Source organism: Rhamphochromis sp. 'chilingali' (assembly GCF_963969265.1).
Source record: "Rhamphochromis sp. 'chilingali' genome assembly, chromosome: 5".
NCBI classification, from domain to species: domain Eukaryota; kingdom Metazoa; phylum Chordata; class Actinopteri; order Cichliformes; family Cichlidae; genus Rhamphochromis; species Rhamphochromis sp. 'chilingali'.
In genome coordinates, this window is record NC_137932.1 from 28,121,179 (window position 1) to 28,172,664 (window position 51,486).

General features: G+C 42.9%; 2 protein-coding genes across 9 annotated transcripts; both read left to right on the forward strand.

The window, feature by feature from the left end:
* Positions 1-13,763: 13,763 nt before the first annotated feature.
* On the forward strand, positions 13,764-37,480 carry pak6b (p21 protein (Cdc42/Rac)-activated kinase 6b). Of its 8 annotated transcripts, none has more exons than XM_080883505.1 (14): positions 13,771-13,937; positions 16,386-16,499; positions 18,470-18,556; positions 21,097-21,394; positions 21,908-22,063; positions 22,174-22,238; positions 27,525-27,776; positions 30,507-31,064; positions 31,366-31,809; positions 31,882-32,015; positions 32,402-32,528; positions 34,302-34,427; positions 34,836-34,970; positions 35,268-37,469. In XM_080883505.1, exons 7-14 carry the CDS (start codon positions 27,570-27,572, stop codon positions 35,433-35,435), a joined length of 1,899 nt encoding a protein of 632 aa, XP_080739631.1. In that variant the 5' UTR covers positions 13,771-13,937; positions 16,386-16,499; positions 18,470-18,556; positions 21,097-21,394; positions 21,908-22,063; positions 22,174-22,238; positions 27,525-27,569; the 3' UTR covers positions 35,436-37,469. The 8 variants fall into 8 exon arrangements, with proteins under 8 accessions (XP_080739636.1, XP_080739635.1, XP_080739631.1 ...); XM_080883504.1 differs by having other exon boundaries at positions 18,470-18,547; XM_080883506.1 differs by lacking the exon at positions 22,174-22,238 and having other exon boundaries at positions 18,470-18,547.
* A 3,056-nt stretch (positions 37,481-40,536) lies between these two features.
* Positions 40,537-47,496, forward strand: LOC308396901 (myosin-6-like). The gene is made up of 2 exons (XM_080882531.1): positions 40,537-46,457; positions 46,994-47,496. The coding sequence occupies exon 1, from the start codon at positions 40,624-40,626 to the stop codon at positions 46,426-46,428; it is 5,805 nt and encodes a 1,934-aa protein (XP_080738657.1). The 5' UTR covers positions 40,537-40,623; the 3' UTR covers positions 46,429-46,457; positions 46,994-47,496.
* The last annotated feature ends 3,990 nt before the right edge of the window (positions 47,497-51,486 follow it).

A 51,486-nucleotide genomic window follows, 5' to 3' on the forward strand; every position in this document is an offset into this window, starting at 1 on the left:
ACCAGACTTTTGTGTTACAGCAAAAACTCCACCTCATCGTTAGTCCATTTTAAAAACTCAGTGATGATGGAGGAAAACCTAATGAGGGAGGAGGAAAGACTGTCCACTGGAGGACGGAGTGTGAAGGAGAGCACTGCAGGCCTGCTAACCAAAATGAGCCAGTGTGAGCTCGGGTTCAGTGTTTCTCTCTGAAAACAGCGAGACACATCATATAAATGAGAGGAAGCTGAAGGAGGATCGATTCCAGGGGCGGTTTTAGCCCATTTTTGGGGGTGCTTCAGTTACTCTTTATATAGTTAGGTAGGAGTTCCAACCTAATATTATAATGGATTGGGGAGATTAAAATTAATGATATATTTTTATGTGGTTCAGCCACAACTCTACTGAAACCTCAGCCAGTAATAGGTAGGCCAACTTTTGGACCGTCCAGTTGTCTGTATGACTGCCGCAGTACGTGCACCACATTTGCACACTATCAGAAAGTGCCAAACAGCCCTGATGGAGTGAGGAACTGTAAAGAGAAGCAGAGCGCTCTGTTTATAGTCTAAAAATGTTTTAAGCTAACTTGTTTCAAAGATTCTGTACAGCAGCTTTAAATGTTTTCCAAAAGCACACATACACTTACCTTATCAGTGTTTCTCAAACTTTTTACAGCGTGTACCACCTGAGAAAAACGTCAAGCTGTCCTAAGTACCACGATGAAAGCATGACACTCAAATCTTACAACACAAAATTAGTATCTCCAGTAAAGATTTTTTCATACATTGTATACATTCTACCACAGGCAAAGCTGCCTCCATTTTTATTTTAATATTTTGTAATAATTTATTTGTAATAATTTATTCTGTTTTGGGAGTGTTTTTATGTATCTGTATTATATTATACATACACATTAAAAGTGAAAAAATACACTCAGTTTACTTTTTACTCACTATGAGCATCATTCATCATTTTCCCCCAGTAATTAAGGTTGTGATATGTATTTTTTTTTTAAATTCCAATCCATTCTTCTTTTGCAGCATTTAAATAACCTTGATCAGATTTGATGGTTTTGTTACAGACTTTTCAAAAAAGTGTTTTGCTTTTCTTTCACAAATGTGGGGATTAAATTGTGTTAAAATGTACAAAACAGTGATGTCATGTTTTGTGACGAGGACCCAGGCACAGAGAGACTTGATGAATTTAAGAATCTTATGATTTAATAAAGAAATTTGCAGACTTGCACAGAGATGGTAAAATTATGATGACTGATAACAGAGACGAAGACAACAGATGATGAGGACAGGGAGGAACAGGGGTTTAAATGCACCAAGGAGACAGTCATAGAGAACTTGGGACAACTGGAGACATTTAAGGATGCAGGGACTGACAGACACGGGGAAGACGTCTCATCGTGACGAGTAAAGTCTATCTTGCCTGGCTGGGCAGCTCTCTGGGTGCTCAGCACCCCCAAAGCTCTGATCCTAGAATCGCCCCTGATCGATACGCTTTTGATTTAAGAAATAACACATTGAGCACTGTTCAAAAGTCTGAGGATCAGGACTCAGGTGAAGCTCAGATTTACCCAGAGGAGAGCTGCATCATTACAAACTGCACTCTGTGTGAACAGCTGACACTACGACGTGCAGAAAAACACAAATATTATTTACCGTTAGATCACGAGCCATTGCAGTTACTATGCTTACTGTGACACGTGCGTGAATATGTTCAGTCACAAGCTGACTCTGAGCCTCTTCAGTAACATAAAGAATTCTTTGTGCTCTGCCGACGTCAGTAAATGTGACCCTAAATGTTTCTCTATAATGAAAGATATCTTCACAGGCTGCCGCCATCAAACAACAGGGTTGGAACAAAATGCACATTTTACATTACCGCAGTAATGTAAGATGTGCATTTTGTAGTCCATCTTCTGCACATTGTAGTTTCAACATGGCAGACATCCTAAGGTGTTGTTTGACACTGTGATGGCATGCCACACATGGTAAGCTCCACACCTCACTACCCGTTGATTCGCTTTAGTTTAATTTACAGTCACTACTTTAAAATATTCTACTTATTGTTCAATATTGTTTCTTTATTAAATGTATTTATTTTTCCATCACACCTTCCAATGTTTATATGGCGTGCACACATATTAACCTTGCAAGGTCAAAGTTCTGTTTTATGTTATATTAATACATCTTTCTTTGTCTGAGTTGCCTGGGGGTTGGCTTCTCCTGTCTGGCAAAAGGTGCAGCAAAGGGCTGGGAGACCTGAAGTACCACTGACAGCCTAATTGGATTGCACCACATGCTTCATTGCCTGGGGGGTGTTTCACGTTTGTTTAATTGTTTTGTATTAGTTGGTTATATGGCAGCCATTTGGTTTAGCTAAACCAGTATTTAAGTTCCCCTGTGTGTCATTTCAGGAGGTCAGTTTGTCATATGTTTGTTTGAGGTTTTGTTAATTATTATCTTGAGTTTAGTTTATTGAGTTGACCTCTTTTTATTGGTCTGCCTGTTTAAGTTTTGGCTTTGTTAAATATATTTTCATATTTTTGGGTCAATAAAACCCCTTTTTTTTAAAATTAAAACCACCTGTGTCCTTTATGCTTTACTGCTTGGTCCCTGACAGACACCATTAGCAATTTTGTTCCTCCTTGTTCAGTGTATTTGTCCCTCTGTGCTTAGCATACTCAACACCTCACTGCTCTCTGCTCAAATCCCTGCTTACTTTAACAAAGCTGTCATCCACCCATTTTAAAACAAACCCAAACTTGACCTTTCTTAGCAATTAGAGACCAAAATGATCAGTAGTTATTGAGATATTAGAAAAGGTTGTGGCTATGCAGCTTAGATCTGTCTTGGATAATGACAGTGTACTCGACTCATTTTACTGAAATTGCTCTTTGTTCTCCAGCGGCAGTGATGCAGGAGAGTGTTTGGTTCTGCTGATGTTGGAGCTGACCTTTTGATACTGTCAACCACCATAGTTTGCTCCATAGGCTGAAATGCTGGTTCTGTGTATCTGGGTCTGCTTTGCATTCTACATCAACGATACTTTTCTGTGGCCGTTTCTAGTCATAGGTCCTTGTCCTCTTCTCTCAGCTATGGTGTGCCACCAGGTTTTGTACTGGGCCCCATATTGTTTCTGTTATACCTGTTATATCACACATTCTGAGTACCTGCAAATTGCAGATGAATATCCAACTGTGACTAACATTGTTCTGCATACAGGGTCAAATGATGTGTCCAAACAACAGTCAGAGGTTCTGAAACGGGACTTTACTGGATTATTAAATGCAGTAAATTCTCTGAATGAAGCTGTATTCATCAGTGGACCTGTACCGCCCGTCAGGAGAGGAGAGATTCAGCAAGTTGTTTGCACTAAATAAATTGCTTATATCAGCATGTGCTGACCACTCAGTGCATTTTATCAACAATTTTAATATTTTTTTTTGGGAACGAAGGCATTTGTTTAAACAAAATGGATTTAATTTTAACAAGTCAGGCATGCAGCTGTTTCAACTTGTTTTACTCCATATGTCATCCATCTGTGCTTGGTGCCAAGGCTAAGATAAATGAGGAGCTATCTCATAGGGAGGAACAAACAAAGCTTGAGGAGGAGCTTCATCTGCCCCCACCTGGAAAGAGCCTCAAAAAGGAGAGCCTTCAGAGGCAAGAAGAGGGGTCCTTATTTGTCTCCAACGCTCTCAACAATACCAACGACCAGGACCAGAGACCACGACCTTCCCCAGCCCCCCAAACCCCTGACAGGTCATCACCCTCCTCCCACTCCTTTACTCCCTCCTCCCTGCACCTGAATTTCACTGAGGAGATGATGGAGTGGGTCAATGCTGGACTTGGATCTACTCCCCGGCCCAATCCCTTTTTGTCCCCTATAAACCCCCCACCAGAGCGGCCTAAGGTTCACCATCGAGCCCCGCTCCCAACAGAGCAGTTGAAGTTACATTGTGTGTGTTTTCTCTAAGGACAGTACGAAAACATTAAAGAAAGGGGGGGAAGAAAAGCCACCTCTTTCCTATCGGTGGAAAACTGCACCATGTCGATCAATTAATAACACTCACCTTCCTTCCATTTCCAGAGTGTAACATCCAACCATCTGTGTAAAATCCGAAATTCCCATGGTGTTGTTCAAAATGTGCTCTGGCACAGTGCTTTAAGTGGGCCGGTACGCGCCGGTACTCAGTACCGCCACTTCTAAATATAGCTCTTGAGAGTACCGCCACCTCTCCATGCGCCCAGAACGTGCTTTTAGCATACCGGTACTCTCATTTGCACATCTGTTATAATCGTTTGGCTGCGCTGCCGCTTTTCAGAGCGCCCTTCACAAGCACGCTTCCTAATTCGTCCCATCGAGAGCATAGACTACATTAGCCATACACCAATGTCTTTTACAAGTGAAAAGCGCATGCGTCGCTTTTGCCGTTGTCATGTCAACAACTCAACGTGGTCCGGAGAGTGTGTGTAAAACGCGCAAACAGCTGCTCGGTTAAAATACAAAAACAATGAACACTTAATATGCTCTCCTGGCTTCAGACTCTGAGTAGTAAAAGAACAAGGTCAGAATCAGAAGACTCGCTGGCTGACACCCCACCAAGCCAGAATGATATCGCTGCAGGTCAGACGCAAGCTAATGAAAGCTGCACTAGTGCCGCAGCCGCGGACGACGGCACTTTTTGCGACGACGAGGACGAGAATGACACCATTTCTACCGATGACAACAGCCGCGTTAGCGAGCATGAGTGGCCAGAATGTTGGTCCCAAGCACAAGTCCGGTATTTCTCCACAAATTACAAGTGGCTGATCAGCAGAAATCAAAAGTTGGGTTGTAGTGTGTGTAGTCAAGTTTGTGCTCGCGTGGACATGCAGCAAGGGCAGAGAGTGTCGCAGGAGTGGAGTGGGTGCTTAATCTCGTCTTTTGGAAGGGACAAGGCTGCACAACAAAACTCACTACGAAAGAAAATAAAAGAGCACAGAGACTCAATTTATCACAAGAAAGCAGTTGAAATAAAAGAGAAGGCAACACAAAATACAATGCAAAAACACATTGAAGATATGAGAAAGGCTGACTACGCTTCAACTTGCAATGTGTTTAGAACAGCTTATAAGATTGGCAAGCATGGGCGTCCCTTTACAGACATGCCAATAGATGTCCAGTTGCAAGTCTTAAATGGTGTCAAGATGGGCAGAGTTTTGCACTCTAATAACTCATGTGCAAATATACTGGATCACATTGCAGCTGAAATGAAAAAGAAGGTAGTCAATGACATAGTGATGAATGAAAGAAAATTGTGTGTGCTCATTGATGAATCCACTACAATAAGTGGAAAGTCTGTGCTTGTCGTGTGCCTGCGGTCAGCTATTTCCAGTGAAAATCCAGACACAATATTTTTTGAACTGATTGAGCTGCAGGGGACCACAGCAAAGGACATCACTGAAGCACTGTTAGGATGTCTTCATAATAATGGCTTTGACCCTCACTACCTACAGGAACATTTGTTGGCATTTGCTTGTGATGGAGCCTCAGTGATGCTTGGGAGGAAAGCAGGAGTTGCTGCGCAGCTTTGTTCCAAATTCCCTTACCTGTTTGTCTGGCATTGTTCCAATCACAGACTGGAACTGGCAGTTTGTGATGTTTTGAAGGAGGTAGGAGGAATCAACCACTTTAAAATATTCTTAGATCAGCTTTACTCCCTCTACCATGCATCACCAAAAAACCAAACGGAGTTAACCGAGAGTGCTCACAATGTTGGACAACGTCTCCTTGTGATAGGCCGTGTTTTATCAGTGCGTTGGGTTGCTTCAAGTGAGAGAACAGTGAAAGCAGTATGGGAGAACTACCAAGCTCTGCAGGTACACTTTACAAGTGCTGCTGCTGATACCAGCAGGGACTCAAGAGAGAGCAAAATACAAATTAGTTTATAATTTATTTTATGTACATTTTGTTAAAAAAAAATTTCAATACCTTTTTGCACATTTTATTTATGTTCAGTAGCTCTTTCTAGCTCAAGCAAATCCACAAACTAATAAAATGATTTATTATTTTGTATAAGGTTGTCTGTTGACTGTTGTATATAAAACCCATTCAATATAGTTGTTGTTACCTCAGGGGAGGCGAAAAAAAAATAGAGTACCGGCACCTCTTTTGGGCCACTTAAAGCACTGATCATAATCAATGTTCCCTCTAAGCTGAGCACGTGCGCAATTGCGCACTGCTGGCACGGTCTCTGCGCACAAAAAATCTAACCTGAATTGAAATTAAAATTAATACTTTGACAATTATGTTTTGCAGTGTTAGTCAGTAAGTGACTGGCTGCTCCCATATGGGAGTGGCTTATCCCATAGTCCAGCCAATAATGCGATTCACATTCGCAAATACGCAGCTAATCAACGTCGTTGACAGGCTATGACAGCGTTCTTATATGCTGACACCGGTGTTTTAGCTAGCAAAGCGGCGTGGCTGATGTGGAGTGAAGCCACGTTAATGACAACGTGCGCAACCATTGGAGATGTGAGCAGGACAGACGGAACAATTGCCGGAAAAAGTGTGAACTTTATACTAGTTTTTAAATTGAGTTGATAGGCCACGTAAAACCATAGTTATGATAAAAAAATATCTGCAATGTTTGGTTTTCTTCCTGAATACTATCGTTGTTTATATTTACTGCGGGAAGAAACGGTAAAAACGGCGTTTTATACGAAAAAAGGCTCGAAAACACTCTCTGCCTGTGAGCAAAAACAAACCCTACCCCCCTCTCCCTTTCCTATTCGTCCAAAAAAGTACCATGTCAACCAATCAAAAAATGATATGGCAAAGTGGCATCTAGTTGTTAAGAAACGGGGGGAAGTTTTAGGAGTGATGGCGGTGTTTTGAGATGTGAGAGATTTGAGACATTTAGTGCAAATCCTGTGTAGTTAGTGTGTATTTTTATTTTTATTCCTATTTATTATATTTATCCCCTTCGTATATTTTATTTATATTGTCTCTGTATTTATATATATGTGTGTGTGTATAACTCTGTAACTTCTGTCGGTGCTGTGCTTTTTTGGAAATCGAATTTCCCAGAGGAACCCACCCGAGGGATTAATAAAGTTCTATCTAATCTAATCTAATCTAATCTAGTGTAGTCAATAGTTTTGTTGTGTGTGTCAGAACAATGAGGCGACTGCTGAATGTTACAGGTGTTACAGGAGTGATACATCTCTTGTTGTCAGGCCTGCAGGTATCAGGCTGTTGTTCTCCTTTATCTTATAGTGGACAGAAATTATTTTTTGGAGTGGCACAAATGATTTGTGTGGCATCAGATTTGATGCAGAACAGCTGATTGTTCTGTAAATAGTTTGAAATGTTTGTTTAAAAAACGTCTTGGCTGCATTTAAAAAAATGTTGTTGTTTGCATAACTCAGTTACTTTTTTGAAGAAGTAACTATATAATTAATTGCCCAGCATTGGTCATTATGTACTATATTTTGCAGACAGAGAGTTACAGGACTCTCTCCCAGACCACAGACTCATAATAAGTCAAAGCTTTATAAAAAAAAAAAAAAAGAAAGAAAGAAAGAAAGAAAGACAGAAAAGAAAGTTGTGTTTTCGAAATTGGAGTTCAAGTTATTTTTTACTTCCAATAGTACTACACAGGTCAATGCCTAGATTTTTTTTTACATTTTCATTGTAAATGGGCTAAAGCAGTTAATTAAAAGTAATCTGACATAAATGTAAACGCTGGTGTGACCACAGTGCACACGTGTGATGTCGCTCACAGTGTATGGAACGCCAGGACTGCCATAATGAATTAATTAAATACACCATTAAATAATTAATTAAATGTGTCAATAATTAATTAAAATTGGAATTAATTAATTAAATAAATAGTTATGACACATGTAATTAATTAATTATTGACACATTTAATTAATTATTTATGTATTTCACATTTAATTAATTATTGACACTTTTAATTAATTATTTAATGATATATTTATTTATTTCATTTTGGCAGTCCTGGCGCCTGGCTCTCATCATGAAATAATTTTATCTGTCAGCCTCACCCATCAAACTCAGGGGGCGGGGTTAACGCTGATCGAGTCAAAACCATTGCTTTGGCCTGGTGGCCATTGTTTCTAGCACACAACAACCGGCATGTGGAAGCTAACAGAACTGAGCTTTGAAAGACCCTGTTTGTGTGTCACCAAATACCGTTTTAATATTTTTTTAGCCGAGAATGTAGTGGTTTAATCTTCATGTGTCTGGTCGGTTTGTCAAGATACAGCCTCTTTGCAAAAGTGCTTCGATGATTTCGGAGATGTCTGCCCAGTCTCACGGCAGGGTCTTTCAAAGCTCAGTTCTATTAGCTTCCACATGCCGGTTGTTGTGTGCTAGAAACAATGGCCACCAGGCCAAAGCAATGGTTTTGACTCGATCAGCGTTAACCCCGCCCCCTGAGTTTGATGGGTGAGGCTGACAGATAAAATTATTTCATGATGAGAGCCAGGCGCCAGGACTGCCAAAATGAAATAAATAAATATATCATTAAATAATTAATTAAATGTGTCAATAATTAATTAAATGTGTCAATAATTAATTAAATGTGTCAATAATTAATTAATTACATGTGTCATAACTATTTATTTAATTAATTAATTCCAATTTTAATTAATTATTGACACATTTAATTAATTATTTAATGGTGTATTTAATTAATTCATTATGGCAGTCCTGGCGTTCCATAACAGTGGTCCAAGCAAGGGCGTAGATTTGGCATGGACAGAAGGGACGTGTCCCCACCAATATCCAGCGATTATTAAATTGCCCCCACCAATAATTTGATCTCTTCGAGTAAAGAAAAACAACCCGATAGAAAGAAAAAAAAAACAATCTCTCAGCGTCTCATTCACCCAGCGGTGCAGAAAGAGTTAAATTACATTCTCTACTGGAGTCCTACCTCATGTGACAAATATGGCCAATGTGATTTGGCTGAGCCTTTCAGGGAGCTCTGTTTAGTTTTGCAGCGGTAAGCCTGCGCTGCGAGGAGGAGAGGAGGATGGCAGCAAAGAGGAAGAACCTGGATATAAAAAAGTGTTTTTAAAAGAAACCTGCAAGTCACTTAAAGCCAAATTAACTCATAAAATGTGTCCGTCACAATAACGTTACAGGCTATGCTAGGCTTTGGCCCACATCAGTCTAAAATTGTATGTAACCATGAATAACGTGTTTTGGAAACTAACTGCACAACAGGCAGCACTATTAGTTATCTCAGTCTCCCACAGTAGCATTTCTAATTTTGATTGAAACTGTCAGAGAAAACGGCAGCCTCGAGCAAGCCAGGATATTAGTTTACGGAGCTTGTTAAAATTATATGTCTAACGTTAAAATGTTGGTGACACAATAATTACATCCTAATTGGCTGGCCTTTTTTACACTAATGGTACTGACGTATTCATATGTCATAGTCATGAATAGTCCTGATTTTGCAAATATTCCACCTTGTAGTGCATTTTGCACAAATTGTTTTAAAAATGCACTCACCCTACAAACATTACTGATGAGTCAAGATCTGCACAAAGTGACAGAAACACTGAAGCAGCTCCACATTTTATTCTTATTGCCATGTATGTCCTATTTATCAGGTGACAGAAGAACCAACACAAAGCTCAGAGAGTAATGGTGACACAAGATCACAGGTGAAATTGGATGATGACTTGTTGGTTCATTGCTGTATTTGAAGCACATGTGTGACTGCATGTATGTGGAATGTCTCACTGTTATTTATCAGGTGACAGAGGCAGCTCTGCCATGTTGTAGCTCAGACAGAGGTGAAGAGGCGAGGTCACAGGTGACTGACTGATGATTTGGTGCTATTGATTAACTCATTCACTGCCATTGACGTCTATAGCCGTCAATTGCAGTGAATGAGTCAATGGGTTTAACTCATTCACTGCCAGCCATTGGCAGTGAATGAGTTAACTAGTATTTATTATCATGACAGTTGTTAGGCTGCTGATGTAAATTGTTTCGTTAGTGTATATTTGACAAAGAATCTGAATTGACATGTCTCACTTTTTATATGGCATGAATCAATGTGTTATTTTATCAGGTAGCAATATGTCCTTGTGCAGTCAGAGGGGAAGAGCCAGGACCAAAGGTGAGGCACATCAAGCACACAATAATAATTTTAATCTGAGGATAAAATACATGTACTGAGGCTGAAAGAAGCTTCAGTGCTCTCAGAAGACTAAAAACATGGCTATGGTCCACCAGGAGAGACTGGACAGTATAGATGTAAAACAAATATGCCAGCAGTTTATCTCAGTTAACGAGATGAGAAGGCATGTGTGTGGCTCCCTCACATAGTGGACATTGAGTTGTTGTGTCCATGTCTGTTGCTGTAACAGTAGTTCATGTTTAGAATAAAAAGATCCCAGCTCACTGATTTGATAGGGGCAATAGTGTAGTGTGCCTAAAATGTTGCGTAATTTTGCTGAGAGATTTTTTACTTTGTGGTAATCTTAGATGAGTAGTTTTATGGACAAAAAACACCAGGTCATTCAGTGTTCCCTTAGTGCTAATGCATATAAGAGATGTTGGTGTAGTACAACTGAAGTAATGTTGTTAAGTACTTAAAGTCATATTCTTTTATTGTCATGACTGTATTTGAAGCTATTTTTTATTTTTGTATGATACCTGATTTATTTGGATTATGGCTGAAGTAAACTAAAGCCTAAAATACTTAGTCAGTCATTTGTTTAATAGTAATTTAACATTATATAATTCACATGTAAAACTATGAATTGTAATTTTAAATGGTTTAAAAGCATGTAGAATAGCATATGTAGGCAAGTATATTTCTCCTTTTGTTATCAAGAAGCAAAGACAAAAAGGAATAGAAAAAGAAACAGGGCAGGGTTCGGTCCCCACCAATGCCAAAACCAAATCTACGCCCTTGGACCGTCCAAGGGATCACTCAGGGAGTTTGTATGTTCGCTCAGACACGTGAAAAATTAGAGGGAACATTGATCATAATGTCTGGTGTTTTCGTGTTTGTTGGTTTGTTTTCATTTTTTTATTCTTTATTTTGCGAGTTGGTTATTAGATGCTGCTCCAGCCAGCCAGAGAATCCCCGCCGCCTTGCCCTCTCCTCCCTGTGCTGCAAGCAGCAGGCGCACCTTAGAAATGGAGGGCGCCTTAAACCCAGTAAATGGGCGATAGAAAACCGATCGGTGCCTATGCCATTCCCAAAATGCGCTGGCATAACATCGGGTCAGCATGAGTACGAGCATTTTTTTTCCGATGCCCGTGATGCCACCCCCCACCAAGAAGCTGCCCCGGGCAACCGTGTTGCCCGTATCATAAATCGCTACTGAGCATATCTTCCCTTTGGTTTAACCTGCACAAGTGCCAAGGTAGGTCTCTCCTGCAGAATTGGTTTTCCCTGCATCGGTATCACGCACTGGGCTCTTCAAATCACGGACGAACAGTATCCTACAGTTGTTTATATTTTTAAGCCCATTTTGCACAGAAAGGCATTTTTTGAAAAATGTATTGATAGCAATGTTGAATATTATTACACATGAAAAAAACAACTACACGTAAAATAATCACACCGTGAGGCCGCTGCCTTTGTAAATGGAAGGACAGTAACTGCGTGTGTATGTGTAAGCATGTAAAACCTGAAGATAGCCAGATTAAAAGTATTTTGTCTATATCTGCCATTCTGCAATTCACCTCAAGGTGAGCTTGCACATACAAACACACCTGAATCTGGGGCCGGGGACCTCTGTGGGGACACAAACGAGCCTTCAGATTATGGGACCCAGTCTAAACCCAGCTTAACCTTGACTTTGTTTATTTTTTGCTTTGCCTGCTTCAGGTGGACAGTTGCTCCACCCCCTGGGACTCGAGTGCCTCCAGTCTCTGATCAGCTGCTTCCTGTTTCTGGACGGCTGCACCACTGTCTAAACCACTCTGCCTGATCACCCGTTCACTGTGAGTCACTTCCTGTTCAGTCCTCTGATGTAATTAAATTCTCAGCATCCTGGCAGTGACTGTGTGCGTGGACGTGTATGTGTGACAGGAGCTGGCAGAGTGTGCTTCCTGTGAGCTGTCGATCAAGCACAAAGCCGTCAGCCTGCTGCAGCTTGTGTTGCAGCTGCACTCCTGCAGGGTGGTGCATGCAGCGCCGCAGCCAAACATTCTTACCTGCTGTCACAGGTATTTAACCAGACAAGTAGGGCAGGGGGGCGGGGTTGCACACCTGAGGCCTAACTGCTCCTGCAGAGGCCTGCATGTGTCCAACTCGGTGTTCCCAGTGAACTGGTCATCTTTGGTGGACCTGGAGCTCCAGCAGGAGATCAGGGTAGTGCAGCTCAAGACTCCGTCAGTCTGGGTCTCCTGGAGCCGACTGCACCCCCACAGCTGGTACACACAACTGTCTTCTCAGCAAAGAACCCACCTCCGTTGCTGGGCTTGTGAGTGTGCTACCATCTCACCTGTCTGTACCTTCGAGGTGGATATGGTGGGCATGGCTGAAAGTGTCCATCCCTTACTGACTAAGAGCAGGATGAAGCTTTCGAAGGACGCTGAAGGCTGGATGGTGGAGCGTTTCAGAGGAGATGAGGCCAGGTGCTCACACAGGTTGATTAAAGCTTGATTCATCTTAATCCTGAGCTGAAGTTTAAGTACAGCTGTCTGCTTACTACAGTGATATATACACCCGAATGTGGAGGAGGCTTTTCCATTTGTTGCTGAATGCTGGCAGCCGCTCCTGTCGGAGCTGAAGGGGGAGCTGTCCGCTCTTTACTGCTGAAACTTTAACTCCTCCTCCCGCCCACCCATCTACCTGCTATTTTATTTCTAACTTAATAAAGAGGCTTTTTATGTCATTTTCCACTGTCTGCCTCATGTTTGTGCTCCATTATCAAAAACGATGGAAATCAAAATCAACCTTGACCATCAGAGGGCGCTGTGTCCTTCTGGAGCACATTCTCTGGTTAATCCGGGTTAACTGCGATCGCATACCGGACCAGTGGAGACGAGACGCCCACATCTGAGTCTTCTTCCACAAACTTTCATGTCAGAGAAAGATTTTCGAAGAGCATGCGGTGAAAAGAGCTTCTACCGTTTCGTGACGTGATGATTGCAGAAGTTTGAATTTCTTTGAACCTTGGAAAATAAAAGTTATGCTACTGTGAATATATTGATCTCAGGTGTTTTTAACCTTTGACCCTCACCCTTCACCTTAGTTTAACAAAGAATAAAATATTAGACTATTGTAAAACAAATCAGCAGGTACACTAGGTGATTTTGGTGTCATGTGACTGAGTTGAACTAAGAAGGCGAACCCTGGTGTAGTTGGCACACAGTGTGAATTAAATCTTGTTAAAAGCACAGTGAACTGGCTTTACTGGACCCCAAACTGGTTCCTTTAGCGGTGTAAGTGTGAGAAGCAGAGTTCAGAGTGAACAGAGTGTGGCGGTTTGAGTCACGTCCTCCCCCGCCTCAGGGCACGGCGATGCGTGCTGCAGCCTGCATGCTGACACAGACCTTGCCTCCCCTTTGTCTCCTCTGCTGCTTTCATGGACTCGTTGCTGTCTCAAAGCCACTTTTGATGGTTCTCTTCCAAAAGAAGTCACATGATCACCTGTGCAGTCAGAGACGGTCGGATGACCTCAGTGTTCATCTGTGCGCTCTGCTTTTATTCACACATCAACTGATATGTTTTCACTTTGCTGCTGTGTTTCGTGTCAATAAAGCTTCTTCGAATATGAAAGACTCAAACTCCTCCCCCTCCACCTGAAACCAGCTGAGACAAGGACGAGCGAGGTGGGGGAGGGAGGAAGACAGGGTAGGAGGAGAAAGAAGAGGAGCAGCAGAGAGAGAGAGTCAGTCCAAGGAGGAGAACAACAGCAGGAACCGACTCACCTGGACTTCGCAGCCAGGTGAGCATGTGTGTGTTTTGAGTTAAATTAACTGATTATCTACAGGCCGCATTGTCTCTTTCTAGATAACGGCGTCTGTCAAATACCAGCACTGTGGCTTTAAAGTTCTACAGTTCTTTACAGAACCCGGTTCTTAAGCTTGCATGAGGACTTTTACCTTAACTGTGAATAACATGTTGGTATCACCAGTCTGATTATGTATAAATATTCCATTTCTGTAAATGATCCAGGTTTAGGTTCTTAGTAGAACTCTTATGAGACAGAAACAGGAGGAGAACCCTCGCAAAGGTTCCTCATGGTACTATAACCCCTGTGGTTCTGAGTGATCCTGCGTTCATATAAAAGTGTTCTGTATAGAACCTTGCAAAGAAACCTGCAGAAAGAATAACTCTGCAGAGACAGTTCAGGTTGAAAGGGTTCCACTCTAAAACTTTTACCTAAGAACAACCTTCACGTTACTCGGGGTTCTGCAGAGGCTCAGTCTGCTGGTTTGTCTTTATTCAGTCCTTATGCAGCTTTAAAGACTCAGAACACACATGTTAAATCAGACAATATTTGAATGGAGTTTGGTTGTAGCAAAGAAAAAAATTCTGTTTAAAGTTTGGCCTCACACCTGACTGTGTGTGTGTGTGTGTCTGGTGGGGTAAACTGATCTTCATGAATGGTGGTTCGGTGTGGAAGTGTAACTGACCTGGGAACACCTGCGTGTGTCCCTGATGGTACACTTCCGACTCTGACTTAAAAAAACACATTAACACACACGGCCAATGAAGAACCATCAGTTAACCAAGAAGCCAGAGGGGTTTGAACCTGGACCTTCATATCGTGAGGCAACCATGCTAACAGCTATAGTGTTTGGTTGCTCTCTGTTGTTGCTGAGGAGCTTCAGAGGTGAGTGGGTGTGAATCAGTGGAGATGTGTCGTAGACTGATGTCTCAGTGTTTTCCTCCTGCTTTCACTGCAGACTTTGCCATATCCAGGCTTTTACACTTGGAGACACACAACCACTCAAGCCTGTGGGCAATCTAGAGTCACCAGTTAACCTAACCCCACTAACAGCATGTGTTTGGACTGTGGGATGAAGCTGCTGTGAGGCCACAATGCTGACCACATAAAAGTAAAGAATCTAAAATAAAATACAAGAAAATAATGACAGTTATTAAAAAAAGCTGAGTAGGATATTTTTTAAAGATGTCCAAAAAGTGTTCAAAACCAGCAACAGACTCTTTACAGAAACTGGAAACACTGCAGCTTACCGTGTTTGTTGGGAGCAGTGATGGTTATAAAGTATTGAAACAAGTGCAAAAATACAGCTCATAAGGTGGAAACTGAGTTTCACGTTTTTAATGACCCTGAAAGTGAATCTATGCTGTGAGCCGTTTCATCCTGCAGCTCCGTGTCAGCTTGGTGAGGATCTTCAGGAAGAGTTCCTCAGGCTTCTTCTTTGAAAGTTTCTGCCTTTTGTTCTCGGTCAGAATGATCTCACACTGCTTCAGTTATGGTGAGGTCCGGCTCTGATCACTCCCATGCTGAAACAGGAAACTGCTGTCAGTCAGATGTTTCCAGATTTTCCTGCATGATGGATCATCAGTTTATCAAAGATCTCCAACACCACTGACTGAACTGCAGCTGAAACTATGACAGAGCCTCCACCGTGTCACAGATGGCTGCAGACTCTGTGAAAATGGTCAGGTACAAGGACTGAAGATGAGTGAAAAAGTCCAAAGAAAAACTTTGAAAGACTCAGAAGGCTGCAGGATTCTTGCTCATGAGCACTAAAACGTCAAGGAAGCCAAAAAAGCAAAATATGAAGAAATGAGGGGCATGTCGACTTCTGCACAGTACAATAGTCAGTGCAGTTTAACTTTCCTTCATTCCAAATGGTAAAGGTTTATATCGTTTTGTTTGAGCTTATCATTTTTATGGTGCTCTTTAGATTTAATCTTCTTTATTTTGCCTTTGTTTTATATTTAATTTTGTATTACTGTTTTTATAAATTTGTATGCTACATTTTATTTTCATTAAGGTTTTTCTGTTAATTTTATATTTTTGTTTTTATTAATTTTTTATTTTCTTTATATTCAATTTTATATACATAACATTATTTTATTGTATTTTCGGTGTAGTTTAATTTCGCTTTTTATGATTTGTTTGTTTTTTTTAATTATAGTTTTTAAGTTTTAAAGAAATTTTATTTCATTGTTTTAGTTTATTTGAAATGTTTTCTTAAATGTGTAAAACTTTTAATTTAACATTTTAATAATTTTTCTTTAGTTTGTTTTTATTTTTATTTATTTTAATTTCATAAATGAGTTGTGAACATTAACATATACAAATTATACTTTTTAAAGAAGTCGGTAGCATTAAAGTTGTGCTCGAACATGCCTACATGGCTATGTGTAACTGGGTCACCTGACTTCTTGCTGTGATCTGTCATTGTTCCTGCAGCCACTGGGGGGCACTGTCTCTGGTAAGCCTGCCTGTGCATGGGGATGAGTGCAGTTCCAGTCAGACGAGGAGCCGTGGCGGAACTGTCTGGTCATGTAGAGACAGTTTCCTCAGGTATGTCAGCGAGCCAGCCACACCCTGAAAACACAGCTGCTAAAAACACCTGGAATCAGACCAGCACCAACAAAAGCTTCGTTCACACATCTGCAAAAAAGAGTTTTCCTCCAAATCACGTTGAGGTGTGCACACAGAGAATATCACAGGGTTCAAAGGTCACGGGGATTCCCAGAAACAGTAAAACGGTAACTGCTCAAACATCCTGGACAGTTTAAGAGGCCAAAGTTTAGCAGGAAACAGTCAGCTGACTCTCACTGGAGGTAAACTCGTGAAGGAAGAAGAGATGCCGCTGAAAGCTGAAGCTGATTTTACCCATAAGACACCAGGATTTTTTAAACGCGCGCATGGAAAAGCAGCAGCTGTTCGGGGTGGTGCAGAAATCAAAATGTTAATATTCACGGAGAGGTATTTACATTTTATGAATGGGATTACATCGATTGTTTTGAACCCTTTCATCAAGCGCAGGATGAAAGCTTCCAGAAAGAGCACCCCCTATGGGAGAACGGCAGGTGGGTCATGACAGAGCTCCACAGTGGAATAATAGGGAGTTTATATTCTCCATTTGTATTTTGCTTACGATGTGGCGCAGACCACACAGCTCTGGATTCACCCCTCCCTTCGTTATACCTGCAGACAGTGTGTCTGTATCTCTGAGCCATCTTCAGGAAGTGTTCTCCAGACATGTTGGAGGACAAACTTCTTCTGTGGATGCTTCAGTAATGCTGAGCTCCAGGCTGGGTGGAGGCTGGTTCACTAACCTGATACAGTGACAACATCTGATTGGAGGAGTGCTCTGTTGCTATGGAAATGTTTAAATTAAATTGCAAGCTACACAGACACACACACACACAGGTGAAATGCTGCCCCTGGGTTAGTTTTATTGATATATCACAAATTCATAACAACAGAATCTCAGGGTACTTTATATTGTAAGGTAAAGACCAATAATACAGAGAGCTCACCCCCTATGAGCAAGCACTTTGCCGACAGTGGGAAAGAAAAAATCCCTTTTAACAGGAAGAAACCTCCGGCAGAACCAGGCTCAGAGACGGACGGGGAACAGGACAAAGACATGCTGTGGAAGAGAGCCAGAGATTAATAACAAGTATGATTCAGTGCAGAGAGGTCTATAAACACATAGTGAGTTAAGAAGAAACATCCAGTGCATCATGGAAATCCCCCCGCAGCCTACACCTATTGCAGGATAACTAAGGGAGGATTCAGGGTCACCTGGTCCAGCCCTAACTATATGCTTTAGCAAAAAGGAAAGTTTGAAGCCTAATCTTAAAAGTAGAGATAGTGTCTGTCTCCTGTATCCAAACTGGAAGCTGGTTCCACAGAACAGGGGCCTGAAAACTGAAGGATCTCCCTCCCATTATACTTTTAAATACTCTACTAAGCCACCTGTACAGGTTGGTAAGGCCTGTCTGTGTATGTACTGGGTCAACCATTGGCTCCACCCCTTGCCTGAAACATAAACAGCTGGAAGGTGAAAGCTGATTAACAGCTCCTCCTCCTCCTGTTTGCTGAGAGGGTGCGGAGGAGGATGTGGAGCAATCTCATCCGGTCAGTCAGAGGAGGAGAATAAATGATAATGGATTGGATTTATATAGCGCTTTTCAAGGCACCCAAAGCGCTTTACAATGCCACTATTCATTCACTCTCACATTCATACACTGGTGGAGGCAAACTACGGTTGTAGCCACAGCTGCCCTGGGGCAGACTGACAGAAGCGAGGCTGCCATATCACGCCATCGGCCCCTCTGGCCAACACCAGTAGGCAGCAGGGTAAAGTGTCTTGCCCAAGGACACAACAACCAGGACAGAGAGCCCGGGGATCGAACCGGCGACCTTCCGGTTACAGATACGCTTCCCAACCCCCTGAGCCACGGTCACCCCATGATGATGATATTTGATAAAGAAGAGGAGCAGGCTCTGTGCCTCATCATCTCTCTTGTTCCCTTTAGGCTTAGGTGGAGTCATCTGATCAGCAGCAGACCAGACCCGGTTTTACCTGAGGTGGAGAGACACCAACTCACACACAGGTGAGACAGGTGTGTATGTGTGTGTGTGTGTGTGTAGCGCTTTGCTTTCAGACCATTTGGGGACACTGTGCTCGGTCCTCACTGGTGTGATGTGTGATGAAGATGAAACTGGTGACACGTTTCAGTTGTTCATCCAGGTATGATGAAGGCTGCACACACACCCTGCTTATTCTTCAATTCAAACTTTATTAACACAAATGCAAAAGAATGCATCAATGAAAACAAACGTGACATAAAATAATTTTTATAGCAGCAGAGTGTATTATTATTGCTGTTGTTTAATAATGATGATGCAATTTAACACGGTTAAACACTGAGTATGAATCCTTGTCCCCAGTTGGGCGTTTACATCCATGACACATAAATAGAATTACAAGTAAAATTTAAAAAACTTAAAACCACAACAGTCTAAGAACCAAATCTACAATAAACACACACTAACCAGGAAAACAGAACTACCAAAAATAAACAAAGTTAATAAAACTGCTGCTGCTCTGACTTTCAGCTGGCCGTCATCACTGTGAGAGGTTTAATACGTGCCCATGCTCCGCTGTAACCAAGGTCACTGTTGAATTTCACTTCCCACAGCTCATTTCATTTAAATTCTTATCCGGTTGTTCAGTCTGACGTCACTAGCCGTGTCTGGGTCTAAACTCCGCTGCAGGTCCATATATCAAACGATCACTATGGCATTACTGAGAGTTGAAAAACTGTCTAAAGTCTTTCATCTTTAATAAAATGATCAGCGTTCTGCTCTACCAGGTGTAACAATTGAGTTTAACATCCAGGCATCCATGAAAACGGAATTTATGACATTTAACGGAGTTAGAAGTTAGCAGGGAGTTAGCTCGCTAGCTTCTATCTAAATACAATATAGCATGTCCTGACTGCGGGGTTTTGGAAACAAATTCAAACGTACAGCTCTGCTATCACTTCCAACATAAATGAAGACAGAAAACTAAACAGCAGTGACGTTTGTAGGGTTACTGAAGTTGGGCTAGCTGGTGTATAATGGTGTGCTACGTGACCGCTAGCGACACAGCTATGTTAGCATAATATAAACAAGCTAACTTTTTTTCCACTCGATAAAAGTTAACGTGAGTGTTCTCGGTGGTCAGGAACAAATGTAATCGCATGGCAGGATGCTGTAAAAGGACCAAACTTCAGCCAGGAGAAAAACTGAGATAATCCATCCACAATACGAGGTTAGTCATTCATATACTGCTGCATGGGCTGGGCTGTAGTTACATCCTAAGGTTTTAAAAACTGAGCTTAAATAAACGATTAGTGGTAATAAAAGCCGAGGGAGGTCAACAGTGATCACTGACTGTTGTAGGAGCTTTTTGAGATCAAATAGAAGAAAATACATAACATTAATCATGTTAACAACACAAAAGCCATATTAAACGCAGACTACTTTAGACCCGGAAGTAGGATTCGTCGCGTCATCACTGAACAACCGGATTGTTTAATTTTATTTTCGTTTTTAACAGTTTTCATGCTCCATTCATCCATCATCATCCACCCATCAACCAATCCATCCATCCATCCACCCACCCACCAATCCATCCATTCACCACCCACCAATCCATCCACCCATCCATCATCATCCATCCATTCATCCACCCATCCATCCACCCACCAACCAATCCACCCATTCCACCCATCCACCTATCCACCCACCGACCAATCCATCTATCCATCCACCCAGCCACCTACCCATCCATCCATTCACCACCCACCCATCTATCCACCTGTAATGTTCTTATTCCTCTATGAATAAAACATCAAGAATTGCTCCTGGTGCTAGCTTCAGCTAGCTGTTTATTATTCTTTCTACAACGATCACTTCTTCTTCTATTCTGTATATCTTATTGATTCCAGAGCGCCCCCTGTGGGTAGCTTCAACCATAGCAACTATCATTACATCCCCTTTCCAAACAGTGTTATAATAAGCACAATTACAAAGAGAACTGTTACTCTGTAACATCTGAACATTCTTGTCTAACATTCAACATGTTATAAATTGTGCAACAAACTACATTCAGTAGTGTTCTTTTTTTTTTTATAACCAAAAGTTGTAGCACAAGTCAAACAAAATAAATCCAAATGTATACCTTACATCTTCCAGAATGAACCAAATGAATCCCATACAGCCCTCAAGCACATTAGAACTCTTCACCTTTGACAACTTGAACAGTCAATAACACATAACTCAGCAGGTCTCAATTAAGTGTGAACAATTACTATTCTAAATGAATTATTATCCGTTATTTACCTGTGATTTATTATTATTAGTATTTTTTAACAATTCTTTACCACAACAGTTCACACTTGTTCTATGAGCCTCTCTGTAGGTTTCTTAGGTCTGGTAGACCTTCTCAGTATCTCAGACATTGGGGAAGGTGAAGGAGGCTCACTGTGGTGCTCAACAGGGTTAGCACCTCGTTGTTCAGTTCCAGTCTCTGTGTCCTGATGTTTAACATCCTGTGTCTTTAACAGACTTCTCCGGTTTCTTCTTAACACTTGTCCATTCTCTGTCTGAACAGCAAACGATCTGGGCCCTACTTCGCTGAGAACTGTTGCTTTTTTGTCCCAGAAATCTGGACCTGCAATCCTCACAACATCTCTTTCCTGAAGCGGTTCCAGACGCCTTGCAGTTTTGTCATAGTTCCTTTTCTGTCTGTGCTTGAGTTTCATCCTTTTGTCAGTCAGCTTGTTGTCATGTGCATTGTCATTTTCCTTGGAAATGTGTGGAAGTGTGGTGCGGAGCTTGCGATGCATGAGTAGCTCAGCAGGTGATGCCCCACACTCCAGGGATGAAGCTCTGTAGCTTAGCAGAGCCAGGTAAGGGTCGGTCTTACTGTCTCTTGCTTTTTTGAACAATCTCTTTACTATTTGGACTCCTTTTTCTGCCTGTCCATTCACTTGGGGATACAAGGGACTAGAGGTGATATGTTGAAATCCATATTGTTTTGCAAAGTCACTAAATTCTCTACAGTCATATTGTGGACCATTGTCACTGATGACACACTGTGGAATTCCATGTCTGGCAAAAAAGCCCTTCATGTGTGTGATGACTGACTGTGCTGATGTACTGGAAAGCTGTGCCACTTCTGGATAATTAGAATAGTAGTCAATCACCAAAACATAGTCCTTGCCATCCAGATGAAATAAGTCCGTGCCTACCTTTTGCCATGGTGCAGTGGGTAGATCTGCTGCCAGTATTGGCTCTTTTGTTTGTTTATAGTGATGTTTGAGACATGTTTCACATTTCTGTATCATCTCCTCAATATCCCTGTTGATGCCTGGCCAGTAAACTGCTTCTCTCGCTCTCCTTTTACATTTCTCCACTCCAAGATGTCCTTCATGGATACGCTGAAGCATGTCCTTCCGCATGGATTGAGGAATGACAATCTGGTTTTGTCTCAGCACCAGCCCATTAGCCATGCATAAATCAGCTCGCACAGAGTAGAACCCTGGACAGACTCCTTTTGACCACCCATTCTGTATAAGGTGGGATACTTTCTGCAGCACTGAATCTTTTGTTGTCTCCTGTACAATTTGCTGCAACATGACATCTGATGCTGGGAGTGAGGCAGTTACCATGTTTACATGTGTTTCAGCCTCCTCGGCTGTAGTGCTGACTAACCTGTCACCACTTGGTGCTGGCGCTCGGGATAAAGCATCCGTGAGTACGATATATTTCCCAGGCGTGTAGATCAGCTCAAAATCATAGCGCTGCAACACCATCATCATGCGCTGAATTCTGGGTGACATGTCGTTGAGGTTCTTTTTTCTGATCGAGATGAGAGGTTTGTGATCAGTCTCTGCTGTAAAGGTTGGTAATCCATATACATAGCTGTGAAATTTTCCACACCCAAACACTAAGCCCAAAGTCTCTTTTTCAATTTGAGCATAGCGTTGTTCAGTTTCTGTCACTGATCTGGACGCATATGCTACAGGTTGCCACTTGTCTTTGTTCCTTTGGAGCAGAACTGCTCCTAAGCCATCTTTTGAGGCTTTGATGAATGTCAGGACCGGCTCTGTAGTTACAGTTTCCTTCAATTTTTTCCACTCTTTCTCATGCCGGGCCGTCCACTCAAACACTTTGGTGTCCTGTAGCAGCTCCCTTAGGCATGCTGTCTTGGAGGTAAGATTAGGAATGAACTTACCCAGAAAGTTGATCATTCCCATTGCTCGCAAGACACCTTTTTTGTCAGTGGGTGCTGGCATATCCAATATGGCTTGTACCTTTGACTGATCAGGTTCCACCCCTTCACTTGTAACCTTATCTCCCAAGAAGGTCATCTCTGAAACACCAAAGAGGCACTTGTCTCTATTCAGTTTAAGTCCATTCTTGTTAACTCTCCACAAAAGTTTCTCCAGCCTTTCATCATGTTGTTGCCTTGTATTTCCCCAGACTACGAGGTCATCTATGTAGACTCTGGTGCCTTCCAGCCCTTCGATCAGGGACTCCATTGCCCTGTGGAAGATCTCTGGTGCTGATTTAATTCCAAATGGGAGCCTCAAGAAACAGTAACACCCAAATGGCGTGTTAAAGGTAGTGTACCTGCTGCTTTCTGGGTCTAGCCTCAGCTGCCAAAATCCATGTGATGCATCCAGTTTGCTAAAAAACTTAGCTCCTGCCATTTCACTCATTATTTCCTCTCTCTTAGGGATCTGATAATGCTCTCTTTTAATATTTTCATTTAGATCTTTAGGATCAAGGCAGACTCTTAAGGCACCTGTATTCTTTTTCTTGACACAAGTGATAGAGTTCACGCAGTCTGTGGGCTCTTCCACTCGTTCAATGACACCCATTTGAGTCATTCTTTCAAGCTCTTTTTTCAAACTTGTCCGTAATGGAGCAGGCGCTCTCCTTGGGGCATGCACCACAGGCACGGCATCATCCTTGAGCTGGATTTTGTAGGTGTAAGGCAATGTTCCATGTCCTTTGAAGACTGAAGGAAATTTACTGATAATGTCTGAACTTCCTTCATGCCCTTGGTGTTCCACTCTTTTCCCTTGTTTGGCTTCTTTCATGGTGTCAGTATTAATCTGATAGATCCTCTTTACTAGTCCCAAGTCCTCAGATGTTTTATCTCCTAAAAGTGACTCGTGTCCATCAGGCACGATGGTGAACAAAATGTTATGCTGTTTGCCTTTAGCTGTCACTTTAAGTCTGCATCCTCCTTTTGTTTGTATTGGCTGGTTATTGTAGGCCCTCAGCGGTGTGACTTTCTCTGTAAATCTTCTAGGCTTCTCAGTCAGTGCCTTGAAATCCTTCTCGTTGATCAAGTTAGCTTTGGCCCCTGTGTCAATTTTAAATGTTACCAATGTCCCATTGACTTAACAGTGGAGCAGTCCATTTATCATCTGTGACTGAACTAACACTTTGGCCAGTGTTATGTCTTGAAGACTGTGCATTGACATCTTCTTCATGTGACACCATCTTAATGAAAAATGTTTCACTTAGATCATCACTGTGTCTTCCTGCACAGTGTGTATTTTTTGTCCCTTGTTTTTGGAGAGACACATTTTTGCATAATGGTTTTGTCCTTTACATTTTGCACATTTTTTTCCATATGCGGGACATTGTTTTGGTCTGTGTTTCTCTCCACATCTCTTGCAAGTGAACATTTCATTGTCACACGTTTTGTTTCTGTTGTCGTTGTTTTTGAATTTACTCCATGGCTTTCTTTTAATTGACACTGCATTCACTGCCTCATTTTCTTGTTGCGCTGCTCCTTGAACAGGCTCTCTAAACGTCAGTACATGTTGTCGTGCTAGCTCACTGGCTTGACTTATCTTTATAGCACTTTCCAGCATTAGTTCTGTTTCTCTCAACAGTTTCTCTCGGAGCTTCTTCTCATTAGTTCCAAACACTATTTGATCTCGTATCATAGAGTCTCTGAGATCACCAAAATTGCAGGACTGAGCTTTGATCTTGAGGTCTTTGAGAAAAGTATCAAATGACTCACCCTGATGCTGTAAGCGTGAGCGAAAGACGTATCTCTCGTATGTTTCATTTTTCTTTGACAGACAGTGCTCGTCAAATTTCTTCATGACTTCATCAAAGTTATCTTTGTCCTCGGGCTGAGCAAACACAAAAGTGTTGAAGACCTCTATTGCTTCTGTGCCGGCGATGGTGAGCAGTATGGCTATTTTCCTTTCATCTGCCCGTTGATCCACTCCGACAGCTGCAATATACAGTTTGAACTGCTGTTTGAAAGTCCTCCAACTTGCATCCACGTTTCCAGTCAGTTTCAACGGACTTGGCGGTTTTATTGCATCCATCTTGTTGCGTTGCTTCTTATTCTTAACCCGTCTCCTGGTACCATGTAATGTTCTTATTCCTCTATGAATAAAACATCAAGAATTGCTCCTGGTGCTAGCTTCAGCTAGCTGTTTATTATTCTTTCTACAACGATCACTTCGTCTTCAATAGCAACTATCATTACACCACCCACCAGCCAATCCGTCCACCCATCTATCCATCAATCCATACATCCATCACCCATCCCGCAGAGGGCACTCCACCTTTTCCGTGGCCACTGAGTTGGAGATGCAGATTTTCATTCCAGCATCTTCACACTGAAATGTAAACTGTCCCATAATGAGCTCGAGGTGTTAGCCTGTAGCAGAACAGACATCCTGAAGTCACCAAAGTCTCCACCTTCACCTCCATTAATTTACTGCACCGGAATTTCTATCCATTAAGTTAATTCGTTCATTAGTCTTTTTAGTTATCAAGTTGTAGAGGTCATTCATCTGGATGAACATCTCAGAAGATCAGATCAGGTTTTGGAATAAAAACACCTGAACCAGAGCCAAGTGGGAATCTGAGTTTCACCAGTACTTCATCAGTACTTCCCCAGTACTTCATCAGTACTTCCTGATATTGACAAATTGTCCTTTTGGCTAGGCGTTCAGTGCCGAATACCATTTGATATTTTGTTTTGTTTTGTTGAAACGGGTCGTCCTTCATTTATATTTCAACCTAAACTCTGAAACTCTCACATTAGATCACATCGTCTTAAGATATGATAATGATGTCGCCAAACAGGATTTCTATTTTCCTTCTTTTCCGAGCTGGGCTACAGGAGGATGCTTGTGTGACTGCTTTTAATTCTCGTAAAATCTTTATGTTCAGTAAATTTGAGCTTGGGATTGAAAACCAGTACTAAATACTAAAAACCATAAAATCTTTTTTTTATTCAGTAACTTGATTGTAAAATGTTCCAGTGGACAAACATACAGAGACTTTTCTATAAGATGATTATGTCTCAGGCACAGAAGGACATTAGGACTGTCTGAATGTGCAGGTATGGTTTCTGCTGCCTCACCAGGTGATGTGGCAAAACACACATGACTGCCTAATGAGCATAGAGCTGGCAGCTGGCCAGCGACTGATGTCAAAACATCTATTTTGGTTCACAGGAAACATGTTTTGGTTGTAGTTAATGATCATAACCTTGGCATGCAGGAACTAATCCACGGATCAGATTGCAGTGACACAAGAATCCAGATTAATGTTGGATTAACCTGAAAGCAACGTTCTGATGACACAGACAGCATAGTTTCGTGTAAAACAAAAGCACAACCCTAACCTCCCAGGCTATAACTCTGGCTTTTTTTTTTCACTTTTAGATTATAAATTACAGTCAACCAACCACTTTAATAATAATAATAATGGATTGGACTTATATAGCGCTTTACAATGCCACTATTCATTTACTCTCGCATTCACACACTGGTGGAGGCAAGCTACGGTTGTAGCCACAGCTGCCCTGGGGCAGACTGACAGAAGTGAGGCTGCCATATCGTGCCATCGGCCCCTCTGGCCAACACCAGTAGGGTAAAGTGTCTTGCCCAAGGACACAATGACCAGGACAGAGAGCCCGGGGATCGAACCGGTGACCTTCTGGTTACAGATACGCTTCCCAACCCCCTGAGCCACGGGCGCCCCCCACTTTATTAGGTACAGCTTTCTACTTAACTGGTTGGAGCTCCTTTTTCCTTCAGAGCTGCTTTGACTCTTCATGGTTCAGATTTACAAGCTCAACAGGCACCTGGTGTGGTCTTCTGCTGCTGTAGCCCATCTGCTTCAAGGTTCAGAGATGCTATTCTGCAGTCCTTGATTGTAACGAGTGGTTATGTGACCTGTTTTCTCTGTTCCAGACCTTCTCTGTAAACTCAGAGATGGTTGGTGGGAAAATCCCAGCAGGTTGGTGGATTCTGAAAGAACTACGCTATATTCAAAGTGACTTAGGTCACCTTTCTTCATCATTCTGATGCTCAGTGTGAATGCCAGCAGGTTGTGTTGATCATGCCTAAATACCATGATGGTTGACGATGCATATGCACTAATAACGATCGTATGAACCCAGTGCCGTGGCTGGTGAATGTATACAGAGTCATGGGAGCAGACTTAAAAGCAATTGTTTTGAATGTGAAGTTCAGATGGATGGTAAATGTAAAGCTTTAGTTCAGGTTTTTCTTATTAGCATGTGCTGAACATTTAAGCCTGGAACAGTTGCCCACCAAAATAAAAGCATGCTGTGTTTAGTAACGGTTACAGGAGCACTGGATTCATTCTGAACAACAAAGCCTGATTTAAAAACACAGGTTGAGCCGATAATCACAGCTCCGAGCTGGTGGCCAGTGCCATGAGCACATCAGAAAATGTCAGTTTTTGTTGTTCTGAATAAAGTTTCAGCAAATCGAAGCTGCAGAGTGACTCAGAGTCAGTTTCAGGTCAGCGCCCTTTTACTCATGCAGCCAGGTGAGATTGTCACCTGGGCTGTTTGGTCGGTTTCTGAGAGGGAGGGTGAGGTCATGTGACTCTGCTCAGGTAACTCACCTGAGCAGGAAGAGGTGCTGTCAGTGCTCTGACTCCCTGAGTGTGAATGTTTGCAAGACGTCCATCATGTCGCCGTCTGATTGCCAGTATTGTTGTTGTTGTTTCCCTCAGCTCTCACTACCCGGCTTGTGCCTCTGCCTCTACGCCTCCGTGCTGATGTTCCAACGCAGGAAGAAGAAGCACAGGCTGGAGATCTCGGCGCCACAGGACTTCCAGCACCGCGTCCACACGTCGTTTGATGTCACCTCGGGATGCTACGTGGGGCTGCCGCCGCAGTGGCAGAGCGTCATCGACACGCTGAAGAGGCCACGCCCCCTGGTGGACCCCTCCAGGATCACCAATGTTGAACTAGGACCCAAAAAGGTGGGATGGATCATTTCAATAATCTCTCAAGGCTGCTGTAAATGTAATGGACCTGTGTCTGATGATCAGGTACCAACGCCAGCATGATGACGGATCAGTCGAATGTATTGATTGTGTATTTGCGTGCGCTGGTCCAAGCGGTGCGTCTCATTGAACATCAGAAAGCTGATGAAGAAGCTGATTTATTGATGAACAGCGACATTAACGACAATCACAGCTTTCTGCATAGATCAGAACCAATCTGAAGTACCTTCAGGAACTTTCCTAGAGTCGGGTCCTTCACAGTGACTCTGCTTCCTCGTCATGGATCACCATGTAAAAACGTCTTTACTGTATCAATACTTCCTCGGGCACCGGTTTAGCTCAGTGGGATGAGCAGGAGACTATATGCCATATGGCTGACAGCCGACGGCATTTAAAACAAAGGAATCTGAATCTTTCAGCTGCACCACAAACACAAACTCTAAATCCCAGAATAAACTTCCTCATTCCTTCTGTCTGCAGCAGCAGTCTGAAACAAGGTGTTTAATCTTTAGTTCAATTTGATTAGTACCAACTCAAAACTCTGGAGTACTTGGAGTTTTTTCTTCTTTAATATTGTAGCTGTAGTTCATCAGCGAGTACTCATGTATTATATACCTGAATCACCCGCAGTTCACGCTAAGCTCACCTGGTAAACCAGTAAAGCTAATGTAAACATGACATCGTCAGTCATTGTTTTTGTTCTCTGGTAGGTAAAACTTCTTGTTAAAATGATGCTGATGCATACATGAAAACATCAATACATAAACAGGTGAGCAACTGTGTACTCACCCATTTTAAAAGGTTTAAATGGTAAATGGCCTGTATTTGTATAGCGCTTTTCTAGTCCCTAAGGACCCCAAAGTGCTTTACACAACCTGTCATCCACCCATTCACGCACACATTCACACACTGGTGATGGCAAGCTACATTGCAGTCACAGCCACCCTGGGGCGCACTGACAGAGGCTGCCGAACACTGGCGCCACCAGGCACTCTGACCACCAACAGTAGGAAACGGGTGAAGTGTCTTGCCCAAGGACACAACGACTGAGACTGTCCAAGCTGGGGCTCGAACCGGCAACCTTCCGATTACAAGGCGAACTCCCAACTCTTGAACCACGATCGCTTAAAGCAGTGGTCCCCAACCCCCGGGCCTCGGACTGGTACCGGTCCGTGAGTCGTGTGGTACCGGGCCGCGAGAGTTGAGGCTCAGGTCTGAAATGTATGGTTTTCAGGGTTTTTATCGGTTTTCAGCGTTATTTTGTTATCGTTTTTATCGTTAACTCGGTTTTCCTGGGTCTTTTCACGTGTGTTATGAATAAATCTTCTTTTTTTCGGTACCGGTACTAGTTTTATTTTGTTGTATTTATCCGCGACACCTTAAAGGCCGGTCCGTGAAAATATTGTCAGGCATAAACTGGTCCGTGGCTCAAAACAGGTTGGAGACCGCTGGCTTAAAGGGCAGGCTCACAACATCACTTTCTCATCTATTTATTTAGTTGATTATTAAACATTGATTTTAAATGGCATTTCATATTTTCAAACCAAAAATACTACTACTGCTACTAGTAATAATAATAATAATAATGATATGAAAAGTTGAAAAATGCTTCAGCAGATGATTTTGGTTGAAATCATTCTTTTTTATGTATCCAAACAATAATTTTTATTTGTTTTTCTTCTGGAGATCACCTCAGATATCTTACAGATTTAAGGGTCATGGTATTATTATTATTATTATTATCATTATTATTATTATTATCATTTTTATTATTATCATTAATATTTGTACTAGTAGTCGCAGTAGTAGTAGTGGCAGCAGCAGCAGCAGTACTAGTAGCTGTAGTATAGTGCTCAGAGTTCAGGGATGAGTTCCCTGTCCTACTACCAAGAGAGTTTCGGATGATGTGAGAGTACCAAGAAGGTGTTTGTGTATCTGGACTGAGGAAAGAGGATGAGGAGACTAGGTGATGGAATAAGGAAGTACAGAAGGTATTCAAAAGAAGATATTAGCAAAGTAAAAGGGGGACAGTCAGAGAGATGAAGGAAGTAGGCAGATGTACAGCAAAGAGAAAAAAGAATGGGCTTATAGTGAGCTGTATGTAAGGAAGACAGAGTGAGTAAGAGCAGAAATGTGCTAACGATTGAAGACACTGCGACGAGAAAATGGAAGAAGGACTCTGAGCTGATCAATGTAGAAAATGAGAGAGAGAAGGACAGATGGACAGTTAGTGAGGACCTCAGGAAGTGCAGAGGATTAGAAAGGAGGAATCAAAGGCAGGCAAATGACGCACCTGTGCAGGTATGGGGAGGTCTAGGAGAGGGCGGTGGGTGGTGAGAGGATGATGAAAATGAAGAACAAATCTACCGGGTCTGAGAACATGGTGATGTGCAGTACAGAGGGATGAAGCCGATGATACCATGAAGACACAGGAACGAGGTGTCCAAGGTTAAATCGATAGGTGAACAAGCAGCAGTGTGCATTCATGCTGAGGAAGAGCTCTGCACATGTGATGTTTGCTCTGAGAGGGTCGATGGAGAAGGTCAGGAGGAGCTTCACTGAGTCTTTGTGGATCAGGGAAAGCAGATGATTTGCTGCTAAGAGAGGACGTGTGGTCCTGTGAGGAAGTCTATAAGGGTAGTGCAGCAGTGTGGTGGTGCTCTGAGCCGTTGGAGTTACTTTGATTTGTTTTGGTTTCTTCTGCAGACCATCGTTCGTGGCAGCTTCATCGGCCATGGAGACTACATCAGTCATGTGATCTCTGAGTTGACTCGTATGTCGGTCAGCAGTTCCAACTCTCTGCGCCGGAGCAGTCCGTCGGCACGGAAACGTGCCCGATCGATGGGCCGGCTGGGAGAACTGGCCGAGGACGAGTCGTACCAGTACGAGGAGCTAGGTCACCGCGGCGGCAGTGTGAAAAGTGGTGGGAGCTCTACCTACTGGCAGGACCGGATACGACAGGTGCGCAGCGACAGCAGCAGCCCCAAACTGAATGGGGCCCTGCAGAGAGCCAAGTCTACCTGCCAGGTGGATTCCTCGTCTGAAACCACACCCCTTAAACTAGACAAACCTCAGAGGACAGGTGAACCAAGTGGACTGTACGCCCGCAGTGAGGGGGCGGAACTAAGAAATAGGACAGCTTCCTACACTGTGGAGACCAATAGGCACCAGGTGAGGCTAAGACCAGCTGTGGGTCACCTGCCTGACCTGCTGTTCTCATCCAGAGAAAATTCAAGAAGACCGCATTCGTCCTACGACCTCCAGGTGAAACTCAGTGTTTGGATCACTTCCACCATTTTAACAAATTCATTAGAATGAGTCTGCTGAGGACAGACCAAACCATGTGAAGCTACACAAACTAACATCAACACATCTGATTAGAACAAGTATAGGAAATGGCTCGATACAAAATGCAGATATATTAGCTTAGGATAAATACAGACTATAGAAATGTAAATAGCTAGCATAGCCTGACCTGAACAGGAAGAAACCGCTAGCACAGAGTAGCATAAAAAGGGGAAACACCTGAAGCTTTAACTCAGTGTCTCTTCTTTTTCTCCATCAGCTGGCCTCACCCTCCTCCCGCCTCCTGCCTCCTCCTAACAGCACCAGCAGTCCCATCATCACAGGTAGAGCTGTATTTCAGAGGCTGCCTCGCCCATCCTCTGCCTTTAATGCTCCTATCAAATCTCCAAACTTAACAACTGAGGACAGCCCCTCCCAGCCCCACTCTCCCCCAACCGGCTCCCCAGGTCACGCAGTCGCCTCCAACCAGCAGGCGGGGTCCGATGGCGGTCCTCCAAAGGTGACCCATGAGCAGTTCAAGGAGGCACTACAGATGGTGGTGGACCCTGGCGACCCGAGGATGACTTTGGAGAACTTTGTGAAGATTGGAGAGGGGTCCACAGGCGTGGTTTGCATCGCCCGGGAAAAGTACAGCGGGAGACAGGTGGCTGTGAAGATGATGGACCTCAGGAAGCAGCAACGGCGAGAGCTGCTCTTTAATGAGGTACAGGTGTGGTGAGGTGGGTGAAGATCTACCTGTTTGCAGTTTGACTGATCTTCACTTCATATGTCTCAGGTGGTGATCATGAGGGACTACCGGCACCAGAATGTGGTGGAAATGTACCGTAGCGCTCTAGTGGAGGATGAGCTGTGGGTCATCATGGAGTACCTGCAAGGTGGCGCTCTAACCCACATCGTCAGTGAGACCAGGTGAGCTGGAAGTCTCTCAGGTGTGTCGTCTGGGAGATGTTCTCTGTGTTCATGGGGCGATCGTGGCTCAAGAGTTGGCAGTTCGTCTTGTAATCAGAAGGTTGCTGGTTCGAGCCCCGGCTTCGACAGTCTTGGTCGTTGTGTCCTTGGGCAAGACACTTCACCCGTTCCCACCTACTGGTGGTGGTCAGAGGGCCTGGTGGCGCCAGTGTCCGGCAGCCTCGCCTCTGTCAGTGCACCCCAGGGCAGCTGTGGCAACAATGTAGCTTGCCATCACCAGTGTGTGGATGACTGAATGTAGTGTAAAGCGCTTTGGGGTCCTTAGGGACTAAGTAAAGCGCTATACAAATACAGGCCATTTACGATGATGTTTCTGCGTGGTTCAGGTTGAACGAGGAGCAGATAGCGACAGTCTGTGAGGGGGTCCTGCGGGCGCTGTCTTACCTGCACTCTCAGGGTGTGATCCACCGAGACATCAAGAGCGACTCCATCCTGCTCACCCTGGACGGGAAGGTAACACCCTTCTTCTTCTTTGTGACACATCTTTGACATTTACAGAACTTCTTAAAAATTAAACCTGGATTATCAACAGATACAGAGAATTCACACAAACTTGTGTTTATCACATAATGAGTACCCTAAACCCAAAAATGCCTAATGACGACCATCTCTATCTTTTTAAAGTTTGACATTACAGTTAGGCAAAGCTGAGTGTTTGTGAGTTTTTATTTCTAAAATATTATAAATTTTATAAATTATAAATACTAAAAAATACTAAAATAATTAAAGACCATTTATAATCTCAAAGATAGACATGTACCAATATATGTCTGTCTTTGTCTGATTGATAAGAGGTTTCTAATCGTTTCCATTAGAGTTTGTATGACTGCCAGTACTACTTTACAGTAAGGAAAACAACTTCTGCTGATAACGAGGATCAGGCATCTTTTTTCCAGATTATTTATGTTATTAGTTAGTCAAAACTCAAATGCCAACAAACTCAATAAACTGATCTGCAAGGCCAATAAAATGTGTTATCCAAGTTAAAATGGCCATGAAACATTATATTATAAAAGCCAGTCTAAATCATGAAGCCCTGATGTCAACTGTCCCTGATGTAACTGTGAAGCTGGATTCAAGCTGGAAGTTAAAATTTTTTGGAACATGTTCAGAGTCTAAGGGTTATTTTTGTGCAGCCCCTGGCTTCAACAATGAGTTTATGGTAAAAACAATGATATACTGTCCACTTTCACTCTCTGTGTTATCAGCAGTCAGCGGTTCTTTGTTGTTTGGCTAGCTGCAATGAAATAGGAAATCCACTTGTTGGTTGTCAGAGGTTGCAGAACACTTTATTAATAAGGACAGGGTGGAGGAGAACCTGTTTAAGTTACCAGACGGACAATCTGGAATCCGACACTCGTCTCGTTTCCTCTTCTAGACAGGTGTACCGCGCTGTGCAATCAGCTGACGTCAGCACAAAACTGCTGCTGACTGATTTTTAGTTTCAGTGTCCTTATTTTCCTCTGAGTTATCAGTTCTGTCACTAGTTAGCTAACATAAACTAATGTGAGTCTATTAGCTGCAACCAACCTAGTGACATCATATTCTGTACTGACAGAAGATGGCGCTAAACACATTCTAAAGTTAAACATGTATACCTTAAATTCAGCTTCACAGATAAAGTTACATTTGGCAATGTATGAGAGCAGGGCTCAGTGGTGTACATTATACATGTGGTGTTTCATGTCCACTTAAAGGACAGTCCTGGAAAGCACCTCCCAGCCACTCCATAATGCACTGGCCAGTCACAGTAGCATCCTCAGTGAGAGACTTGAGTTTACCCATAATGCACCACTGAACGACACAGGAAATCATTCCTGCCTGTGGATATCTCTGTACAACTCCTCCATCTAAAGCACCGCACACAGTCCAATACCTGCACACCCTCTGCAGAGAAAATAACCGCCAGTATGAGGGACACCTCAACTTGAACTCTGTCTATATTTAATTTTGTGTATATTAGAGCTATTTGGTAATACAATATTTTGCATTATTTCATGACCTTTAACTTGTTAGTTATGTCCTTGCTGTCTTGGAGAAACTGTGACCACATCATTTCCTCTGGGATTAATAAAGTATTCAGATCCTGATAACAGTGACTAATCAAGCCTCAGTCAGATATGACTGAAATACTGCTGAGTATCGGTCACACAAACAGCTGGAAAAGGATTCTCAGAGGTTTTCTGTTAGTAAATCTATGAAATTCCTTCTTGGATCCTGCTGCAGATCAAACTGTCCGACTTTGGTTTCTGCGCTCAGATCAGCAAAGAAGTCCCAAAGAGAAAGTCTCTGGTCGGGACCCCATACTGGATGGCTCCTGAGGTGATCGCCAAAATGCCATATGGCACCGAGGTAAAGACAGCACATGAAGGATGTTCCTGCCAAATAATTTAATGAGTCGATTAAACCGGTGGAAAAAAGCTGGACAAGTCTTAGGATAAGTCTTAGAGTTAAACAAAAGTCCAAACCTCAGTTTGAACAAGGTTAAACAAATATCACATTTATATTTACAGTAACTGATATTCACAGTTCTCAGTAACCAATCACAGTTTCACATGAAAACTAAGAAAAACATCAAATAGTTACGTTTCTAGGTCTTATTTCAAATTAAAATGGTAAAAAAAAATGGCCTGTATTTGTATAGCGCTTTACTTAGTCCCTATGGACCCCAAAGCGCTTTACACTACATTCAGTCATCCACCCATTCACACGCACAAATTAAAAGCATGCCTTTGAGGTCTGACCATTTCCTGTTTTCAGGTGGACATCTGGTCTCTGGGAATCATGGTGGTGGAGATGGTTGATGGAGAGCCACCGTATTTCAGTGACACGCCCATCACTGCAATGAAGAAGCTGCGAGACGAAGCAGTGCCAAGTGTCAAGAACGTCCAGCGGGTCAGACACACACACACACTTAGTTTTATTTTTATATGGAGTGAGGACCCGAGACCTGAACATGCTTTGAGGACCAACAGACATACATATAAGGGTCCTTCTAAATTTTATCTGTCACATCTTTGTTCTCATGTAAGTTAAATCTGAAAACACAAAATCAGATTTTTTCTGAACATCAGTTACTAAAATGCTAATATGCTGGTTGTGGGTCGTGGGCCCAGATTAGTTGTAGCATTTGATGATGATGTAATCATTCATCCTGACAGTCGTTGATGATGTCACTGTGTTTGTCTCCAGGTGTCTCCCGTGTTGAAGGACTTCCTGGGCTGCATGTTGACCCGTGACACGCTGCAGAGGAGCAGCGCCGCCGACCTGCTGGAGCACCCATTCATGCTGCAGGCCGGCTCACCACGCTGCCTCGTTCCTCTGGTGGAGCAGTACCGCAAACGCATGTCACTCTGCTGAACACCCGAGACCCATCTGAAGAGGCTCGCCCGAACCCAACCCTGATTCCTCCGAAGACATCTGAGACTCAGCTGGGAGACTCTTATTGTGGCTCGGTTGCGCATCAGCTCATCTCTGATTGGCCAGACTTGCTGAACAGCTGTTGGTGCTACTCTGGGGCGAGTGTTTTTTAAAATGGAGAATTTAAACTTTAGAACATTTCAGGCTCCTTCATGTTTTCAAAGATCCTAGTTTATACAGCATTTCAGTAATTTTACAGCCGACGTCAAACCTTTAAATCACAGATCAATAATAATGATCAGCTCAGAGCTGTGGGTGCAGAACAGCTTCAAACAAACAAGTGAAAACAGACACGTTCGTTTCAGCAGAGCCGGAGATGATCCTCTGGCTTCAAGAAGTTTCTCTCTGTATCAGAGCCAATAAACAACCAATAAATTGATCAATGCTGCTCAGCAGAGATCAGCAGAGGGTCAGCTCTGGATTTAAAGCTCTTCATTGGGAAAAAGTTTTACCCCGTGAGGATGATGATGATGAGCTCTTCCTCCCGTCGATCGGTTTATTTTGAAGCTTTGCACAGTTTCAATGTGACTTTGCACAAAAGATGCAGATTAAATTTTTTTATTTAACCTTTTTGTCTTTTTCCGTTTGTCTCTTTGTTGAGTCCTTTAAATATTTTTATTGAAGCTAAAATGGATCCTGACACAGAGAAAATGCCATTGCAGCCAAACGTCCGGTTGCTCCCTCACAAAGTCCAAATTTGACCTGTTACTGATGTTACCTCTTCAGGTGGAAAATCTGGATTTCTAAATTTAAAACGGGGACATGACATGCGTGTTAATCCAGTTACTTTAAAACATCATAACAAGAATCAAAATGAGAAATTACAAAGATTGTTGCTTTAATTAAAAAGATAACAGCTCATCACTCTGTTTTGCTTTGAGTGGTTTCATTCAGCTTTTTTATTACTAAAAAAGAAATAAAGTCCAAGATTTTTATTTAAACAACAGGCAAATGGCCACAGAGTCCTGAAATATTTCCCAGTTGCTCAAGCCTGGTGCCCTGCTCTCAGGGTTAAAAACCTTTTGACGTGCTCCTCATGAGAGAATAAGGGAGCCACTCGCTTACTCAGTGATTAGCTCCTATTCCAAAGACAAAAGTCTGCGCTGATTGATTTACAGGTGTGTGTCTGAGCTCAGTGTGTGTGTGTGTGTGTGTGTGTGTGTGTGTGTGTGTGTGTGTGTGTGTGTGTGTGTATCACGCTGCTTTCTTCACTTCAACTGTTTCTTTTTAAATTCTGGTTGTTTCCTTTTGTTGACACTAACTATATTTCATGAAGCCAGTTTAATATCTTCACAGGCAGAAGATGATCCTGGTCTCTAAATGCAGGTTCTGGTTTCTGTTCCTCGGATTTAGTCTTGGGTGTAAAATGCAGTTTTGAACATCCACGTGCAAATCTGCTGCACTGATGATGTTCTCAGAGATGCTGAATCATAATTAAAAGGCCTCCCTCTTTGCAGACTATGTGGTAAGTTCTGTACCTAAAACTAAAAATCAGAGTCTTTGGAGTTTAACGTTTTATCACTTTTAGACAAATAAAAGTTAGAAATGTTCAGATTTGATTAAAAGCATCCAAAGTTTATATGCTAAGTGGCTCAAAGTGGTTTTAACTGGCTTCATTTTTCAGCACTGGGTTTTTCAGCACAACAAACTGTTTTCATTTTTATTCTTCCTCTTTCAGCTGAAACTGTGGATTTAAACATCATGAACGCTGCTCAGTCTCAGTGTTCCAGTTTCACCTACACACATACATTCAAACAACCTTTGTAAAACATTTAAAGCCCTTGTCTCTTCCTGCAGTGTGAGTGTTGTCCTTTACAACCCTCCGTAGCTCTGAAACAAACTCAGTTTCAGGACCTCACTTTGGGAAAAACAAGTCGGATATGATTCCTGTTGGGTTTCCTCTGGTTCAGAAGTTTCAGAAGGATTATTAATCTGTTCATTTTCAAGATCACTGAGGTTCAGAGCGAGTCCTCGTGCTGCTGCCAGCCGGCCGTTCGTCCTCATGCTGCAGATAAAAACTGATTCCAGAGACTTGGGTTTCTATTTGGAGGCAGAGGAGCCTCGACTGCCACAGATAAAGAGACGCAGACACTCGAGCCCATCACAGCTCGCCTGCATATCACAGATTAACGCGACCCGAGTCCAGAGGTTAAAGCAGCTGAAGGACTTTGGCTCATGCAGTTCATGTTCAGTCACACTGAAGTTGCGTTTCTCAGTTTCACTCTCAGCTCTGATTGCTGCTGTTCAGGAAACACGAAGGCTTTTGTAATTATTCGGTGTGTCACACTAACAGCATTGAGGTGATGTTCAGATCTTTAAGCTGCTCTGAATGGACACATTACAGTCCCATCATAATCCCTGCAAAGCATAATGGGAAATGTGGGCTAAGTGGACCTATATGAGCTCAGTTCACTGAAGATTTAAGTTGTGAAGGTTTTTGATATTTTTTATCTGGTCAGACCGAACAGATGAGACATCCTGAGACTTTAAATGACTTTAAATATTAAGTTATTAATTTTGTGCATTTCTGTAATTTTATGTTTCTCATGTATCTCCTCCACAGGTGATGAAATTAAGATGATTAATTTCAAAAGAGTTTGCATGTTCTCCCTGGGTTTGCGTAGGTTCTCTCAGGTCCTCCCATAGTCCAAACACATGCAGTTTCTAAATTTCCCATAGGTGCGAATGTGAGTGTGAATGGTTGTCCTGTAACACAGCAGTCTCCAACCCCCGGGCCACGGACCGTGAGTCGTATGGTACCGGGCCGCGAGAGTTGAGGCTCAGGTGTGAAATGTATAGTTTTCAGGGTTTTTATTAGTTTTTAGCGTTATTTTGTTATCGTTTTTATCGTTAACTCTGTTTTCCTGGGTCTTTTCACGTGTGTTATGAATAAATCGTCTTTTTTTCTGTACCGGTACTAGTTTTATTTTGTTGTATTTATCTGCGACACCTTAAAAGCTGGTCCGTGAAAATATTGTCAGGCATAAACCGGTCTGTGGCGCAAAAAAGGTTGGGGACTGCTGCTGTAACAGACTGGCGACCTGTCCAGGGCGTACCCCACCTCTTGCACTAAGACAGCTGGGATAGACTCCAGCCCCCCCGAAATGGAATTAATGGATGGAGAGAAACAGTTAAAAATTCCTGCTTCATTCTGTTGGCACATTAGAGTGGATTTTATATCAATCACATCACAAAAAACGGCAGTAATATCATCAAGTGAACTAATCCATAATTTTGTGTTTTGTTTTGGTTTTTTTTTAATTAATTTACATTAAAACAGGAAAATCTGCACACATGTGGAGAGAGTCTGCACCAGCAGTGAAGCACACAAAAACAAGACATGCACACTAACTTACTGTTTTCATATTTGCTATCATCGTGTTAATATACAAATTTCCCACAGGTGTGAATGTGACAGTGAATGGTTGTCCTGTTAAAAATTCCTGCTTCAATCTGTTGGCACATTAGAGTGGATTTTATATAAGTCATATCACAAAAAACGGCAATAATATAAACTCAAATCACATCAATTTTATTTATATAGCACTTTTAAAAACAACAACTGTTGACCAAATTACTGTACAATAGAATGATTGGGTAAAACTTAAAAGGAAAGTAAAATCAAGGATAAGAAAATAATAAGAATAAAATAATGGCAGACTCATACCGACTTAAAAGCCAAGGAGTAAAAATGGGTCTTTAGACGAGTTTTAAAAGGATCCAGTGTTGGAAAGGCCCTGATATGTAAAGGCAGTTTATTCCACAGTTTTGGAGCAGTCACAGTAAAAGCCCGATCTGCTCTGTATTTTAATCTAGACCTAGGGACAACTAGAAGCATCTGGTCCCCAGACCTCTAAGCTCTCACCAGAGTATACAAATTTAGAAGATCAGAAAGATATATAGGAGCTAATCCATGCAATGTTTTAAAAACAAGTGTCAAGATCTTAAAATTAATTCGAAAACTAACTGGCAGCCAGTGTAGCAAGGCAGATATAGGGGATATGTGCTCTTGCTTGCGCGTGACAGTCAGGAGCCTTGCCGCAGCATTTTGAACCAGCTGTAGTCGGCCAATGGATGACGAAGTGACGCCAGAGTAGAGGCTGTTGCAGAAGTCGAGGTGAGATGAAATAAAGGCATGGATTGCTTTCTCAATGTCTCTGAAACAGAAAATTGTCTTCACCTTTGCAAGTAGGTGGAGGTGAAAGAAGCTAGTCTTGATCACATTATTTATCTGTTTATCGAATGTTAAATTACTAGTGTGTTATGAATGTTAAATTACAGTGTGTGAATGTGTGTGTGAATGGGTGGATGACTGGTTGTGTAAAGCGCTTTGGGGTCCTTAGGGACTAGTAAAGCGCTATACAAATACAGGCCATTTACCATTTACTATCAAAAATCACACCTAAATTTCTCGCAAAAGATTTTTTGATAGTTTTCTAAGGGGCCAAGGTCGTAATGGTCACTAGGGCCGAAGACAATGATCTAAGTTTTCTGTTCATTTAAACTGAGAAAATTTATCATCAAGTGAACTAATCCATAATTTGTGTTCTGTAGTTTTTAACGAATTAATTAACATTAAAACAGGAAAATCTGTACACATGTGGAGAGAGTCTGCACTAGCAGTGAAGCACACAAAAACAAGACATGCACACTAACTTACTGTTTTCATATTTGCTATCATCATGTTATTATACATGATATATTAATGTAATATCAATGTTGTGTTAATATATTAACAGACGTTTAAAGGATAGCTAAGGATATAATTAAATGTTTGTTAAGTGATTGTGACGGTGGATGTTAAAGGGTAGAGGATATGCAGGATGAGCTCCAGGGAGGATGCAGTCTAAATGCAGACATGTCGGGACTATCAGCAGCAGATAAGCGGTACAACTTCACTTTTCCTAAAATGGATTCTAACAGCCAAAGGTCCTGTATCTGCCCTCATGGTGCATTCACTTGATTAGACAGATTTAGTTCAGCTGTCATCTCCTAATTTGGTCCACAGGGAGTCTTTATAAATATCACCTGCTGTGAGGAGACTGCAGTTCTCCATCAGCTTCAGCAGGAAAACTCTCTCACTTAGTTTGTTCTCTCCTCTGACTGCCAACGTTCTCCACCGTAAAGCATGGGCGACTCTCTGATGGCCGAGTTTGGGAAGGCTGCTCCTTACCTGAGGAAGTCTGAGAAGGAGCGTCTGGAGGCTCAGACCAGACCCTTTGACATCAAGACTGAATGTTTTGTAGTCGACACTAAAGAAGAATATGTCAAAGGAAAAATCCTGAGCAAGGACGGAGGGATGGTAACGGTCCAGAAGGAAGATGAAACAACGGTGACAGTGAAGGAATCTGACACTCACCCCCAGAACCCACCCAAGTTCGATAAAATCGAAGACATGGCAATGTTTACATTCCTCCACGAGCCCGCCGTGCTGTTTAACCTCAAAGAGCGTTACGCAGCCTGGATGATCTATACCTACTCCGGGCTCTTCTGCGTCACTGTCAACCCCTACAAGTGGCTTCCTGTTTACGATGCTGAAGTGGTGGCTGCCTACAGGGGGAAGAAGAGGAGCGAGGCCCCTCCTCACATCTTTTCCATTTCTGATAATGCGTACCAGTACATGCTGACAGACCGGGAGAACCAGTCTGTCCTAATCACTGGAGAATCTGGAGCAGGAAAGACTGTGAACACCAAGAGAGTCATTCAGTACTTTGCCAGCATCGCTGCAGTTGGTGGTGCAAGCAAAAAAGACAGCAGCAAGGGGACTCTGGAGGATCAAATCATCCAGGCAAACCCGGCACTGGAGGCCTTTGGCAATGCCAAAACGTTGAGAAACGACAACTCGTCGCGTTTTGGAAAATTTATCCGAATCCACTTTGGCACGAGTGGTAAGCTGTCATCTGCTGACATAGAGACGTATCTGCTGGAGAAGTCACGAGTTACCTTTCAGCTAAAGGCCGAAAGGAATTACCACATATTTTACCAGATCCTGTCCAATCAGAAGCCAGAGTTGTTGGACATGCTGTTGATCACCAACAACCCATATGACTACTCCTACATCTCCCAAGGAGAGGTAACAGTTGCTTCCATCAACGACTCGGAGGAACTGATAGCCACCGATGGTGCCTTTGATGTTCTTGGCTTCACTCCAGAGGAGAAAATGAGTGTCTACAAACTAACTGGTGCCATTATGCACTACGGCAACATGAAGTTCAAACAGAAGCAGCGTGAGGAGCAGGCTGAACCTGATGGAACTGAGGCTGCTGATAAATCAGCTTACCTGATGGGGCTCAACTCTGCTGATCTCATCAAAGGGCTTTGCCACCCCCGAGTTAAGGTAGGAAATGAATATGTCACCAAAGGGCAGAGTGTGGACCAGGTTTACTATGCCATTGGTGCTCTGGCTAAGTCAGTGTATGAGAAGATGTTCAATTGGATGGTGGTGAGAATAAACCAATCACTGGACACCAAACAGCATCGTCAGTACTTCATAGGAGTGCTGGACATCGCCGGGTTTGAGATCTTTGATTTCAACACCTTTGAGCAGCTGTGCATCAACTTTACCAACGAGAAACTGCAACAGTTTTTCAACCATCACATGTTCATCTTGGAGCAAGAAGAGTACAAAAAAGAAGGAATCGAATGGGAGTTCATTGACTTTGGCATGGACCTCCAGGCCTGCATAGACTTGATTGAGAAACCTCTGGGGATCCTGTCCATTCTGGAGGAAGAATGCATGTTTCCCAAAGCTAGCGACCAGACCTTCAAGGCCAAGCTCTATGACAACCATCTGGGCAAGAACAAGATGTTTGAGAAGCCACGGCCAGCAAAGGGGAAAGCAGAGGCCCATTTCGCCCTTGTTCACTATGCCGGGACAGTGGACTACAATATTGCTGGCTGGCTGGTCAAAAACAAAGACCCCCTAAATGAGACAGTGGTTGGTCTATATCAGAAATCCTCTCTGAAGCTTCTCAGTCTTCTGTTTTCAAACTATGCAGGAGCTGATGGAGGAGACAAGGGAAGTGGAAAAGGAGCCAAGAAGAAAGGCTCCTCCTTTCAGACGGTGTCTGCACTTCACAGAGAAAACCTGAACAAGCTGATGACAAACCTGAAGACCACTCATCCACACTTTGTCCGCTGTCTGATTCCTAATGAGAGGAAAATTCCAGGAGTCATGGACAACTGCCTCGTGATGCACCAGCTGCGCTGTAATGGGGTCCTGGAAGGCATCCGGATTTGTAGGAAAGGTTTCCCAAACAGGGTGCTCTATGGAGACTTCAAACAGAGGTACAGGATCTTGAATGCATCCGCCATCCCAGAGGGTCAGTTCATAGACTGCAAGAAAAGTACTGAAAAGCTGTTAGGATCGCTGGACATTGACCACACTCAGTATAAGTTTGGTCACACAAAAGTCTTCTTTAAAGCCGGCCTGCTGGGTACACTGGAGGAGATGCGAGATGAGCAACTCTCTCGAATCATCACCAGGATCCAGGCCAATGCCCGAGGGCTCCTCATGAGGAAGGAGTTTATTAAGCTTGTGGAACGTAGAGATGCCCTAATGGTCATTCAGTGGAACCTTCGGTCTTTCCTTGGGGTGAAAAACTGGCCCTGGATGAAGCTCTTCTTCAAGATCAAACCCCTGCTGAAGAGTGCAGAGTCTGAGAAGGAAATGGCCAACATGAAGGATGAATTCAACAAGCTAAAGGAAACTCTGGTGAAATCAGAGGCAAGACGAAAAGAACTGGAGGAGAAAATAGTGACTCTCCTCCAAGAGAAGAATGATCTGACCCTGCAGATTCAGTCTGAACAGGACACCCTAACAGATGCTGAGGAACGCTGTGAACAGCTGATCAAGAGTAAGATTCAACTGGAGGCAAAGCTAAAAGAAATGACAGAAAGACTGGAGGATGAAGAGGAGCTGAACGCTGATCTGACAGCAAAGAAACGCAAGCTTGAAGATGAATGTTCAGAGCTGAAGAAGGACATCGATGACCTGGAGCTAACGTTAGCTAAGGTGGAAAAAGAGAAACATGCTACAGAGAATAAGGTGAAAAACCTGATGGAGGAGATGGCTTCACAGGATGAGAACATCACAAAGCTAACCAAAGAGAAGAGGGCGCTGCAGGAGGCTCACCAGCAAACTCTGGATGACCTGCAGAGTGAAGAAGACAAAGCTAACACTTTGACCAAAGCTAAAGCTAAGCTGGAGCAACAAGTGGATGATCTCGAGGGATCGCTGGAGCAAGAGAAGAAAGTCAGGATGGACCTGGAGCGCTCAAAGAGGAAGCTCGAGGGAGACCTGAAACTGATCCAGGAGAACTTGATGGACTTGGAGAATGACAAGCAGCAGCTGGAGGAAAAACTCAAGAAGAAAGACTTTGAGGTCACCCAAATAACTTCAAGACTAGAAGATGAGCAGATTGCATCAGTTCAGCTCCAGAAGAAGCTCAAAGAAAGCCAGGCAAGAATTGAGGAGGTGGAGGAAGAGCTGGATGCTGAGCGAGCAGCCCGGGCCAAGGTGGAGAAACAGCGTTCTGATCTTTCCCGTGAGCTTGAGGACATCAGTGAACGTCTAGAGGAAGCTGGAGGAGCCACATCAGCTCAGGTGGAGCTGAATAAAAAGAGAGAAGCGGAGTTTCAGAAGCTGCGTAGAGAGCTGGAGGAATCAACCCTCCAACATGAGGCCACCGCTGCCACCCTGAGGAAGAAACATGCTGACACCGTCGCTGAACTGGGAGAACAGATTGATAACCTTCAGCGTGTGAAGCAAAAACTGGAGAAGGAAAAGAGTGAGCTGAAGCTAGAGCTCGATGATTTGTGCTCAAACATGGAAAATGTAGTAAAGACAAAGGCAAACTTTGAGAAAATGTGCCGAACGATGGAAGACAACATGAATGAGTACAAGAGCAAATGTGAGGAGGCTCAAAGGACCATCAATGACCTGACAACCCAGAGGGCCAAGCTCCTCACTGAAAATGGTGAGCTTGGCCGGCAGCTGGAGGAGAAGGATTGTCTGATATCACAGCTTACTCGAGGGAAGAACTCGTACAACCAGCAGATGGAAGATCTGCGCAGACAGCTGGAGGAAGAACTAAAGGCAAAGAACGCTCTCGCCCATGCTGTTCAGTCTGCTCGTCATGACTGTGATCTGCTCCGAGAACAATTTGAGGAAGAGCAGGAAGCCAAGGCTGAACTGCAGAGAGCTCTGTCTAAATCCAACACTGAAATCTCTACATGGAGGACCAAATATGAAACGGACGGCATCCAGAGAACTGAGGAGCTGGAAGAAGCAAAAAAGAAGCTTGTTCAGAGACTGCAAGAGGCAGAGGAGGCCATTGAGGCTGTGAACGCAAAGTGTTCCTCCCTTGAGAAAACCAAACACCGCCTCCAAAATGAGATTGAAGACCTCATGCTGGACCTTGAGAGATCTAATGCGGCATCCGCAGCACTGGACAAAAAACAAAGAACCTTTGACAAAGTCTTGGCAGAGTGGAAGCAAAAATATGAGGAGTCGCAGTGTGAGTTAGAGGCATCTCAGAAGGAGGCTCGATCTCTGAGCACTGAGCTCTTCAAACTCAGGAATGCCTATGAAGAATGCCTGGATCAATTTGAGACAATGAAGAGAGAGAATAAAAATCTCCAAGAAGAAATCTCAGACCTCACTGACCAGCTGGGAGAAGGTGGCCGCAGTGCCCATGAACTAGAGAAGATCAGGAAGCAACTTGAACAAGAAAAGGTTGAGCTACAGTCGGCGCTGGAGGAAGCTGAAGGTTCCCTGGAGCACGAAGAGAGCAAGATCCTCAGAGCACAACTGGAGTTTAACCAAGTGAAGGCTGACATGGAGCGCAAGCTGGTCGAGAAGGACGAGGAAATGGACCAGGCCAAGAGGAACTACCAGCGTATGGTGGAATCACTCCAGTCCTCTCTGGAGTCCGAAACCAGGAGCCGAAATGAAGCCATGAGAGTCAAGAAGAAGATGGAGGGCGACCTCAATGAGATGGAGATTCAGCTGAGCCAAGCTAACAGGCAGGCAGCTGAAGCCCAGAAACAGGTGAAGACCCTCCAGGCGTTCCTGAAAGACACTCAGCTGCAACTAGATGATACCCAGCACGGCAACGATGACCTAAAAGAAAACATTGCTCTGCTTGAACGCCGAAACAACCTCATCCAGGCTGAACTGGAGGAAGTGAGAGCCGCACTCGAGCAGACCGAGAGAAGTCGGAAACTGGCCGAACAGGAGCTGACCGAGGCAACGGAGCGAATGCAACTCCTACACTCCCAAAACACCAGCCTGATCAACCAGAAGAAGAAGCATGAAGCAGACCTCCTACACCTGCAGTGTGAAGTGGAGGAAGCCATACAGGAGAACCGCAATGCTGAGGAGAAGGCAAAGAAGGCGATCACAGATGCAGCCATGATGGCTGAGGAGCTAAAGAAGGAGCAGGACACCAGTGCCCATCTGGAGCGCATGAAGAAGAACATGGAGCAGACCATCAAAGACCTGCAGCACCGTCTGGATGAGGCTGAGCAGATCGCCATGAAGGGCGGCAAGAAGCAGCTCCAGAAACTGGAGGTTCGCATCAAAGAGCTGGAGAATGAGCTGGAGGCAGAGCAGAAGAGGGGAGCCGAGTCCATCAAGGGAGTTCGCAAGTACGAGCGCCGCATCAAAGAGCTCACCTACCAGACCGAGGAGGACCGCAAGAACATGGCCCGCCTCCAGGACCTGGTGGACAAGCTGCAGCTGAAGACCAAGTCCTACAAGAGAGCGGGTGAGGAGGCAGAGGAGGCGGCCAACCTCAACATGGCAAAACTACGCAAGCTGCAGCACGAGCTGGAGGAGGCAGAGGAGCGGGCCGACATTGCCGAGTCGCAGGTGAACAAGCTGAGGGCAAAGACTAGGGATGGATCGTCTAAAAAGGGCCTGGATGAGTGAGGAACAGGAACAGGAAGTGCACATCGCAGGTGAGAAGAGTCAGTGACATAGTCAGAGCTCTGTAAACAATACGGTCTATCAGGTTTAATGGAACCCTAATAAATAATGTCTAAATAATGTTTATGCATTTTAATTGAACATTTACAAACAGAAAGAACAAGATAATAAGATCATAAATAATGTTTAATAGCACTACAGACCTAAGAACCTAATCCGTTTTAAATTCATTACCACAGCTATTGTAAAGTTAAACCACAACACTTTAGCAATTTTCAAACTTTCCATCAGTTTGAGTTGAATAGTTTCTGCTGATGAGAAGTTCTTCACACTAATGTGTTATGAATCATTCCTGCTGTGTTTTTGTTTCTGTCTTTTACATTGTGTTTATTATTTTAGAACATCTGATCTATTAAATATATATACACAGCATTAAAACACATGACATTAATGCTGTTTTACTCATGAGTGTGTATAAATCCTCATCTGTGGCCTTAACAGCACAGATTTATTTCTGTATTTTTTTCATGTTTATGTCATTAATGTTTGAATCTGTTTCCTCCCACAGATGTTCCTGAAGCTGAAGCTGAAACCGTCACCTCCCTAATCAGTAATTAGTATTTGATGTATTGATTATTCTGCTGATCATGAGTTCTCTGAAGCTTTTCATTCACTTGATGTTTAAGGATGTTTAGTATGTTTATGCTCACTCCAGTAAAACACATCTAGCATCACAGAGACTGAAATAAATCAAGTTCTGCTTCCATATTGTTGTTTTAAATTTGGTATACCTGCAGCTGAGGATTTTAAACCAATACTTGGGTTAATTGATTGTTTCAGGTTCGTACTCTTCTCTGATTCACAGTTTTGAAATGATTTTCAGAAACTCAGATTTTCCTGTTTCAGCAGTTTTCAGTCAAATCTTTGGGAGAGATCTCTTTGCTTTGATTCTTTCTCTGCTGAACTTTGTTTGTTTGCTTTACTGCATTTCTTTGAATGCTGAAGTGTTGATGTTATTAATGTGAACATCAATAAAGTCCCAGCTGATCCCTGAAAACTGATTTCTGATTTCAAATCACGTGACATCGATAAAACTGAACTTTTAACTGATGATGTTTGAAATGTGAATCAATCTAAAAGCTTGTGTGTGTGTGGATGCGTGTATACCATGTTTAGATATCTTATGGGGACCAAATGCCCATCCCCAGAAGTTTGAAGGCATGTTTGAGGCTCAAAATATGGTTTTAGTGTCAGGGTTACAGTTAGGTTATGGTTAGGTTTAGGCATTCATTTTAGGCTACATCCACACTAGCCTGAATAGATTTGAAAACGGCGTTTTCATCTGAAAACGCTCCGCGTCCACCCTTGCGTTTTCAGTTGTTTTCAAAGAGTTGCACGTCCACACTAAAACGGCCGAAAACGCTGACGTTGCAGCGTGAAACGCAAGACAACTCGACCTGCGTCATTTCCCTCTGCCGTTTACTTACATACTTGCTCTTTTCCTTGGGGAAAACGCCGTCTCAGTGTGGACGGGAGGCCAAATAGGAGAGAAAACGATGCGTTTTCAAACAAAAATGCAGTAGTGTGGACGTAGCCTTAGATGGTTAGGGTAAGCGCTTAGGAAAAGGGTTATGTCAACTAGATCTTCCCACAGGATATGAAAACAAGTGTGTGTGTTTGTATGTGTGTGAAAAACAATTTTTATATATATATATATATATATATATATATATTAGGGGTGCAACGATATTCGTATCGTATTGAACCGTTCGATACAGTGCTTTCGGTTCGGTACGCATATGTATCGAACAATATATATTTTTTAATTTATTTTATCAACTTTCCTTCTGACGATGCTGTCTGTGTTGAGCGCTCAGTGAATCTGCGTTTGACTACTCCGCCTAGGCTGCACTGTCGAGCACAGATCCACTGAGCTCCACCCACATGCATTCAATCAAGCTAGCGAGACAGAAGCTAAGCTTATTGCAACATGGCAACTGCCTCAGTGCCTCCTGAAGTCGAACCTCCTCCACCGTCATTGAAATCTGGCGTTTGGAACTTTTTTGGCTTTCGTGTGAAGTATCACCCTGATGGTAAGCGCGTTGTGGACAAAACTACAACAGTATGTCGGATGTGCCACGCCATGGTTAATTACATCGGTGGGAACACAACAAATATGAATGCACATTTACGCCGACATCACCCTAGTGCAAAGACGAGTGAAGGCAGACCAAAACAACAACAAACACACATGCTACAAACTTTGTCGGAGTCATTTAGACAGCCGTTAGCGCATGATTCTAAGAGGGCAAAAGAAATCGACAGGGCAATTGCTACTTTTATTGCTGTCGACATGCGACCCTTTTCTGTTGTAGAAAACACCGGGTTTCGGGAAATGCTGAGAGTACTTGAGCCCCGTTACAGTATTCCTTTACGAACCCATTTCACCGATATCGCAGTTCCTGCTTTGTACAAGGAGACAAAAGCTAAATTAGAGACGGCAGTGTCAGCAGCACCCGCTGTTGCTCTGACCTCAGACGGCTGGACGTCAAGAGCTACGCAGAGCTACCTCACTGTCACCGCACATTACATTGATCCGGAATGGCAGATGAAAAACTGTGTTTTGCAGACACGCCTGGTCGAAAGTCACGCCACTGACGACTTAGCCAAAGGTCTCTCTGAAGCTGTGGAAGACTGGAAGTTAGTGTGACCAAATGTGACAATACCTGTAACTACTGACAATGCTAAGAACATAGTTAATGCTGTCACAGCTGCTGGGCTGGGGCCACAAATCGGATGTTTTGCACATACAATTAATATAGCTGCTCAGAAAGGAATGGCAGTGCAGAAGGTTTCCCATCTCCTAGCAAAGATGAGAAGAATTGTCTCCTTCTTTCACAGAAGCACAACAGGATGCAATGTGTTTATGAAAAAACAGCAACTGCTGCAGCTTATTGGAAAAAAACTGATTCAAGATGTTCCAACTAGGTGGAACTCCTCTCATGATATGATGGAAAGATACCTTGAACAGCAAGCTGCAGTGTATGCTGCTATGGCCGACAATACTGTGAAGAAGAGTATGAAGAACATTCAGAATCTAACTCAGGAAGAACATGCACTGGCTGAAAATCTTGTTACAGTCATGAAAACCCTAAAAACTGTGACAGTCATGATGTGTGAAGCGTCATCTCCAACAGCATCCATGATCCTGCCACTTAAAATGAACATCCTGAACTCTATGGCGCAGTCTGGTGATGATAGCCCAGCAGTGAGAGATGTAAAAAAAAACATCAGGGAGGACCTGGAGAAGAGATACGCTGATCCTGCCCTTCAGAATTACCTACACAAGTGCACAGCTTTAGATCCTCGATTCAAGTCCCTGCGACACTTGGATAATGTCACTCAGCTGAGAGTCTACGGAGCACTCACCACAGAACTTGTCTTGAGCATTGAACAAGTAGGCATTCTTTTTTTTATTTTTGAAATTTTATTTAGCTACTGCTTGATTTATAAATATTATTTAAACAAATACAATTAACAGTTTGGTTGTTTATATTTCCTCAGGACCAAGCCGCAGGCACCACAGAAACTGCGACCTCCGCAGAGACTCAAGCAGCAAACTCTTCAGATTCCCCATCAGCATCTCCACCAGAGAAAAAGTCAGCCATGAAGGAGTTGTTTGGAGAACTGTTCATGTCACAGGAGCCAAGGACCAGGTCTGCAGCCGAAGTGGCAGAGGAGGAAATTAACTTGTACAGGTTAGCAGACTGCATTCCCACAGATGATAACCCACTGAGATGGTGGAAGGAACATCACAGCTTGTACCCTCATCTTTCCAAGTTGGCACAGTGTTACTTGGTCGTACCTGGAACCTCTGTCCCAAGTGAGAGGGTGTTTTCCACAGCAGGTGACATTGTCACAGCAAGCAGATCTGTACTGTCAGCAGAACATGTGGACATCCTAATTTTTCTGAAGAAGAACATGGAAATTGAGTAAACTATGTTTTGGTTTGTATTTAACAGGACCGTTTATTTAAGTTGTTTATGCTGTATATGCAGCTAAGTGCTAGCACTCCAGAAGATGAGTGTTAGGGGAGGTCCGTTAAAGAGTGATTCATTTTATGGGTACCTGATTTGTTATATATGCTGCTGAGAATATACCCCAGAAGAAGGGTATAGAATAGCTTTTATTTGTATTTATTTTTTATTCTTTACATGGTGGGTTTTTTTTTTTGTTTGTTTGTTTTACATGGTGCCAAGTCTGCACAACAGAAAATATGTGAAGTATAGCTTTACCAGATTTAAGTTTTCATGTGTTTTCTGTACACTATAGAACATGGTTCTAAAAAAAAATTTTCATGCCAGGGATTGGGTGTGTTTGTTTTATATTCTGCCAAGAATAGAAAATACCGTCAGGGATTCCCAAACAATGCAGAACTGTATGTGGTTGATACCTTGTTTTTAGAACATTTCAAATGTTTAAAAATATATTTAGGAAGGCCTTTCTGTGCAATACATTTTTATTTAAGTTGTTTTTGTTGTATATGCAGCTAAGTGCTAGCACTCCAGAAGATGAGTGTGAGGTGAGGTCCATCAGAGAGTGGTTCATTTTATGGGGACCTGATATGTTCAATATGCTCCTGAGAATTTACCCCAGAAGAAGGGTATAGCATAGCTTTTATTTTGGAAAAGGACATTTCTCTGAAATAAACTCGTTTCCAAACTCTTTTATTCTTTTATTATTTTGTTGTTTCAGCAACATTTCATTTAAAAACTGTATTTTTGAGTTAAAATATATATTTATAATCTTAATAAATTACAAATTAAAAAAGGCATGAACATTTTTTGTATCGAAAAAATATCGAACCGTGACACCAAAGTATCGAACCGAACCGAACCGTGAATTTTGTGTATCGTTGCACCCCTAATATATATATATATATTTGCAAGCCCTGTATCTGATTGAGGAATCACTCATCTTTGGAAAAGAGAGTTTATTACAGAGAAATGTCTCTTTCCAAAATAAAAGCTATACTATACGCTTCTTCTGGGCTATATTCTC

Bases quoted from the DNA above. Each gene is read 5' to 3' on its own strand.
- pak6b (XM_080883505.1), top strand. From the start codon at position 27,570: ATGTTCCAACGCAGGAAGAAGAAGCACAGGCTGGAGATCTCGGCGCCA. The intron at 27,777-30,506 runs GTGGGATGGATC...TTTCTTCTGCAG, and splicing joins TTGAACTAGGACCCAAAAAG to ACCATCGTTCGTGGCAGCTT. The intron at 31,065-31,365 runs GTGAAACTCAGT...TTTCTCCATCAG, and splicing joins ATTCGTCCTACGACCTCCAG to CTGGCCTCACCCTCCTCCCG.
- LOC308396901 (XM_080882531.1), top strand. From the start codon at position 40,624: ATGGGCGACTCTCTGATGGCCGAGTTTGGGAAGGCTGCTCCTTACCTG.